General features: G+C 30.6%; 1 protein-coding gene across 1 annotated transcript; it reads right to left on the minus strand.

Annotated features, from left to right (window-relative positions):
• Positions 1 to 15,694: 15,694 nt before the first annotated feature.
• On the minus strand, positions 15,695 to 54,397 carry LOC132722304 (allatostatin-A receptor-like). Its single transcript, XM_060706774.1, has 3 exons — positions 53,675 to 54,397; positions 25,315 to 25,379; positions 15,695 to 19,098 (listed from the first exon to the last, which is right to left on the minus strand). The coding sequence occupies exons 2-3, from the start codon at positions 25,322 to 25,324 to the stop codon at positions 17,876 to 17,878; spliced, it is 1,233 nt and encodes a 410-aa protein (XP_060562757.1). The 5' UTR covers positions 25,325 to 25,379; positions 53,675 to 54,397; the 3' UTR covers positions 15,695 to 17,875.
• Positions 54,398 to 72,089: the final 17,692 nt, after the last annotated feature.

Raw genomic sequence — 72,089 nt, forward strand, 5'->3', positions numbered from 1 at the left:
ATTCAGTCGTGTTGCTCCACATATAATTTTGTTAGAGTCAAAAATCGTCACAGGAATGTTGATCAGCATTTATAGTTGTGCATGTTGGGTTTCGTATTTGGGTTAATTCAAGACTTTTAGTTATTGCTCTTGATTTCGAAAAAGGGAATGTTTAACTAAGGAGAACGATTAAATGTAATACTCAAAAGTTTTGTTAACAACACAATGCACTCTGCCTCGGCGAGATATATCTGCCAGTGAATTCAAGTTGATGCCTTCAACAGTTTTTGAGATATAAGCTTAACAAAATCTAAGTATGAAATAAATTCAAAGCAAAAAAAACAGAAACAACAAACGGGACTTACTAAAATTTATGAAGCAAAAAGTATGTTTCTTTCCTTTTGTACTCTGCCTCGCCAAAATAAATGAACATGCAAAGTTTGATGTCGATACCCTTCATGTAAAAAATTCTGGAAACAAAGTGATCCCTCGGAAGCATTAATCACAACAAAATAACATAAGAATTGCAGACTCGGTTTGATTGAGTCTGTACATGAGGGATAATGAATAAGTGCAACATCCCTCACGCCCCCTAGCACCGGCTTGAGCGGTACTCAATTCTCAACACTTTATAGTGCTGGCATCAATGATCCCGAAGGACCAGAAAATATAACAACACTGAAGTGAAGTACGGGGCAACTTTTTACGGCTGCCACACAGCACTTGACACCTGCTGTTGTGAAGTAAAAAATTCTGGAAACAAAGTGATCCCTCGGAAGCATTAATCACAACAAAATAACATAAGAATTGCAGACTCGGTTTGATTGAGTCTGTACATGAGGGATAATGAATAAGTGCAACATCCCTCACGCCCCCTAGCACCGGCTTGAGCGGTACTCAATTCTCGACACTTTATAGTGCTGAGTACTGTAAGTATGAAAATTTACGATGGGCAAATACTGAAAATTATGAAAGCCAGAATTATGAATTTAAGATTTTTGCACAATTTTCAGTGTCTCACCAAGAACTGTCTACCTACCATATTCAAGATCGAGACGTTACATTGCGTGTTTCCAATAAAGCCTCCACAATAAGTGGTGGGGTTAAAAATGAAAACAATTGAGCGCCTCAAGCTTTAAGCCTGAAAAGTGTGAAAAGGTGAACACTCGTATTCCGAAAATGTCTTAATATTTTCATAGACAATAACGAAGAAAACCAATTAACCGGTGTTTTGATATTTTGTACTATTGTCCACTCGGAACGAACGCTGTTTTGCAAACAAACCTCTTAGTCTTCTAAACTGGCTCTGAAAACTTGACAAATATGCATTGCTGATGGTCTTGCAACTGGTTTGTAGTTGAAATTATTCGACAGCACGTCCTTAATTCCTACAGGTAGCTTTACTAGAATAAAAATTGAAAACATAAAAAGTATGTTTTATCTCAATTGAAATGAAATACATAAATATACAAAATGTATATACAAAATAAAATAAAAAAATCCTCCAATATATCACTGTATACAAAAGTGTACATACAAATAACACGAACTTTGTACTTGGTAGGTGTCCTTTGTTATTGATACTGAACAAGTGAGTAGAGTTTCTATATTGTATCATAACTGGTTTATTGGACGATATCGCATAAACCTTCTGACAAAACATTTTTTAACTCCTAAAATGGGCATAAGTATGTCAAATTGTGTTCCACTCATACGGAACTTGGTCATTGACCTTAGATGTCAACAATTAATATGTGTTTGGAGTAGGGTTGGATATCGTTAAGAACGAAACGATACGATACCGATACTCGTGAAACGATACAGTATTTTATCGATACTCGATACTTGTAAGTAGGCCTACTTGTAAGTGTATGTTTGAGTAGCAATATTTATAATGTATTCATTATTGCTATAGGTATTTTATTTTGATTTGTTTTATTATGAAATTAAAATAATATTCAAGCTTCTTTGTGAAATTGCTTACCATATTTGGAATATTCCATATTCCTTTTACATGTATATTAAAAATAAATTTAGAAAAATGAAATGTTATTGTTTATTTTAAAATAAAAACATGAAATTAAATATGTCCGAGACCTTGACATAACATATGATGAATGAAAATTAATGACTATGACTGCCTTAACATGACTAGAATAAACAAAATGAAATTCCTAGACAGATAAATTATAAAGTCTATATAAACTACATAATATGATTAACATCAACTGAAACTTTTTATCATATCTATAATGTATATCATTATTCATAGAGCCAAAGTTGAATAATTAATTACAGTCGTAAAGACTGTCAAATTAGATTAGGATATCCTAAATCTCTTTTCATCATACAGTTTACTTAAACATTAGCTCTTTTCCTTAAATTTCCAGAGATTAAGCTATTCAACATTTTTATTCAAAAATATCAACATGTCTGCCTTTTCTGGACTGATTCTAACGCGTTCTTGACTGATAGTACTTCCAGTTAGTGAAAAAATTCTTTCAGATGGAACACTGCTACCAGGTACACAAAGGTATTTAGTTGCTAATTGGGTAATATTTGGGAAACGGTCTTGATTTGTCTTGTAGAAATCAAGAGGATTTGCATCTAATTTTTGTCCGTGATAGTTCCTATATAGTTCAACTTCCATATGGGCTCTGCTTTCAATGCTGAGAGGTAGTTCCTCTTTAGTTACTACAGGCTCTTCATTGTCATTATCAAATAGTACTTCTATTGTTGATCTTTTTCGTTTCAAAATCACATTCTCATTCTCATCAATGCTAATCAAGTCTGATTATGTGGCCATTGTATTTGTGCCTGCTTCTGAAGAAGACACTGCAGAATTATCCTCTTTTTTTATTTGCTGACTTTGTATCATCTGTACAATTTTACTTTCAAGATGTAGCCATACTTCATGTCCTTTATCCATTTTCACTTTAAACCGATGATCTTATGCACTTGCTTCTTCTAAAAACAAGAGCCGGTTGAACCGGGTGATGCTCCCCGAATAGGTTTTGGACACAGGAAGGTATACCTCTTGTAGTGTCAGAGTTATGTCACAGACAAAGTTCAAAGTTTAAAAATAACCCAAATGTTGTGCACGACACATTGTCTCAATATGGTGATCATTTTTGTGAAATAGTTGTAAAATCCAACTTCAAACAATGAAGTTATAGGCCGGACATGATTTGCTGCAAGGTCATGCTGTGACCTTGACCTTCAAGGTAGCAACCCAAATGCTGCATGCGACATGTTGATTTAATATGGTGATCATCTCTGTGAAATAGTTGTTAACTCCGACTTCGAGTAACAAAGTTATGGGCCGGACACGATTTTGCTGCAAGGTTATGCCGTGGCCTTGACCTTCAAGGTAGCGAACCAAATGTTGCGCGCGACACTTTGTCTCATTATGGTGATCATATCTGTGAAAGTTGTAAAATCAGACTTCAAATAATGAAGTTATGTGCCGGACACGATTTTGCTGCATGATTATGCTGTGACCTTGACCTTAAAGGTAGCAACCCAAATGTTGCGCGTGACACGTCATCTCAATATGGTGATCATTTCTGTGAAATAGTTTTAAAAGCTGACTTCAAATAACGAAGTTATTGGCAGGACACGATTTTGCTGCAAGGTCATGCTGTGACCTTGACCTTCAAGGAAGCGGCCCAAATGATGCGCGCGAAACGTCTCAATATGGTGATCATTTCTGTGAAATATTTTTTAAAATCCGACTTCAAATTACGAAATAATAGGCCGGACACGATTTTGCTGCAAGGTCATGCCGTGACCTTGACCTTCAAGGAAGCGACCCAAATGTTGCGCGCGACACGTCGTCTCAATATGGTGATCATTTCTGTGAAATATTTTTTAAAATCCGACTTCAAATAACAAAGTTATGGGCCGGACACGATTTTGCTGCAAGGTCATGCCGTGACCTTGACCTTCAAGGTAGCGACCCAAATGTTTCGCGCGACACGTCGTCTTAATATGGTGATCATTTCTGTGAAATATTTTTAAAATCCGACTTCAAATAATGAAGTTATGGACCGGACACGATTTTGCTGCAAGGTCATGCTAAGACCTTGACCTTCAAGGTAGCGAGCCAAATGTTGCGCGCGACACGTCGTCTCAATATGGTGATCCTTTCTGTGAAATTGTTTTAAAATCCGACTTCCAATAACAAAGTTATGGGCCGGACACGATTTTGCTGCAAGGTCATGCCGTGACATTGACCTTCAAGGTAGCGACCCAAATGTTGCGCGCGACACGTCGTCTTAATATGGTGATCATTTCTGTGAAATATTTTTAAAATCCGACTTCAAATAATGAAGTTATGGACCGGACACGATTTTGCTGCAAGGTCATGCTCTGACCTTGACCTTCAAGGTAGCGAGCCAAATTTTGCGCGCGACACGTTGTCTCAATATGGTGATCCTTTCTGTGAAATAGTTTTAAAATCCAACTTCAAATAACAAAGTTATGGGCCGGACACGAATTCGGGACGGACGGACGGACAACCCGACGACTATATGCTCCCCCGAAATTTTTCGGGGAGCATAAAAATACATTTTCTGGATCTTTGTATCTCTTTTGCATATCTTTCCAAACAGCAGATTTAACACTCTTTACAAACTCACTATCATCATCTTGTACAGTAAAACATTTTTCTAACCTTTCCAAGTTGGGAGTAACTGACCTACAGTTGGCAGCTTGTCAGTGGAAATAGCCAGGGTACTTGTGTACAGAATCTTCATACACTGAACAAACTCCTCACCTTTTCTTTTAAATCTGCATCAGATAATCTCTCTACCTTCTCCTTATCAGCCCGTTTCTTAAGCCTCTGATCTCTAGTTGCTGCACACAAGCCAGGATAGATTTCTGTGAACCTTTCAACCATTAAGTACATGGAATTCCATCTAGTTTTAACGTCCAAAACCACATTGTGTGCCGTGTGGAGGCTGTAAAAAGTCGCCCCGTACATTCAATCAGAGATGTTATATTTCCGATCCTTGAAGATCGTTGGGCACGACATTATTGTTGTGCTTGTGGTATTTTTAGTTTTAACTTTTCGGCATTTTCTAGCTGGATGGTTCAAATATTCCTACTTGAATAATGTTGAATCACCCTTAGGATATGTTGCCTGCTTTTTAACTTTGTCTTTTGACGTCTTATCTGTGATATGCAGGCTTCATAACCTCTGATCCCCTTCCAAAATTCCATTTTATTTAGTTCCGCCCATTGTTTTCTCGTTTAGGGCACACGCTTTCTATTACTTGGGGACTATATGCCGCTTTTCATGGAATGGCACGGAAGTGTCACATTGAAGGTTCCATGATAACCGCCGTATGAACACATCTGCGGATGTTACTAAATTCAAAATTTCACCATTTTCGTGTTTAAATGTCCATGAACAGGCTCAATCAAACCGAGCCTGCAACATTTTCAAATTTGCCATGTTTGGCTTTCTTTAGGGATTCTGTTTTTCTCTACTCTTGTATGTCAACAGCTAGCATTAACTTAATCAGCCTATATATATTAAATGAGACTTCTCCAAATTTTGCCTCTATTAGTGCTTGACATAAATATTATGTTATGTTTTTCAGGTACGACGAAAGGATGGGTCTGATTACCCTCCTTTCACCCTTAGTAACATAATGGCAGGAATGCAACGTTATTTACGCGAGAATGGTCGCCAAATAAACGTGTTTGATAAAAAAAGGCACCACTGTTTTGTTGTTCAGATAAAGTTTAGATTCTAGAATGAAGGAAAAAATATGATAAACAAGATCAACAAGGAAAGGCGGCGTTCAATGAACGCAACCCCCATATGACCCAGCAACAAGAACCATGGCAAGGAGCCCAGGCGGACCCCAAACAAAAACAGGACAGGGCAAAGAAAGGAAGTCGCGGCAAACGGGACAGGGATTCACAGAAAAAAGGGCTGATCCAGTGACTACAGACGACGAGAACACGCTGTGGGAAAATGTCTTCAGTGTTATGTCCCTTAAAATAAATATGAGTTTTGACTCCGCCCACTTTTATATTTATATTTCATATTTATTTGTTTACAAATATGAAATATATTTGACTGATATAGCACCATATCTCATTAAATTTAAAATCAAATAACCGAATGTGCACCAGATGAAAATATAATAGCTGGTGTTCAATGTAACAATCCAATATCCTCTATACATTGAACCAACCTTGTCACCTTTTGTTACTAAAGTCCTGTTTGCACAGTTAACGTTATTTATCACTGTTTATGTTTTTGAAAGAGTATTCTAAGAAAAGAGGAACAATTTAGAGGATTTTTTCCACGATATATGTAAAGTTCAAATAATATTTATGTTGCAAGAAAACTTACCTCCATTACAAATCTGCCGAATCAGTAATTAAGGTCTTCAGCCGTAGCAGCAAGAAGATTTAATGGATCTAAGCTTGGTTCTAATATACAATTAAAATGCGACATGCGCTCCTTTGCCCAATCCTGAAATATAAACACAGCAGATTGTGACAAACGGATGAGATTAGACATGTACAAATATCAATTTGTCAATAATGTACAGTTACAATTAATGCCAGTCTTTATGGGTTATTATCAGTACCGGCGTCCCTTATACGTAGGCAACCATAAAAGAAATATTTTAAGTCACATTATGTCTAAATACTAAAACAGAGAAAAACAGAATCCCTAAAGATATACATGTATGCACATAACATTAATAATTCCCAGTTTCCATTAAGAATAAATATACCATCCTATTAACATTGGTACTTGGATGGAATTGATAATCTTGTAGAAAAAAATACTATAATGTATAGTATATTAGTAAAAGAAATCCTCAAATAGTCTGTATCATATAATAAAGATTGAGTTGTGTGAGTGTCTAAACATTAAAATGCATATCTCTTAAAGTAACAAAGTATGAAATACTGTCCCTCTTTAAACCTTCCATTATACTTAGAAGATTCCTGTAGCAGAATACCTGTAGGCATGTACTAACTGAACAAACTAGAAAATCCAGTCTAAGGTATGTAAATCCAGTAAATAAATATCTATCAATATTCACTCCTCAGGGCCTCTATGCTTTTGATGACCTACTTTTGGTAAATTTTATACAACAAAAATAGTAGGTAATATATAAGCTAGACAGAAAAGAACAAATAATTTAGTAAACATGAGTTACATCCCCTTAAAATAGAAAAAACCTGAAACCCAAAAGAACACCCTAAACAGTAAAATTATGAAATGTTGCTGGCTCAGTTTTATTGAGCCATGCAAAGTAAAGGTAAAGTATTCATAAAAATGTAGATGGCAATGTAACAGCAGTTATTGCAGAAAATCGAATAGCTTTCAACATCTGGATACGGGTACACTTTGTAAAAACAACCATTCTGTGCAATATGGATAAAATCAAAAGGATAATCGTTTACAACAAATCCATTACCAATCCTAATACTCATTTGCAGGTGAACGTTCTTCTTGTAGAAAAAATTTGCAAATATATAAATGAATGAAAACGAACGAGGCATAAATGTAGACCACAACGATATTTGTAATCCGGGTTTCAGTATTGCCAATAAAGCTAAGGGACAAACTGTTAAACTAAGCCTGCAATTTCGTGAAAATAATATCACAATGCACAAGCTTTTTACATAAAGTTGTTAAATACAAATATAACAACATATTTGTTTACTTGATGTTCACGAATCATAATAAAACTAATCAACACAACATGACATCAACTGCTAATAATAACAGCTCCTTCCATAGGCCAAAATAAAAAGCATTCCATAAGAGACGACGCCTCTCCCGGCGTCGCCAATGAAGCGTATTTGTTGATAACTTGTGGGTCAAAAGTCACATTATCCCAGTACCTGAATTCCTTTGTAAAAAGTAAATAGAAAGCATTAATTTTGAAATATGTTTTAGACATTAATGACCATCTATGAATAATTTAAGACAGTTAATTATGATTATGATTATAAATAAATAACTGTAGTCTTCTGACATTGTCTTTATAATGTGTTGGTATGGGATGTGTGAGAATCGTTAGGTTGAAGATACTTTACGTATGCACAAATTATACTTAATTTGGAACTATTAAGCTATTGATTTTGCTTTGATTCATGGTTTCTTACTGTGCAATAATTTGTTACTTCCTCTTTAAAGTCTTAGATATAGTAGGAAGTGGGGAAAGTCTGTTAACCTTAATTGAGAACAGCGGTATTATATAGACCATAATGATACTCAAATTCAGAAGAAAATAATTTATTTGATACTTTAAGCAACATGTATTTTATGTTATAAAGATAATTTTCCTATAAAAGGTATTGACTTAAAGTTTTGATATGTAAACCCGTGTATATATGGACACTGATCATTCTTCATTCATGTTAAATATAATGCCTAAATATCCAATATAGAGAAGTTTTATGAAATAACACCAAAAATATTCTGAGTATAAATACAAGTGTTTCGGGCGATTTACGAGCAATATTACGAAAAATAGACTGATCTGTACATACATGTATAACACTTAAAAGACAACATTGTTTGCAGTATCGTGCGGCCGTCTCATTACTACAGTAAAGTACAAGTTTAAAGTTATAAGACATCTCGATATGATGTATACACCCCAATTATTATTTTGATGTATTTACACAAATGAGATGAAATATTATTGAGTTCGTTTCAAACTTCTAAGTACAAGCCTGAAATTGTAAATCATGACGTCAATGACTAAGATTGTAGGCGATATATTCACCAGCTCAAAGGTACGATATCTGTTTTGTGATATAATTTATAAATCGCTTTTATATGAGATATCAAATCTGTCATTGAATACGACGTTTTTCAGCTTGTCTTCTTTTTCATTAAATTCGCCCTTAAGTTAAATGCGCATTGACACGCTTAATGCTTAATGTTTTAAAAATGTAAAGACTGTACCTAAAATAGTGTAATTTGACCTTTATTTGCGAGTTGCCCAAAGTTTGTGTTGTTTTCGTTCAGTGTAGTAACAACAAGCTTGGCGTGACGTAACATTATAGCATGCGTCTTTTATGGGCTTTCCAGAAAATCTGTTTTTAGAGGAAAAAAAACGGCGAATATACTTTGAAAATCCTATTGTTAGAGAAAAACAGTGAAAAAACTCTTATATTGGCCTGTTGTGTTTTACAAGAAGAAATTACTAAGCCAATCAGAGAAATGCATTTCAAAGCTTTTTATAGATTATTACATAGATTTGTATTTTCTAGGCCTTCGGGACCAGCGATTCTAGCACTTAAAAGATTAACTATCACTCAAGCCGTTGCTTAGACACTGTGAATGTGAGTGATGTTGCGTTTTTATCATCCCTCATGTACATATTTAATCAATCCAAGTCTGCAGTTATTATGTAATGTTGTTGTGGGTATCACTCTTTCCAGACTTTTAGTATTAAATGGTAAAGAAATCTTTTGATCCTACAATTGTAAGAGCTTGAATATTTGGCATAAACTCTAATTGATATTTCCATTGTTTCTTCAAATAAAAGCCCTGGGTTTAAATTGGCACTTCAATATTTCCTCACATGAATATAGTAAAAACTTTGAAGATATTCTTCCTGACAAAATTAAGGGAATAAATAAGATATTTGGGCATAATATGGCATCAACCATTGTCCAGTAAACCTCTACTGTGTTTATTGTTGTATTTCTATGGTTAACATTGGCCCCCTCGGGCTATCTATAGATGTACACCACATTTTGCTGTATAAGAAAAAGTGTTTTGCTGTAGTTGAATTTATTTTTAAACATGTTTTGCTGGAGATTGTCTTACAAGTGGAATCCGATAGATAACTAGACTTAATATTAATGTGTTGTAAAAAAAAGAATCAAACCTTGCTTAGGATTGCTTGTGACATCTTGTGTCAAGGTAAAAATCATCGTTTCTAGAAATAGAATATTGTTTCTTGGCAATTAATAGTTAGGGTATTGTAATTAAACTCGATGTATACCATTCAATAAGGATACTTCATTTAGCATTGCTTTTGGGCCTCCAATTTTCACTGTCAACTATAATAATGAGACATATTATTTAAATATAGTATCAAGCAAGGTTAAGCAAAGACCTCTTTGGGGCCTGCCAAAACATTATCAGTAACTGCTTTTAAAATACGAAAAATGGTTTGCAGTGAATAACTAGAGGTAAGACGGAAAATTTATCATCAAAATGTATGTAAAGGAAGCTTATGTGAAGACATCGCTGATATTCCTTTGTCAATGATAGGACGAAGCTCATTGTTACTATAAAACAAACGTTTCTGATCGATAATTAGACAGACTTGTGTTCATTGAACGCCGACTTTCCTTCTTGATCTTGTTTATCATATTTTAAGATATTTTAACCGAGTATGGTATACAGCAAGCTAATATGGAGACTTCGTTTTGGTTGCTTTTGGACTTCCTGGGGTCAGGTCGAAGGGACACAGGTTTTAAACGAGGTTACTGACTATCATATTTAATTTTGTGAACTATTTCATGTAGGTCAGAACCAATTTACAGGCAATTCCCTCATTCTCTTCTCAAAGAATAAAGTTTATTTTTTCCAAAACGTTTAAAATAAAACAAATAGTGTGAAATCGTTTCTTATACATTTGTATTTCTTTTAAATTTAATTCGTAGTTATATCTGACTTTCTTTTGCAAACGTATTATTTGAATTATGAAATAATTATTTATTTATGTTTTAGGTTTTTTTAAAGGCCTTATTTGTGCTCATTTAAGATTAAGTCAGCTCGCTTAGCACAAGTAGAGCAAAGGATTTGTAATCCAGAGGTTGCTTGTTCGATCCTCGAACACGGTGATTTTTTTCCGTGTCAGTTAATCACGGTCATATAACCTTTGGTCATTCTTCAGAAATCCTGTGGGGTAAGTAGTCGGTCAAATTGAGAATTGGAAATTTATGAGACGATCACTTATACTCGTAAACCCCATCTTAAAAATAATCAAAATTTGAAAACATGAACAACACAATCTCTATGTACTGAAAAGTACGCCAGTTTTTTTGTTTTTTTTTTCACTTCTTTAAGTTTTCGTATTTTTTTTTGTATTGATACTAAAACCTAGTACATAGGGAAAACCTTTAATCTGTAGGATTCAAATGCTTTAACAGTAAAGCATTTTTTTACAGCACACAAGTTCGTAATATCCAAAGCATTACACAGTTTACATAAGTTTGTATAGCCATCTTGTTTTTAGGCGGATTAGCATGCATAGTTTTCAAAATGCGAACAGAGTGGCAAGGGGACAAACCAACTTCTGTATACTCCCTTCAAAAAGTAGTTTGCGGGATTATAACATCTTGCTATGACCTTCTTTACGTTCATTGAACGCCACCCTTCCTTGACAATCTTGTGTTTTTTCTATATTTCAAATATACTTTATAGTCAGGGTCAAAAAGCATATATTATATTTTCACTCAGTGAAGTAGAACCCTCTTCTTGCTTCTCCACCTCGACTTAATAAATGTTACTTTTTTAAAAGCGTGTGTTCCTATCTCTTTTATCAATGCAAATGTTATAATTCCGCTATACATACACATGATGTAATTGTGAAAAACAGTTAACTCACTTACACAATACTTCGCTGCTGACCAGACGTCGATTAAAAGCGTTCTTGTACAGGTGTACAAGTTATGACTAGGTCTGTACTGACGCCATTTACTCGAGGTCTACTAGATTGGGGAACACCAGTTTGCTGAAAACGCTAATACACATGCATGGTCGTATACCTATTACGATCAAATATCGTAGTGTTGTAAGTGACGCTGTCGACGCGAGTTCGCATAATGTGTTCTTGGAGTCGCTAAATTTCATTTAATGTTGACATTATGCCAAAACGCTATACCATTTTCTTTTGCAAAAGGCAAAAGGAAGTGGCAATCTTAGATTCACAATCAAACTGCATATCTACATAATTGCTAAATTCAAGAAATAAATTGAAACTTTACTCGTGAATTATGGTAGACACTTAGTGCAATTAGTGATCTATAGGGTTTGTTGACGCAATAAAAAGATATATTTAAAGTAAAACTGTACACTAACGTTTGCAACAGAGTATTAAAACAAAAGGTTCTGTTATGATTGTAATTTGTTTTGTATCGAAATTCATTTATGGCTACTCTGTGTGCAAAATAAAGCGCATCAACAGAACTGCCAATATGTGTTACTTTCCCTACGGTTAACCATTCAACGTTTTCACTTACTGTTTGTTCATAAACTTCAATATGGGAAATGGTTATGTTGGCGTCTTTGAAAATTATACAAAGTTATTATTTGATTAATATTTTTTCAATAGGATTCTTTTTAAAGTTTAGGTGTAGATTTCCCTGCATTTCATAATGTTAATATTTGTTTCTCTCCCGGTAATTAAATCATTATGATCGTATTTTGTAATAGAAATTATCACATTTGTAAGATGTACTTGCTGTTTATTGAAAAGATTATATCAACAAATTGAGTTATTTTGCATCCAAAACATATATCTATAGCAATGTATAGAACAGACCAAAGGCGATTATAACTACTAGAAGTGTTCATTCATAATTTGATTACATGTCAGTGAGTGAACCATTCAATTTTAGTGATCCGCAAGTATGTGCCACTCATACTGAAATATTTCTATTGATAAAATCTCAAATCATTAAGTCTTGAACGTGCATCTTAATCATGTCTACGTTTCATTTTCTCACTCAAGTGATAAATTCGATTTCTTGCAGCATTTAATGAAAAGCAAATATCACAGATAAGCAACTGCAGACAAATTAAACGAGGACATTTAATTTGAACTAAAATTGATTGGCATACATCCAAGATACATAGGCAATTTTTCTAATTAATGTAGTCGGTAGACTCTGTGTTTAGTCAGGTTTTTTGTGTACTAATACCCATCCAAAATATTAATCCGTTATTAATAATAAAGAGTTTTGACAGGTTATATGACTCTTATCAAACGGTTGCTTGTACATAAAACCCGAGCCGGTAGGCGGGGATTATATGGCCAACAACCGTTTATATTCGGCCAATAGATATAACCTGCCAAGAATCTTTCTAACGAATTTATGACATAGCAAACTTCTTGCTTAGAAAACAAATGAAATTTCCTAAATAATTTTTAATGTGCCGTTTAACCTACACAAACAAGCTTTAATCTTAATCAAATATGATAGTGGTTATAGTTGTAATTTGTATGTCACTTCAAAACTGTTAATTTAAATGTTGATCGTGGAATATTAAGAATCGAACAGAAACAAAAATTAATGCATGTTCTATATGCGTATTGAACAGTTTCTACAAAAAGTTTTTGCAATAGATCTAAATGAATTGTAACTGTATTTCAAGGATAATATGAAGCTTAATTGTTACTTGTGAGTTAAAAGTATTCATATTATCTCGTTACCTGAATTCTTTTGTTAAACTGTAAATCTAGTAGTATTAAAGGAAACATTAAATTTTAAATACAAATTAGACATTAATGACCATCTATAAATATCATAAGTCAGTTAATTATGATTATAGTTCTAAATAAATTACTTTCGTCGTCTGATATTGTCTTTATTATGCCACAGTGGGATATGAGTGAGAATCGTTATGTTGAATACAGTTTACGTAATGCACAAATTATACTTTATTTAAGCCTATTAAGCTATTGATTTTGCCTTGCTTTAGAGCGTCTTACTGTGCAGTAATGTGTTACTTCCTCTCTGAAGTCTTAGAAATAATACGGGGGATTTTGTAAACCTTTTTTAATTGAGAACAGTGGTATTATAGAGACCATAATGATACTCCAATTCCGAAGAGAATATGTTAATTGATAATTTAAAGAAGTTTTTTTTTATGATTTAAAGATAATATTCTTATAAAAGGTATTGTTTGATGTGTAAATCAGTGAATATTGACACTGATCAGTCATTCACATTTAATACAAGGACTGACTATCCTATATAGAGGTGTTATCAAATAACAAAACAAAGTCTGACTGTTGTGTTTCGGACAATTTACGCAAAAACGGGTCTGTAGATATAACACCATTCTATGCAGTTTCTTGCATACGTCATATTACTACATATAAACTTATATATTCATTAGAATATATGATGTATACATACAAAAAAGCTATTATATTGCCGTATTTTCAAAATTTTCTTTGCAAAATGAGATGATATATCACTGAGTTTGTTTTATTTTCATTATTTGTGTATATGTAAGACATTGTAAATGATGGCGTCATTGACTCGATTGTTTAAGGAATCTTTAAGCTATCAATTCTTTTCTATCACAAATTGTAAATAAAATTGTTCTATCTTTAGGACTTAAAGCATTCCAGAGGTAAGGTTCAAATGAAAATATAATGTTTGTTAATCTTACTTATATATATCACGTGATGCTGCTTGTATGTAAATAAATGCTCTTACACCTGTTTACAAGCAAATAAATGCTGGAAGTCATTTTACGTTTTTTCATTCGAAAATAAATGCATATAGAGTAGCATGAAATGACAGAATAATATTGTCACATATACTCTATCTACAATGCAAAAGAACTATTATGCAAAACCGTAGAAACACAAAAAAAAAGAAATATGAGTTTGTACATATGTCGGCTAATCGTTTCTCAGCTTTGCCTCAACGCCCATCTCAAATGACAATTTATATGTTCTGTCACGTTTGCAATTTAGATTGCCGATACCGTCAAGGCTATGCCTCCTAACTATAACATTTTTAAAACGACAAATAGAACAACAGTTCTTTGCAGATGGCTCACCCTATACTTATATGTTTTTCCATTTATATTTAATATAAACATCTTAAATAACAAAATGACCTCAGTCGCACTGATTTTATATTCAGTCGTATATAACATTATAAATAATTTTACTTCATTAATCATCAAAACATTTTAAAAGATCTAACATTTTCAAAAAAGCATTTGCAAGTGTATATGTCATTTTTGACCTTATTTATCAGAAATTGTCTCTTTAAATTCCGCAAAGGAAGCATTTATTTTAATATATTATAACGACATGTATTAAAAACTGTATATACCGGTATTTCAGTCTGTTAAAAGGATCAAGGAATGACTAGAACCGTTTTAGTTAAATGAGGTTATTCCAAAGTCAGGATTCTTAAAATTAGCAATAGAAAAGTAATCGGTTTGGTATGATTTCATTTACGTTTTCGTTTTATTTTTTATATTTGACTTGATTAATTATCATTTTAAGAATTATTTTAAGAACATAGCATCCTTTATGCAATGTATGTGTTCTCAATACTTTTTTTTACTGAATTTGGCGTTGTTATAAATTCATCATTTTAAAATGGACCTACCAGAATAAGATATTCTCATCTTACGCTTCAGCTCAGCTTGCAATAAGTATTTCACAGTCAAGCAATTTATTCTTGAATGCCACAATCTTGCACAGGGTTCATGATAAATTGTATCAAGTACATTTAATCAGTTTCGTTACAAAAACGGTCGATTTCTGAATATGTAGCCAAAGATTTAAATAGCTTATTTTTAAGAAAAAAATACCGTATATTCTAGAGTTGGGTTACTCGCTCAAAGCCTAATAATGTTAGTGTCCGACAAATACACGACCAATAATGTGCTGAAGTCTCTTAAACCCAAAGTAACAAACATATTTACATGATAAATGACAAGAAACGAATGTGACAAACATAATACAACTTTATTATAATGCTACTTATCTACAATTATAGCTCTCTAAACGGGCAGCACTTACCAACTCAGTAATACATCAATATAGCATCATATGTAATAACACAACTGAACATAATACACGGTAATATTCTTGGTATTCGTTTCGCGCAATAAAAGCTGAAATATTTTCAACCAATCTCATATAGACCGAAACCAAACATATCTCTGATAGAAATATTGAAAGTTTCTCTGTAAATGAAACGAAAAGTGTTTATTAAAAATAGGATAACTGAAAAGAATGTCTGCTTTTAATATCGGTTAATACATATGTACAATAAAATATCGGAAAGGGAATATACTAAAATATACAAACTAATCCATGTGATCATTTGGGTATTTCGGACGTTTTATTAAAACTAATTTTGAAGACCTCATAATATATTATCGTAATCTTTAATAACTTACAAAGCATTTGAAATCCAGAAATATGTTATTGGAAATTTCAAAATAACGTTTAAAAAGAAACAATAAAAGAAAAAACAAACTGAGTGATTTATAAAATAAAAAACAAATTGAAGGCAGAAAGCAATATTAAAAATTGCGTGCTTGATTTAGTATCTTTAAAAAAATAACAACATTAAATGAAGCTGTGGAATATTCACATTCTTTATCAAAATGTATAGTTATTTTATTAATTAATAATTAAAGATCCTGTGACTCAAAAGTTTTATGGTTTTATAGCAAAAATATGATGCTCAAATGAAGATTTATCAATATTATAAGTTCCAAAAAGCATTATTTGTAAAAATATTACCGAATTTACAATTCATGAAAATAAAGGGAGGTAATTAGAAATTGATTTCGAATAAAGTTAATCCAGATTTTTCAATAAGAAATGAATATGTATATTTTACTGATTACTTATAATGCGCATAAACATTGCAGTACATATTTAATTTAATCTTGGTTTGGTTGAAAATTGTTCAAGAAAAATTATATTATTATTATTATTATTATTATTATTATATATAAAATGTCACTTAAGTGTTGTTATTTCCTTAATTACAACATACGGTATCTTTAAAATCAACATTCAACATTGAAATGTAATCAAAATATCACATTTCTTTATCCATTTGCTGATGATAAAACAATGTATAATATGTTACTTATGTAAGTCCTGGCTGTTTCCAGGGATGAAATTATAATGAATAACAGAAAAATAGCAGAATGACAACACTACTAAACATTCTATTCACATGTGAAAGACACTTGAGATGGCTGAAGAAAGTATAACAGATGTCCTTCCACTTTGTTACCTTCCAACTGTATAAAATAATGTGGTTAATACGTACAAAACATGCCTTTATTGCGTCATATTTATAAACAAAAGGCCAAATTATAAACGATGTCTCTAACTTGTTTTGTATAAAAATTGTTAAATTAAATATACCTTGGTACTAGTGCGAACCATTTTATAAGAAACAATATATGATTTGATTAAAAAATACATGTATTACATACTTTCTTGAACTCGTATTATAATTGGTATGTAGCTTACGATTGAATAACGCTGTCGCACACATCAAATGCAATTTACAAAACATTTAAAATTACTAAATGTCATTTTGATCGATACAATATTGAAAACTCATGAACTCAAAGCTATATTTTATTCAAGCTATCGCAACAACACCTAAAAACAAATAGCATATACATTTTATGTACAATTACTCAAAATAGTGTTGGTAATAGTGTCACTTCCTTCAGATATATTTTAAAAAAATCAATAAACATGTGAATTGCATGCTGATAATTGTGAAGCAAAAATAACTTGCCCCATATTGAAGAGAAACAGTCATCAATGCACATTTGAAGATAAACCACTATTTACATATGTCAAGAAAAACATAAAGAACTGCAGACATCTTAAAGGTTAAAATGATAAAGGCAAAAACAAATGAATAACATGGAAAAAATTAAATGTTGTCAGTATGAATGTAAATTCAATCGAAACGCAATGAAAGTCACCAGAATACTCAGCATTCAACCTTTTTACTATTTTAACTAATAATCAAACATTTAAACATGATTGTTTACGCATGCCTTAAGTGTTCATCAAGTGCAACAACAGATAAAATATAGCTTATTCTTAAATAGGCATTTAATAAGAGTATGGCTGGGTAAGCTTTACACTTCTGTTTGTGTACAGTGGTTAACAGATTTATTTCCGTTTTCGGCATTATTGTAGTATGTTTGCAGATTTGTTGTTGATGTCGCCGAAGTGTGGGATGTATTGTTTCCCGGTTGTTGACAAGGCGTTGTTCTCTCGGGTCTTTCGATTCTGATATTTGTGCGTTCATACTCAAACTTTGTATATGCTCCTGCTCCACAACAAAGGACCTTTCTGAAGCTTCTTCTAAAATTGTCAGATAAAAATGCGTATAAAATAGGATTCACACATGAGTTCATATAAGCAAGACAGTTTGCCACCATTTGGAGCGCTATGTATGAAATATCGTCAGAATAATATCCAAAGTTTTGCACCATAAATACCACTTGGATCGGTAACCAGCATAGTGCAAATATAGCAACTACAATCACTACCATCCTCGTTACTCGTTTCTTCGACCGGATGCTCTCTGCTCTTTGCGATCCTCCGGGAACTACCCCATAGAGCAAACGTTTTAACATGAATCCATAGAGAACACAAATAAGCGATAATGGTAATAGATATCCGAACATAAAGAATGATGCGTAAAATATTTTCAACATTAGCATGTCGTTACCTGCTGAATACTTTGATATACACGTTGATCTATCCTCACCGAAATAGTCGTAGGCGACTACCTGGTAATCAAACAGAAGAGGGATATGGCCCGCAACAATAATAACCCAGAGGATGACAAGTATTCGGAGTGTGTTTGTTTGATTTCTGACTGACATCGATGATATTGGGTGTACGACGGCAAGATATCTATCTAACGACATTACAACGAGTGTGTACACACTGGCATATGCACAAACATACATAAGAAATTGAACAATTTTACACCAAACTTCCCCGAATGGCCATTGTGGTAGCGCGTACGCAGCAGCTGTGAAAGGCACACAAAAAACTATGAAGCAAAGGTCGGCAAATGCAAGATTCAATATCAGTAAATTTGTTGTACTCCGCATCTGTTGGTTCATAATTATTACAACTATCACAAGAAGATTGCCTAGAAATCCAACTGCAACAATAAGGCCGAATATTATAGGGATTATTACAACCATATATCGTTCAAATCTGTAGAAAACGTCTAAGACGCCGGTGTCGTTTAACAGATTATCAACTGATCCGTTTACCAACGAAAGGTTTAAGTCCGATGCATTGATGGAAACCGTGGAAAATGTCTCCTCCATACTGGAACCTGCAATTATAAAAAGGCATAGATCAATATTTCATATACATGTATTAAAGTTACTTTAAGAGATATACCTCTTTACTCATTATCATAATGATTTTAAAATGATTTTGACCTATCTGGAAAACTGCAGATTCACTAGATTTGTAATCCAATGGTTCTGGTTCAATCCTCGGGCGAGGCAAATTTTCTACGTAACAATTAATATGGAATGGTCATTTATCGCTATCATGTGTGACAAAAAGTCTGTTATATGCGATGAACATATTAGTTAGTTGTCACGGAAATCTAATTAGGCGAACCGACTTCCAAGATCTGACCATAAATGTGTTAAAATCGGCATATAAACAGACAAATAAACACTTTTATTTGGGATAAATGATACATGTCAAGCGTTACCTTTGCCAATGTAAAATAAATGTATGTTGTTGGTTTAATTAATTAATTAATTAATTAATTTATGCATGCATACATTCATTCTATCATTCATTCATTCATTCATTCATTCATTAATTTATTAATTAATTAATTTATTTATTTATTTATTGCTCTGTGAATTAAAGATGTACACCTCCGTACGATATGATTGATAAATAACATTTATATTTTACGTTTGAAAAGATTTATGTTACGCAGAACCTCTGGCTTTGATATGACCATTCTTATACACAACAAACCGTTTTATAACTTTTTTCTTCATATAAATGCTCAGAATGTTAGAAAGTCATTTATGCTAGCTTGATTACAAAAAGTCATATCAGAATTTAAAAAAAACATCAATTTTGTTGTTTTTGACTTTCTTTAGGGATTCTTATTTCTCTCTATTTTACCTAATCTATTTTCATTTATTATTTCTTTTGCATTATTTAATTGTGCTATAAAATGAATCCGTATCACTCACGAGTTACGACTCTATATAAAAGGAGATAATAAGATTGTTGATTCGCTACAATTTAAAACAGACTAAAACGTTGCCGCGTACTTCACTTAAGTGTTGTTATATGTTTCGCTCCAGCCGGTGCTAGGGGGCGTGAGGGATGTTGCACTTATACATTTTCCTTCATATACAGACTAAATTAAACCGAGTCTGCAATTTTTATGTGATTTTGTTGTGAATAATGTTTCAGAGGGATCACTTTGTTTCCAGATTTTTATACTGCACAACAGCAGGTGTCAAGTGCTGTGTGGCAGCTGTAAAAAGTTGCCCCGTACTTCACTTCAGTGTTGTTATATTTTTCTGGTCCTTCGGGATCATTGATGCCAGCACTATTAAGTGCTGAGAATTAAGTACCACTCAAGCCGGTGCTCGGAGGCGTGAAGTATGTTGCACTTATACATTATCCCTCATGTACCGACTCAATCAAACCGAGACTGCAATTTTCATGTAATTTTGTTGTGATTAATGCTTCCGAATGATCACTTTGTTTTCAGATTTTTATGAGTAGCGTATTATTAGTAAATGTAATATCTGATACAGTTATTGTTCCGTAAACTCTGGCCATTATTTGATAGTAGTTATGCTTTTACAAAATATATTAATTCTACTACGATATTTCAGTAAAATTATATATCCTGTGTAATAAATTTTTTCGGCTGTAAGAGCAATTTGGATGGAAATTGTAAATTATTTTCATTTTTATATTTTCTAAATTTTGTTTGATTTATTTTTCTCTTCTTTTATCTTATGCATTACAATGTATATTTAATGTTTTAACTTCAAAAGACTAGCTTAATACTCAATTTTAATTAGAGTATGTTTAAATTTTTGTTTAAATCTCTCTTACTATTCTTATTTTACTGTTCGTTGTTATATCGTAATCAGCTTATAACACTGTAAAGCCTTGAACGTGTATATGAAAAGGCGCTGTATAAATTTGGTACATAATAAAAACAATTGTTGCTCTCGGTCGTTTGTATTGTTTTATTGTGTCATTATTGTAAGTAATATTTTTGCCACAAAAAAGGTTTTTATCTATATCATATCTATTCTAAGTTAAACTGAATGCTTTCATTGAAATTTAGAATTTAATGTCCTTATTTTATAAAAAAATATTAAATATATTCAAATAAATATGTGGTTTTAATTGCAGTTAAAACGTTTATAATTGTGAATAGCATTTCTTGAAACGCACTTATGGCACACTTGTCATGAATTATTTTCCTTGGTTTAGACTTATAACCCACACGCAGACATTTAATTTATATATCTTCTGTACGTTTTCGAAATAAAATATAACTGACCATTCTTTTAAATAATATTGAATAGGAATAAATTAAATCTAAATATTAAAATATCGGATACATAAAAAAACTGTTTCTTTTTATTAAATGTCAGGTCAGACAATTTATTGATTTATGATTAAAGCTATTTTTTTCGTATTCATTCATATCATGATTAAAAATATTTGAAAGTAAATATAGCAATAATTTTCCGTTATCTTGTTGCATTACCGAATGATTGCTTGGTAGGGAAAAAGATATTGTTCATGATATTTCATGATTCATACAAAATCGGCATTTGTAATTGCTTTATATTTTAAGTTGTTTTTTAAAATTTGTTCTTATTTTATATTTATTTATTTTGTTTCTATGTGAGATGATAACGTTTTCCAAGACTATACAGGTAGTTCCATGATTGCGTTCTTGTATTAGGTGAGATGATTTATATTTCAGTAGTCTATAACAAGTCAATTGTCTTGCTTTTATTTTCCGCGACTTATCTAACATCATAAACGAAGTGCGACAGTCTTCTTCAAACAGAATTGCCTTGACAGGCGAAACATCAGAAACCACTTTCAAGAAATTGACATCTTCCTAGAGCGTTTAATCAATTTATAGAACACTTCAATTGTTTGTCGATGTATGAGAAAACCAAAATGTGGAAGATAACAGACAATGCTTCTATTCATCAATATCACTTTCACGTCATATTTCGAATATGTTTTAGTTCTGAATATATCTCCATTTGAAATCTAAAGCAATTTTCACTGTACTTAATTTTACCGAGGTTAACAATACCCCATTTGCTTTTTACAAGATCGAGCCAAATGTCACAACTTTTCCTTCAGTTTAAGGTACATAACATCAAGTATTATTTCTATTTCTAGTTTATTGCGACAGAAAATCATACATGCATCTATGTCATTAAAACTGACATTTCTTCAAAATGGCTCAGTCATTATAATAGCACATTTCAGGAGGTATTATGAAAGTGAAATGAATAAAGTTATATATATGTTGGTCCTTTATATCGTTATTTTATTTGTATTAACTGCAGTGTTATTTTTTCACACCATTCTTTAAGCATTTACAATTATGATTGGTTATTATAAATAATAGATGCATGCATTTCTAAAGATAAATTCTCATTTTTGGCATAAATGCCGTAAATTTTAATGGTTCTGTACGGTTTTTATTGAAACATATTTGAGTTTGTACTCAGACGTCTTAATTTATATTTAATTCATTTAACTCTATTGTAAAGTGATATTTAGATTTAGAAAGAATACCACATATAAAACTTTAAGTATGTATCATTTTTCGTAGCAATTATGCAATTTTGTTGCAACGACTGTTATTTCAAGTGTATTTTAGTTTCCATATTTACACAACTGAAAGATAATATACCATGTTATGATAATTCGAGACATTTCTCTTTCGCAAAAGCCATTATTTGAAACCTTATGGTGAACAAAACAAACAGCCTGAAAGTTCCATATCTTTAACAGATTTTATAAACTTTGTTGTTGAAGGATTTGATTTTCATACAATATGTCATAATCTATATTGTGCAATGTAGAAGTACATAGACATGTGACGGTATAAGATGGGTAAACCATATAGACAAGAAGCCATATCATTCTGTATCTTGTCAATATTAATGAAGCCAACGCAGTATTGTCGTTATCTCATCAGATCTATATCTATTCACAGAAATTAAGGCAAAGTTTTGTTAATTTATAGTTATGTATATTTTACAGTTTCTAAAAGCTTATACTGAAAAACGATGGCTTTAGCCAAAACAAAACAATACAATACACGTATTCTGTTATTTCGTCAAGATTACTTTTGTAACAACAGGCATAACACTAATCATTTAAATATATACATGTGTGGGGTAACAAACATAAAATAGTTACATTCTTTACTTTACGTATAGAATAGATAATCAAGCGTAAAATAGTACACGTAGCACAACTAGAATTTTTGTTCTTGTGTTTTTGACCTTCATATAAAATTAAGTATTTAACTGTTTAATTTCTATTTAAGATAAGATGGAGAAATTCACGTCATTTATAAATGTACTGTTACTTTGGAATGTCATTGACTGCCAAGAGTGAGTGAAATACTATTTCAAAAGTAAAACTAATGTGTAAATTATTTCATGATGTACGCCATGGATAAGAAATACTTTCATAGGAATTCGCTGTTTCTATTTTTAAGAAGTTCTTAGTTCTTAATTGGATAATTTTTTTTGTTGTTGAAATTGTTACAAACCATCAAATAATGGAACTCATCACCATTTAACAAAGTGGACACCTACTTTTAACATATGGAATACTGACTAAAGGCCAGTTTCAAAACGGAATTTATGATTTGCTGTCCTAAATTTGAGAATAGGTAAATATAATTGTTTCGGCAATAATGTCAATTAGTCTTCACGCTCAAATTGATTCTTAAACAAGCTATACAGTTTACCTTTATTTGATAGTTCCGTCCTACTAAACAAGTCGGTAATAAATTTGATCAATCAATTTTGGTTTAAGAATATTGCACTGTTCATAACCGCTTACACCAAAGGTTAATTTAACATAATCGAACCATTTAATTATTTAATCACTTTTTAACAAAAAAATGTAGACTCGAGTATTTATATTGATTACCTTCGACTAGAATTTTCCAAAGATATGAGAGGTTATGCATTATATCGCTTTGATTTCCTTGTTAATAAGACATGTATACAATATTGATTAAAACAACCTATTAATCAGTTAGTGTTTGTATGCAAGGCAAGCTTGTATACAGTATTTAAAATTATTTAAGCGTGACGGAAAAAGGCGGTACAGGAAGGTGTTTTGATGCAATGAAATCAGAACGACCACTAAGATGGGAAAATACAAAACTTTTAATTGTTAAAAGGCAAAGAAATAAATAATGGCATCCTGTGGATATTTTTAATAATGGAAGTAGGATTCAATGTTAAACTGCAGGGAGACATATTGTTAAACAGCATTCAACGGACACATGCTGTTATATATTCGTTATAATCAATACATAATAGAGTGCAGAATTTATACTAGTTAATTTAATTTTCCTCTGTACATCATTTCTATTCATAATAACGATAATTGGTGCATTTAATTGAAAAGTGAAAAGGGGGAACGGTTTTATGTTTCAAATCATTTGAAAAACAAACCCTATTTTTCTGAACTTTTTAATATTTTGCAGTATCATCAATTTATAAAAATATCATGTGTTGAAGAAATCAGTATCTACATTAAGGTACATTAAGGAACATGTCTGTAAACTGCAGTGAAAAAAACATATATTACCATTTATATCTATTAAGCCAAACTTTAATCTGTTTAAAGACACATTATACCTCAGATTTATTTCTTCCTTTGAACGAGGGAAAGGGTGTTTAAAACGTTTAAATATAATCAACGCCATTGGCCAATGATTATTTATATTTATACTATAACAAGACACAAACAATGAAAGGTTATGTTCTGGGGCATAGTTTACCTTTAAAGAAAGAAATACAATAGGCGCTGGTAAATCCTGTCATTGATTAAATGAAAAAAGAAAACACTGTCAATCTTCATTTAATATGTAATATTTCTAATAGACAAGTATTGCCTAGATAGTATATGCCTGATCCTTTTTGTGTCAATATGAAAAAGGTTAGATTGAAAAGTTTCTACATAGCCGAATAAGTAAATAGTTTTTCCTTGTACTTACAGTCCCGTCAGGGATGCCCGCTAGCATCAATCAAATATTTACTTTCCGAGCTTTTAACAAAATTGTGGGAAATAAGACGGCAACTGTTTGCCTAAATGTCTCTGCCCTATCCTATAATTATGATAAGGTAAGATCTTCTACGGTCATAGTGGTCTACTCTATCCGGCCTTATATGTTATGTTTCGAAAGAAAAACAATTATCTTTTGTATACAAAAATGATTCAATATCTGAATTAAAGCATATAAAACAAAAGTAAATACCTTTTAACATTAATTGAACTGCAAGAAGAATAGGCACGGTACTTTTCGCTCGACGTGATCAGTTACTGAAAATAAAGCACAATATGATTTGTTAATTTTCTATAATCGCAATTAAATAAATAGATAAAGGGTTCATAATTTTGTTTTTAGTTTAGAAAGAAGCAGGAAAAAGATCTTTGAACCAGATTGTTTCTAACATATTTAGAATAGAACAGGTATTGATATGCATAGTTGCTATAGACTATGGTATTAAGATCATGTATTGCAATAGTAGTCTTTTGTTTTCCCTATATATGTATCAACAAAAAGTAGTCCCTTAAATGTAAATGTCTGTATTCACATGACAACTGTAAAATCTGTTCAGTAAATAAACAACTTTCTAAGCTTCCGACTTATAATCTTCTTCAGAAAAAATATAGGTTCTTTTGGTCTTCCTCTACTTCTTATTTCATATAATTTATAAAACATGTAGCATATTTCAGTTGAATGTACGATAAAAGAGCCGAATTTAAGTTAAAATTTCCCCTTTATTGATCTTCCTATTCTCTATAAAACAGGTTAAAACATTAGTACGTGTATTCTCATTTGCGTAGATTGGAAATCTTAATACTTAAGTATTTATTTGCTTTAGGAAAATCAGATGTCGTTAAGAGATTTGCATTGAAAGGCCAAGAAAATAACTTATAACGGACATGAATTTTATTTTTCATTTAAAGCCCTTGATCTATTTATGATGTTACTGGCATAATGCAATGTTTACACTGATACTTTACATACCAATCTACTAAAAGTATACTCAGATCCTTTACTATTGCATTAATGACATGGGAAAGGTCAGAATAAATAAGATTTAAGTCTAGGCTGCAGAAAGTAGCTAAATATACTAGTATAATATGGGGACTGTTATCCATTGAAAAGTATAAATGCAAAACCATTATGACCATGGAATACACTTTGATACTGCTGCTAAGGTTATACTGTGGAACTAAAATGTACAGTTGTATAAAGTCGCCTTCGTAGGGACAAACACTTTTATAAAAATCATTAAATAATGTTGGTAAATAACAAAATACATGAACAATCAGCACGTGTTCTTATTAAAATCTAGCTGTCTTTGTTGTCCGTGTTAAAAGTATTAAGTTGTGTGTTTTTTTTAATTATACAGCCTCCATGCTGTGTTTTGTTTTATTTCCAGAAAGTAAAAACTCATTAAGACTTAAATGACTGAAGCATCGTAAAATAAACCGTTTGTAAAACCTTATGTGGGAAATTTAAGGCGCGTTTATTTATTTCAATTATTGTTGCAGCCACCTATAGTCAACAAAACATCGATTGTCTAATCACCAATTACAAATAAAATATTTGTTATCAAACAATTATTTTGTTAGAACAAATTAATTTTTAATCTCATTTTATTACATGACTGTGTTTTAAACTTACATTACACGCAAGGCATAAAACTGAAAGTCAATATTTATACCTGTATACAAGTAAGAATATGATGTCGATATGAGATTTTTTTATTAATGATATTTCCTTATAAATGACGACTCTCCAAATGTCTTAGTAAAGTGCAGTACTCACATAAGGGATGGTAAATAATCTATTCCTGTAACGTAGGTTGTGCTTGATGTGATAATAAATATTTGCGTTACAAATATAATTTCTATCTCCCTGTAATAGCAGTTTGTCGTGCTGAAAACGCCTTCAAAATTTCTAAATATATAATTATAGTTAAAAATGTACGCCTTTCCCTAAATGGCGCATTTGAGTATTTTCTGAAAGTCATTAACTAATTACATACTATTTTATAATTTAAACAAATAATTCCGTTTTTTTAAACTATAAACAAAAGGAAATGATAAACTCTGGGCGACCATAATTTGTTATACACTATAAATTATAACAATTACTGTTCTCTTAAAAGTGGAAACTGTTAAAAGTGATGATCCATAATGATCTTCAAAATAAATTGAAATTGAAAATTCCTTGACATATAAGCTTAAATGATATTTAAGTGCTACATTTGTATAAATTAACTTTTATAACTAACTTTGAATCAGGTGTTCGTGCGAAATGAGGTTTATTAAATGCTTAAAGCTATACTGTCTTTGCTCGTGAACATTGTACTTTTATATTAATGATGTAATAATAATGTAACTTTTTTTCAAAAAGCAATTAATGATTGGAATTCCTTGCCAACATACATCAAAAAAATTAATAAGATAGGAAATTTCAAAAGCTCTGTGAAGGCCCATTTACTAGAACAGTTAGGTTAGTAAATCATATTTAAATCCACTAGTATGACTAGATATTGATCTCATTTTTATTGTTTTCTTTTTAGCAAAGTTAATGGAAATACTAAAGTTTGATATTTTACGTAAATGACATCTTCCAGTTTCCAAAGTTTTGTATTTTTCAATGTTTTTGTGTTTTATATTGTATATTATAGTAAGTATATATCCAAGGACCCCATTGGAAATAAGCCTTCGGGCTTTCATGGGCAATCCGAGGTTATTGCACACTACTCTATACATGTTTCCACTTACGTCCTTACATTTTATTAAACTAGTAAATTGATATCTAGTCATAGGAAAGAAAGGGTTTTAGATTTTGTTTTTAGTTATAATATTTTATTATTTAATGAGCCGTCTGTGATATTTATGTCTGACAAACTTCCGAAATATTTTATTACAATTGTGTCATCAGTTTTATATAAAATGCTAAAGTGTTTGTTTTATGTATACATGTATGTGTGTTTTAACCTGAATAAATATCTATCTATCTATTACAAATTTATCTAATAAAGAAAGGACTAGCTAATATTCCAATTTAATGAATGACCATTAGTCTTATCTGTGAGCATTATTATATTAAAATTAAATGCATTGCCATTTTATGATATTGTTCATGTGTTAGGGTGATATGAATCTTTCAATAGAATGAAAATGGTATAATTATGATAATGAATAATATTATTAATTAAGTAAACAATGTTTCTTAAAAAGAAGTTCCCGATTTCAGGGCTAGTATTTTGAATACGAGTAAAATATAAAATACGTTTGAGTAGAATTATTTTGTCAATAAATTTAGACCAGACAAGTTTGTATTGTATTTCAAGGAAAATATGAAATTCATTTTCTAAGATATTGTTATATTGTTTGTCAAAAGTACTCACATTATCTCATTTGCTGAATTCATTAGTTAAACTAATATCTTAGTATAAAAAAAGAAAAAAAGAAAACCATAAAGTTTTAAATATAATTGAGAAAAATTAATTTCTGTCTATAAATAACATATATATAAATTATTGTCGTCGTCTGATATTGCTTTAATTATGTCTTGGTGAGATATGTGCGAGAAGCGTTAAGTTGAAGATAGTTTACGTAATGCAAAAATTATAGTAAATTTAAGCCTATTAAGCTATCGATTTTGCCTTGCTTTATAGTGTCTTACTGTGCAATAATTTGTTACTTCCTCCCAAAAGTCTAAGAAATGATAGGAGAAAAGTTCAGATGCAAACTACTTAATTGAGAACAGCAGTATTATGTAGATTATAATGATGCTGAAGTATCATCAAAAGACAATATTTTATTTGATATTTTTGAAAAATGCTATGCTCAGATTTAATTTAGAAACTATCGATAATTTCTACTTATTTTTTTGCAAGTGTAAAATAAACATGTTTTGCCTTCCCGTTATGTTTAAAATCCTACACACTATAAGCGGATACAATAGGAATATAAAGTGTCGTTACAAAACTGGCAGGTTTTTTTTACAAAGAAAGTCCCAACTTTACTTATTTCGTAAAGTAGAACGCAGTTTCCAATATTCTTTTATTCATATTAGATATATTCAGTAAGAATTTTATTTATTTCAATAAATTTCTGTGATTCACATATTTTACTCAAGGATGAGAATAGTACTAGTATATCTTTAAGGAAACATTTATCATATCATTTACATATAATTGTAACATGCTTTTCAGTGAATAGTGAAATCATAAAACATAATTTTCACAGAAGCCTGACTATGAATGCGGATGAAAAGAATAGACCTTAAATTAAGTGGATATATCGTCCGAAATACACGCCGTCATGTGTAAAATATGATAACAATAAGCACATGAATATCTGCATATATAATTTTAAAAAATGTAACGGTTTACAGAATTATTTTTCAACAACTACAATGTAACACCATGATTTGATGACGTCATGGATGAAAACGCATGTCGTCTCGCGGGAAAATCAGTAATTTATGAGAGAATGTAACAAATAGAACATTTTTCGTTGGTATATATTTCGTGAACACCAGCTGTTATATTTTCACTCGTAGCGTAGCCACTCATGCGCATGAACATCTGGTTTTCACTCTATGAAATGTATTTTTATCTTGTGTGATTTCCCTGTATACATAACATAGTGTAGGATAAAGAGGGGTTTTAACCCCTCGAAACGTTGGAGGTTAAAACCTTTGTGGAGTAGATAATTATTAATTGATTGTTTCTAGAATGATTTTATCTTGTCTGAAAAACAAACAAATATCCCTTGTTATTTTCAATAGATTAGATAGGATAGATAGTTCTGAATATTGGAACAGCATGTTTATTTCCAATTTGTATAGAATTAAAATATTCAACCCAGTTGTCATAGTAACAGCTTAAAGTAGTCAGAAAGTGTGTGATAGTCAACAATGTAAACACACAACATCACTATCAATTGAGCAAAAGTATTCAACACAATCTAGCGAAACCAGTTAAAAACAATTTACTGATAATAATTAAGTTTGAGCAATAGAAAAAATGTTGTTGGTGTATGGTTCTCGTAAAACATTAAACAATGCAAATTGTAAATGAATATCTGGTAAAGCTGACGCATATCTGTGATTTTCTTTAGTTCTCATTATTATTCTAACTACACCGTAAAATGACGGCACACATTGTTTTGGCTTCATTTGAAGATAAACATTTTCTTCACGCTTTGATCATTAGTGAAAATGAAACTAATTTGTTTTACATCCTTTCAAAACACGCAAACAATGTGCAAAGCAATTAACAAAACACATGTTCTTCTAATATGCATAAAAACAATGAATCAACGTTGTAAAAGAAACATATGAGTTTTTTCGTTCTTCTACTTACAGACAGGAAAATGTAAATTGTATTTACATCGACGATCGAAAGATCCTGTTTGAATGTTGTGCCAATAGTCAAAACGGTTAGCGTTCAAGAAATAGCTTTTTTACAAAACCTTTTGGATTATTTACACCGTCTTAGCTATATCACGCCCGAAGATTAAGCTTGTTACCAGGTATCAATTGCTCGATCAATTTGTAGTGATTCCCCGGTAAACATTTAACAAAAGCTTTAACGGACATGTTTCATAGAATTTCCTATACGGCTGTACAACATCCTTCTATGGTAATGAATCGATTAAGTAACCTCTTGGCGATAAAGCAATAACTGTAGTGGTATTAACGTTCCTGTAATCAAGGCATTTTCATCTTCAACATTGACAGAAATATGTTACATTCAAGCGTATCAAATGTACTCCTGGCTGATTTATTCCTTATTGTGACCGTAATGTTGTTTATTTTCCAAATTATTGACATAAAATATCTCATGTATCTGTGGCAAGGGTAGTAAATTTCCGAACAATGACTTATCTCCTTTACTTCTAATTAGTTTTTACGAGCTTTCAATGATCTAATACACTATTAAAGAATCGATATTCATTGCTTTTGGGATACGTGCCAGATACATGGTATACACAATAACATTACCAAGTATATTTTATGAACAGATTTTTTAAATAGCTTCTCAATTGTAAAGTTTCTAATTTTCCACCTTGTTGGGTATATAAAGGCACATTAGGTAGTTACTTTATAAAAGGATAAAATTTACTTTTTTCTAAATATATATATATTTGTTCAGCATGTTAGATAGAAATACGATTATATATTTCACTGGACGTAATATTTTTACGAGTATTTTTATTCATTTTATTTTTAGTTTAATTGTATCAGTGTTGTTTGTATAAAAAAAAAAAACAAACAATGTATAAACACTTACAATGTTAGTTTGCTTGACTTATGTAGGTCTGACATGAGATTTCCATTTTAAAGAAACATGATATTAAAGAACAATAGTTAAAATGCATAGTTTAAATAATCAAATTGTTTAAATAGTCAAAATTCAACCATGTTTCATCCTGCCGGAAAATGATTTAAATGATAATGTAAAATTTATATTTTAAGTATTAAAGTGAATCGACTGTCGTCAACAATATGAAAAGAAAAATAATATACAAAATGATTTACACAAAATAGCATACATTAACAAAACTAATCCTTTTAGATATCTGATTGAAATAAATTGTCTATATCTGTATCTATTTACATATGAAATATAAAAAAATTAGTTTGCTTTTTTTATGATATTAAAACATATTTCCCAAACATTAATTTAGTCACATGTATTTGTAATGCAAGAAAACAAATGTAAAAAAAGTAATTAAATGTTAATCTAAACTAACTTTCTCAGGAGAATTTGCGCTCTTTATTTACGAACAGGGATAATTATGAGAACAAAAGCCAGGGTGTTATCCTCTTTCAATCATGTGAAACAATGGAGACAAGTAGAGAATAAAATTTTTACATTTAAAAATTAAAGTAAAGAATTTGTTTAAAAAGATTTGAGTTTTTTCCATTTTATTGGTTTTTTTTTTTTCTTGAAACCTTCCCAAAATTCCCCTTTTTAAAAATAATTTGTTCTGTTAATTACCCTTTATTCCCAAGGACGCATGATTCAGTTTAAACACATAAAAGGATATGTTGTCGTTCGCTTTTTTCAATAAGATACACAAGCTCTTGTTATTATTTTGAACATATAAAATTATGCTCTTTTTATCCCTTTTAAAAAACAAACTTTTAAATTTACTCTTATAAAAAAAATAAAATGGGGCCTGAAAGAATAAAAAGGTTTATCTTATATTTTCCTTTATCCCCATTTAAACTCCATAAACCTAGCCGCAAACACAGACGTTTGAAACAATAAATTTATTTTGATACATTTAAAAAGACTACATGTTTTTTTTACATGAAAATATTCTTCCAGGACTCGTGAACCATCTTATAAATGTCTGAACAAATAACATCTGTGCAAACTCTTATCCCGTGTTTTCAAAAATTTCTATTGTACAAAATGACTTTAAAAAAAACCGTTTTTTCCCTTTCAAAAAAAAAACCCATGATGGAAAGATTTTAAAGTTTAGGTTTTTAGGAAACCCCCTTTTAAAATTTTTATTTTAAAATTTTAAAAAAAAATTTCCCTTTAAATTCAATCTAAAACCATTTACTCTTTATTTTTTGGTATATCCTTTTTTTCAATTTTTATTTAATTAACTTAATTTTGTTTCGAATTCTTCGAAAATTTAAACAAAAAGTAACTTATCATTTTTAAAAAGATGTTACAGACAGTTATTAGATAATTTTCAAATGGGGGTACTGAAAGAAGTAAAGAATGTTTTATAGAGATCAATGCTTAAAAGGGGGGGAAATATCACAGCTAGCAGTAAAATGTGTTCAATTGAAAAAAATACAACTAATATTTTGTTTGAAAAAATAAAACTAAGAAATTAAAATATCTAAACTTAGGGAAATTAAAAATGCATTTCACAGGCACTTTTATTTTTTTATAGATTTAACCCATTGACATTTATAAAAAATGGTAAAAATGTGGATAAAGTATTTTTTATCAGGGATCGGTTTTCAAAAAAAGGAAAAAAAGATTGCAAAATAAATCATTCATTTGAATATAAAATATTTTATGATGATTCATGATTTTTCTTTTATAAAATCGTTCAAAAATGTATTTATAAACCTTTATAATACTTAAAGTAAATAAATGGTAAATTGATATAATACAATATTAAAATGTTTCAGATTATTACCATGGAAAATAATAAATATGTGTAAAATTAGTGGACATTAACGATTTTGATATAAGGTTAAGCAGCTTGATCTATGGATATTAACATTTGACTTCAAGGAATATAACGGTAGATTTAATAAGATCGTCTAGACCCAAACATTTTAGTTCCATTCTTGCTTTAAGCAATCGTGATTTTACAATACCTTCTTTTACCGAAATCATTACAGGCTTTTGATAATATGTATGTCTGAAAATTGCATTTCTGATGGATAATTATATACCCAAAGTAAGATGCAAAATTCAACAAACACTATTCCTTATACAGATACATACATATATTTTTAATAACAGTAGTTACACGTACAACTATACTAGAAGAATAATTAAATTTTGTCATTTTAGTACCTTTGTTATTTCGGATAATCAATGCGTTGTATCGGAATAAAACATACAGTATTTTAAATGAATGTTATAATTCATTTTGAAATCAAGCAACATATTATTGCAAAACTAACTTTAAACATAGTTGCATACGTTATACACTACACAAAATGCAAAACAAATCTTTAGGGTAGTTGGTAAACATCTGTAATATCAATTCAAATGTTCTACAAATATAATTGACAGTAATTAATATAACGAACACTATACTTGTGCGGCAAGATAACAAGAGTTTGATCTATCTCTCCCGAGTAAGATTAAATAACTGACATGCATAAACACGCAATCGAAAAACATGATATTGTAAAAACTATTTTCAAGTCAAGTGAAACATGCAACGGTTAAAAATGATCTTCATTTTTTTGTAACACAATTCGTTTTGGACTCATTGCATGTCACGCAAGTAAATCAATTAAAGTATCAATGGCTATTTTACTGCAATAAATTTCATAAAAAAAACATTTTCACACTAACATTTAAATTAAAGTAGCAACGATAAATGAAGAATCATGAAATATGTATGGTGTTTTGCAATGCAACAAGATCAAACCCTAAAATGTTGAATTCATAAATATGGATAATGGAATTATTATTATTCTCAACATAGGTCGCAAAACACGACTATTAATCGACTTGGTCGAGTATTTTCAATGAAGGGGAATGTTTTATATCGCTCCCACTGGTTTATGCAATGCAGCATGACAGGAATATCTTTATTAGTTTCATATATTAATATTTTAGAATTTTTGAATTTGTATTTCAATCTTCTTGAAAGTAAATTCAATACTTAATCGCTCTCAGTGCGTCTTAACTTGGGTTGATAATCTATATAGACATTAATTGCTATATATATATAAATAATTTAAAATATTGTTTTTACTCATACTGAAAATCGACTATCAATGAAGTAAATAAAATACATCTAAATAAATTAATCAATTCTTTAATTGGAAAACACCGAAACATTACAGAACATTTTGCTTTGAACACGGAAAGATATCTTTGTCATGCATACAAATAATGTTCTAAACGTACAATCAATATAAACTATGTCCATTTCTTAACAGAGATAATGTGAAAGTATTCTAACCCAATGAACATCGATCCCATAAATATTTTGACCTCTATTACGTCCAAATGTTGTTTTATGTCTCTATCTTACGATAAAACTGATTTGTTTGTTTTTGTCCTGATTTTGACCTTATGATTTATTTTATGAATTACCTAAGATCTCGTTTGTTACTTATAACGTTCAACGGTCTTAATTTATCGACAAGAGAAAGGATTTAAAAAATCATAAAGCTAATTAAAGAAATGATAATTTTTTCAGTATTTTACAAGACCATTATCCATTATCAATGCGCCAGTTAAAGTAAGTTTCCATTAACGTTTTTTAATGTTTAATGTAAATTTTGAATAGGTAATCATTCCCAGAGCATACAAATCTTAATTTTCCCATTTTCGGTATTTACTGTGTATATAATTTTTCGGCAAAACTTTATCCAATAACAATTTAGTGATTAAAATGAATTGAATGTATATCACTCTATTATTGAATGTGTTGTTTTGATATTTTGAACTAATTTACGATTTCTATTCTTATATTTTCAATCTTGTAGATAATGATCTTTCTCTGTTCATACCAACATTAATTAGATGTCGATGACTTTGCTGAGAGGAATTTCAAAATTATGTCGGTAATCAACTTAAATGACGTCAATTAGTGCAAAAAAATGCGAGATATTTCCATACATCATTATAGCAATGATAATAACGAGTGAAGGAATTTCAATTTGATGTAGCTCTAGTTTATATGTAAAAAGTAAAACGATTCAATTAAATATTTGTTGCAAAAAAAAAAAAAAATGGAACATTAAGCTGAAGTATTGCTGCTGATATAAATTCCCTTCAATAGTTTCCATAAGAAATAATTAAAGTTACGGAAAATATTTTCTCTTTCTCTTTTATATCTCGGCCGAAGGAGGGTCTGTTTTCAGTTTGAATTCTAGTAAAATTTGAATTTTACGGGGAAGACTTAAATATAAGAAGAGTTACTATTGGTAATTTTAAAATTACAAAATGAAATCTGGGAATCTCAAGGCCATTCTAAATTAAAATGTAAAGCATAGTTCTTGTCATTCTAAGATAGTTCTACACTAACGTGTAAAGGATAGTTAATGCAATTATGAAATAAGATGTAAGGGATAGTTCTAAAATTAAATGTAGAGGACAGTTCTTAAACTTTTAGATGTATAAGTTGTGTTGAATAATACTCTTTGCATTCAGATCTCTTTACATTTTGTAGTGAACAGCTTATTTTACGTAAACTTACGGAGTTTATACTACACAAAATCTTAATTTTAAATTTTGTCCAAAATAACGAGAACAATATCAAATCTTATCAGGTACCATTAGTTTATGATGTGTCTAATATATCATATGATTATTGATTGTTCAGTTTATATAATGTAACTTTTGCATATAAGTCAAGTATTTATCAAAAAATAATTGCCTAACCGACTGCGTAGATGTTGGTGTTCACTTACCGAAACAAGACAGGTTTGTTTAGAAACACATACACCTTAAAGTGTTTCGTAATTCAAGATAAATAACCCTCTAAGACATTATTATGTCATTGGTATCTAAGCTATGCATGACTTTGCATGGGAAACTAAGAACTAACATACACAAGTTAACTAGTTTTGCTTCGGCTGAGTATCGTTCTTTAAAGAAACTTCTTGTTGTTTTTTTTTATTTTTCACTCTTAAATACTCGTTAATTGTCGGTATAGCGTACTAACGTAGATTTGAATTTAAAATCAATAGTATGCGGGTAATGATATTTTGACATACGCTGACGATACATTGCCACAATGTTTCCGTTGTAATCAGACATTATAGAGAATATGTGTGTATAACAAAGGCTGTATCATATCATGACTTGGAGACAGATGTAACTGACGTTTACTACAGCAAAGGAAAGACGAAACCAATAAAATCAAGATACGTGCTCTTCAACAATGGATCAACGTTATAGTACAGCACTCCTAGGTTAATATATTACATTCTTTAACTAATTAAATAATACAAAAGAACATTAATTGAAAATTAGAAATAGGAAATACCAAGCTCATGTTGAATACTTTAAAGGCAATTTCACAACAAATGATGTCACTCCGTATTCAAATATTTTTATTTTATTTAAAAAATAAATATTTTTGGTTAAACACATAATAGAAATGAGTTAACAAGATGTTTTCCACATTAAAAGAATAAATAATAAATGCAAGAAATATGAACATCAATCATTTACTTTTTGACCTTACTTTTGACACGATATCATTTTTTACCCAAAGAGTAATTTTTTCCTCAGAGATACTAGTAATGAAAATGTCTTTCCAAAAAATAAAGTTAATGGCTTTTCATCAATTTTTTATTGAAACCTTGATTATTATTTAAGGTAGTCACGCTACCAAAGCATAGCCTGGCCTATCTGCATTTAATATTAAACAAGTAGACGGCCAAGTGTCATACTTGATAACTGAAAATAGCCGCATATTCATAACCAGGTAGACATATATATATAATAAAAACTCAGACATATTGAAATTTCTTATTGACGTAGGTAAATAACAATAATTCATATTTGAAAAGGTAACAGTCCACAGCTGATGAATTCCATATTAATAGAATGGAACATATGAATTATTCAAGATGTATACATTGACAGATGTTTAATTAAGAAAAACTCGAAGTTTACGCTCATATATATTCACCTATTAATTTTTACATGGCTTTTGCGTGACAAAGGGTATACTTAAAGATTCGTTCTACATCATCACTAGATAAGTCATTGATTTTTTAAGGCAAGTTCTGCCTTAAATTAGCTTTTCTCTCTGAAAACATTTTCTGGAAATTATCTAAACAGTGCTCATTACTTTGTGAGATGAGTGAATATATAGAGGATATTTGTTTGTTTGGCATGTAAGATTGAAATATATTTCACTGAGTGAACACAAGACGCAATATTTTCATAACTGGCGTAGCCACGAGTGAAAATATAATAGCTGGTGTTCACGAATGAAATATATTTCAATCTTATATATTAAACAAATAATTTCTAAGTATTTTGTTTTTACTGAATTTGCCGCGCAGCGTCGCGCATTCTCCTTTATGACGTCATCGTATCATGACGTCACATCATCAGTTTTAAAATATAGTTCTGTTAAATTTCTCTAATTTTGTTACATTTTTTACATGATGTATGATAACAACGATTTTCTTTCCTAAAGAAGCAACATTTACATATGACGGCATTTCTTTTTGCATGTTATTCCATTCAGTTATCATATTTTTTCATCCGCATTCAGACATAGTCCGGCTACAGTGAAAATTATATTTTATAAATTTCACTAGTTGTTTTTCAGAATATAATCATCTGTTATATTACAGTAAAACACTGGAAAGCATGAAATAAGTATTTTTAATACCGGTTCTGTCCTACTTCCTTCGAGTAAGCATTACATATATGAAGGTAATATACGGAAATAACAGGGTTACATCTTAACATGCTAAAATTATACGCAGTGTGATTAATTTTACTGCTATTGCATTCCCCGGAGGAAAATGAAAGAATGTAGTCGCGCCACAAGCCAAATATTGTCCGAGTTTTAATAAAAATTGTATGGTGCTAAACTAAGCTTTTCTGGATTTGTTTCTTCTGAACAGTCATAAGCTGGGATGTCATCATAACACTAAACGCTTTTCACAATTTACATATCCCTATCGCGGGACAAATGTTTCCTAGAAATATGACAAATTTGCGCAAATTATGAATCCATAACTTCAAAACCTCACTTGTTTTAAAGTTATCAGTTGCAGAAATTAAATAAATCATTCGATAAATAAAATAATTGTGAAGTATTTTAAAAGTGCTTTTTCTTCCTTGGTAATGATAGAGAATACCATCATACTCATGTATAAATTAGATGGTATATACATATGAAATATTGCACAAGAATAAGATGTTTGTTTCCGACAGAAAACATGTGTACGCAACAATACAGTAATTTATTGCTTGCTGTGGTATTTTGTCTGTTAATGACACTCCGGAAATGTAGGTTTGTATTACTAAACAATCTGGATAAAGAATAAACTTCATTAAGAGAGGTAACATACTGCTTTAAAACTTTCTATATGTACGCTTGAAAAATTCAAACAAAGTTATATTACTTATATTGAAATATAGATAATTACAATACAAAACTTCCAAAATAGTCGTTGTCATACTCGATACTTGGATTTTAAGTCACAGCAGATAAAATCAAACTTGACAGTATTTTGTTAGTTCCTTTGTTAGTTAAATCCGGATTATAGATATACTGTTGTAGTTGTACTCTAATGAAATAATTGTTGATAAAAAAGGCTAAATATACTGTGCTTTAAACTATTTGTCCCATGCTTACAAATAAGTGTAATTGTTTTTTTCTATTGTTATGGTAATTATCAAATTTTCCTATTAAGAAAAATTATTGCAGACAATTTCAATAAATATTTGAAAGATTCACATTAGGAATTATAGCTTTATAAATAATCATGAATACAAAACACTTTTCATTCAAGTGTTTATATAATTCCTCGGGGAAATTGAAGCACGTGTTTAGAAAATAAATATAGAAGTCTGCCAGTATAAGCGTTTATTCTCAAGACTACAATTCCCGCTATACTAACGATCATTTAGCCCAATTAATATTAATGGCGAAACGCAATTGGCACTTATTAATTATATCATCTAATATTTGCATTGCGCTCTTCTACACTAATTTGAAACAATGAATGCTACATGCACCGAGAAGCTGTTGAAATTAAACTGAAATAAACACCGAATGAATTCATTAATAAATTTAACATTTTCTGCATTAAAATTTCACATCAAAGAGCTGATAGCAGCTGTTATGATTGATTTGAAATGAACTGTAAATATCAAATCATAAAACACCGTGCCTAAACAAAAAGCTTCTTTGAATAACAAAGGTTTCAATAATACATAACTGGGGCTTTTTAAAATTATGAATTCCCAATCTAAAAATATTTGAACTATGTTACTCTACTGTATAGATAGATGGGCTATATATCTTCTTTACTATTCATGAAAAATCAAAAACATTATTTTTATTGTCTGATTGTTAAAGATTACACAGACACAACGCTGTTTCTCTGTGCAGATAATGTGGTCAAATAAATTATATATAAACAATGTTAGTATTTTAAAGTATATTTATATCTGTGTCTAATTTTACGGTATTCTCCTACAAAACAGCGTTATTTTGTTAAAGGTTGTGGTGTTATCTGTGAACATTGCGTGCATGGAAACATCATCTCTGGTGACCTAGGAGGAATAACACTTAGAAATACATCAAATTCGAGTGAAAAAGGTCACTCATTAGCTTAACTGTTCCGTAGCATGAAAGTCTGGAATAAATTGAGCAAGTATGTGATAATTGCTATACAAATATTTCCTATAAAGGGAAGAATCAACAGTAATTGTAGAGGTGGCGTTACAATTATATAGAGACAGGAAACTTCAAACGGATACATTTTTTTCTCTTTGAGGATTTGTGTTAATGCTTTGAATTGTATATTTTTATAATCGTAATTTTAGAATTAAAAAAAAACAACAAAACAAAAACGCTTTATTAAAACACATAACCATACCGTTTATCATTCATTCTTTATTCATATCTGATTATCAAAGATTTATCATACATTTTACATGTTAAAGATGTGGCATTTTAAGTCCTATTCATTTGGTTACAATATTTTATGTTGAAGATCATGTATGTTATATTTCAAATTGTACCACACTTTAGTGAAATTTTATATATGTATATAATTATGCTTATAAAACAATTTTCAAACATCGAAGAATATGTAAAATATGTACTGCAAATATTTCATCACATTTAATATAATCGTTTAAATATATGCATTTATTTCTTATTTAAAAATTTGACTTAGACTTTATAAAAATAAATTTCTAATTACCTCCCTTTATTTTCATGAAATGTTACATTCGGTAATATCTTTATAAATAATGCTTTTTGGAACTTACAATATTGATAAATCTTAAAAATTGATAAATCATAAAAATGTGTTACAGGATCTTTAAGTATCTATTACAGATTGGCACAGTGTAATGTCAAAATCTTATAAAATATTTATCATAACCCTAATTAGTCCCTGCTGTACCGAATTCTTCTGACTGAATTAATTCTAGTCACTATGAGCAACATATATTGATTAGCTTTCATGCTGTTAATAAGAAACTGATATTCCTAGTTATATGAAGATAAAACAAATAAAGCAATAGCATTTCAATAACGAATTTAAGAAGAGCTCTGACAATTCTTCTTAATTCTTTGTATTCCACAAGGGAATCTTTTCTCCAAGAGTTGTCAAAAATGGGCGCCATCGAGGGGCTGTTTATATTCATGCCCAGTTAGATAAAGAAAAGTTTACCGCAAACAATAAAACTAAATTGATATTGAAGGAAACATTCTGGCACCATTGTTCTTTCCAGCGTCGTATCTGTCAATCTTATTAACAAATTATTCAAAAGATACACTTAAATCCTATAGATAAACAGAAATATATTTGACGTTGCATAATCAAATATTCACAAAATCTATTAAGTCTGTTGACATTTAAAATCCTTGTATTGTGTCTAATTTTTTGAATAACATAAAACTCTCTTTGAATTTTAAATTAAATGAGCCGCGTCATGACAAAACCAACATAGTGCGTTTGCAACCAGCATGGATCAAGACCAGCTTGCGCTTGCGCAGTCTGATCAGGATCTATACTGTTCGCTATCAGTTTCTATACTTGTTATAGAGTTGGTAAGCGAACAGCATGGATCCTGATCAGACTGCGCGGAGGCGCAGGTTGGTCTGGATCCATGCTAGTCGCAAACGCATTATGTTGGTTTTGTCGTGACGCGGTTCATTTAAAGCATCAAAACAATAATCGGAAAAGTCTTAGATTTTCAACATGCGTCTTGTCGAATGTTTTCAATGAATGCCTATCTATGTGGCAAACATACGACTGAATACCCGAAACCATCACGACTCTTCAAAAGATATGCATATATATTGATGCAAATGTACACAGTATATAGTAAATAGAACAAGATGGTGTATTTTATTATTAAATTTACATGCATCTGATACCTTTTTTATCCTTACAGCCGATGCGTCATATCTGATTTCCGTCTGGTACCTGATCATGTTGGAAAATGCGTAGCCATTATTTTATATATTCGATGACTTTATTTGACATTTATTAAATGTTATCAATCGTTTTCGTTTTTGGATTAAAAATGTTTGGTAATGTCATAAGATTGATATAAAATATTCAATAACAATAGGTGACAAGTGATTACTGACAATAGAGAAAATGAATAATGAGTCATTTTGCCGAGAATATTACGTCTGGTCTGGAATTATTGTATTTCATTTTTTTTTGCAGTTTCATATATTTGAGACTATAACAGGGTTTGTGTTATGTGTATCTCCGTATGTTCAATCAATTTTTTATAGTTTCAAATTATTCCCTAGAAATGTTTTAAGCTTTCTAAATATCTCATCACTGGCTAATTTACCTGAACCTTTTATCCTTTTGTTACTTTTTAAAAATTATTAAAAGTAAAAGTGATTTAGTATATACCAATTTGTTAATATTCCTTTACTTTTATGCCAAATAATTTTCACTGATACTTTCCTTCAGGTGTCATGCACTTAAACCTTTATCACGTTTGCCCTATCACAAGAAGGAATAATTTATTTGTTTTTCAGGGATAATATGCCTTTAAATCAGTCGGCTGTCTTCCTGTTTCTATCTTAACATTTCAGTGTTGGATTTTCTTTGCGTTTAGTTAGTGCTATAAAGGTTTAGTTCATGACACGTGATTTAAGCTTTCATTGTGACAGAAGGATTCTCTTCGTACGGCCTGATTGGTAAAGAAGTGTAGAATGAGATTCAAAATTCAAAAATAACAAATGTATTTATCTTCCATGACATTTATCTAAACGTTTCGTTCCTTTCTTTAAATATAAAGCTAAAGAACAACACTCTAATGCTTAATTACAAGCGGAACTTGGCTTGCCGTCTTTCTTGATCTCTTAGAGAATATGTGATTTACGAGTGAATATAGGCGGAAAGATAAAACGGGAAATGTCTTTAAGTTTAAATAATATACAAGACACCGCATTATAACAGTCGTGGGACATTTACAACAAGACTTTCACACAACTACCCTTTTGTCTTTGCACGTTCAGATAGGAAAAATAGGTTTCCTAAAGTTCGGTTGTTTTGGGAATATCATTCCCAACACTTCAGCCCATCAAACGCTTTGTATCAATTATGTACAAAGTAATTAAATAAACAGATTGCTGGGAAATAACAATTACTTCTCAGCTAGAATATACTTCTGCTAGGCAATTGTTTTAATTTGAGGTTTATAGCAGTTCTCTAAGAATATTTTACAACCTATGAAGTGGGTTATTATTTGTATGCTTTCAACAGGCATTTATTTGAAATACCGGAAACAAAGAGAATGTTAAATCTCATAAATTCATTTTTTATAATTGTCTCCTGTGTAGAGTAAAGTTGAAGTTAAACTAACTATAAAGATATTTTAGGATTTCAAGTAGATATTACACAATGCTTGTGGCGAAAATAAAAAAGCTTCCAAGTTTCAAAAAATTTCAAATATCAAGGATAAAATTGCACTGTAAGAAATATGTAAAATTAAGACCACAATTGATTTCAATTAATTTGATTGTGTAGGTAAATATATCATTTTCTTCCTATTATACAGGAGTAAAATATCAAAATAGGTAAACGTTTTTATCTGAAATGCAATAAACTATAATTAATTGCAAAAACATGTGTTACAAACTGATATTCCATTTACATACTTAGAGAAATACTATAATCATACATAACAGGCGTAACTATTGATTTTGAAGGTAATTTCTGAAGTATTATATCGGATGCATCTGTGCATTTTCGGTACATTTCCATTTTATTTAAAAGATTTTCAAGTGGTCACTTGATGAATATACGTAAGCAGAAATTCTATGTCAATAAAACATTTTCAAAGATATTTAAGCTTTGATAAGTAATCTATCCTAGGTAGTTAACACATTTTATTCTGAACAAATGGTCACTTGTTACCAAGCCAAGCCACACGGGAGCAATATGCCACACAAGATACTTTTTGTTCATTATCACATGAGTGCTGTTTTATTTTTAAAATAAATGTAATATGTTAACATGCAGCCTCATTTTTCTTCAACACGATGGTATAAAAAACCACAAACTTTGTCAAAAAAATGTTGTTGAATTAACAAAATTTTAATATATAGTTATAACATTGATGTAGTGTGTGTTATAAGCGGTGAAAAATAACATATAGTATATAATTAATGGTAAAACTATAGATAGCGGTATTGGAATTGAGGTGTACGGAATCCTTAAAGAACGTAAAAAAATGACAAAATTAGCAAATCCTTTCAAAGTGTGTACAGTTTTATCATTTAATGTCGCTATTTCTTATGATGTATATGCATGAAATAAATCAATCTATCGTGCTATTATTTATCCTATATCGAAATAAAGTATAACAGAACATAACAGTAAATATATTGTTACAACACGTCAAACATAGATCATTGTAAAGCAGCATTAACATGATTTCTACGTGAGTATACGACAGGAATATCATTGCCGGCAAATTGCAGACACTGAGAAGGTTGTTTGTCAAATAAACTATTTAATAAACAAATAAATTCAATTTGTGTAGCAGAAAGTCTGGTGTTGAAGACATAAAGGTTGGTAAGAATAAGAATAAAAACATCACAATTTTGATTTGCAAAGAAGTAAATAAGTGAGAATCATGTCGTTCTTACAATGGACGAACATGTACAAAGGTATTATAATATTTTACCAGTATTTAAGAAATACGTCCACAATGTGTATTTATAAGCAAGTTAACCTGGCTGTGTTATGAGTAACAGATACCGTACTTTCGTTAATTTATTCACAAGGGTAGTCCAAAATATCAGATTTTAAATTTACTGAAACAAAGACAAAACATATTTGAACTATGGAATAAATTAAATTGTTAAACAACAGGCTCAGTTTAATTAAGTCTGGTCATTGGGTCATATCAATAACTCTTCAATTTTGTTTTCTGATATCTAAGTGTTTATTCGCCATGTATTTATCTTGAAGTAAAATAGATGGAAAACGGAAATGATACTATCAAGTGTGACGCGTTCGTGATAACAAATGTAAATGAGAAGGAAATTTGCAAGTTTGCCACTAGCATCTGATGTATAGACTAAACACTGTTGGCAGTATTTTTGTAAAATATAAATCTAACTCCGCAAAGAGACTTTTAGTCTTTGCTCCGATATAAAGCATCAATCATTGTTTATCATACATTATTATACGTTGTTGACACGGCTGATTACACTAACTATATGTTGGTCTACTATTAAGTGTTATATTTACGATTCTACGGCTCAACAAATATTCAGGAAACATACTTTTATTTACTAAGTACACAAAGTTTCGGATAATATTACATCTGCAATAATTATTTCCAATAAATTAAGTCGAGTTAAGGAAAGTAGAAGAGAAGCTATATTAGGTTTCTCGTCTGGCCAGACACCTTGGCTGCGAGAGCGACCAATCTGTTATGCTAGACTGAAGGTAATTGGAAAAAAGAAAGTGATATGGCCAGTAATCAAACACAGGAAAGATATAAAATTTTCACAGGAAACGTCCGTCATTTTTAATCAAGTGTGATTGTTATTAAAATAGCTTCAAATCAATTTCAACATCGCAACGTTTGCTGTTTGATCAAGTATTTATGGAAAGATGGCATTCAAATACATTTGTCTTTTTGTTATGCTTCTTCCTATGTTTTCTTTCGCATAACTTTAAGTGTTAATTAATACTGCAAAAGTGATTTGTCCAGAAATAGAGGAGAAATGTATACATCAAAGATTTTCTCTTCTTTGATGCCGAAAACTATGAGAGAATGAGAAACAACTGTTTTATGATATTATTGATTGTTGCATCCGTTATCTTGGAATGTTTTATAATTATAAAGACTTCCGAAACTCATTCTCATATTAAACACAAAAATACAGTTGCAATATCTCATGGATTAAAATGCCAAAGAAATGAATATCAAATAAATTTTTGATTTTATGTCAAACGAAGTAGGGAATTAACTTAAAATTTTCATGTTTGATTTAGCTGGAATTTATTGCGAAACCGACGCGGTTCATATAATTAACAGTTTTGCGTTAGTGTGTTTTTCTTGCTTATCAAAACAAAGTATCAGTGCATTTTTATTCTCTAAAATAAATAGATCTATTTGCCAGGTAAAATATTTATCTTCGATAAATGGCACAGAACAAAATTTGAAAAGCTTTGTAAGATAACAAACAAATCGAAAAAGCAAAACTTTGTACTGATAACTTGAACAGTTTATTAGGAATATCTACCTAAAATATAGGAATCATAAACACACATGTCCCACATATAGATACAATTATAATATGATGGATGTTTTTGAACTCTATGATACACGATAACGTATTCTAAGGTTAACCAGCGATTAATAATTTATTTCCCCTTCCAAACTTACTTTGTTTGTTCTTGAAGCTACTTTGAAAATTATTAGAAACATTTCAGCAGCTTAGCTTATTGATTGAAAAGAATAACAGTTCTAATCAAAGCGTTTGATTTAAATTCCTTTGCTCATATATTATAAAATAGTAAAATAGACATAAATCACGAACAAATATGTATTTTCGCTTTGATCTCGGTAATTGAAGATGGAATTTATTAGACAAGGTCTTAATTGATCAAACATCATAGAACTGTGGATGAGTTTATAACGGTATTCATTAGACGATAATGTTTAACAGAATTTAAGATATAAACGCAGCACTATTTGTGCAATGAGTGTAAAATGCAGAAAAATATTTATAAACTGTTGAATTTATTTTACACATGCGTTTTGTCGTATTCGTTAAGTGTACTTCAAAAATTTGTGATTGTCAATATCTCATGACAAGTGCTTTATTTGCATTGAAGGCGCTAAAATGTTGTTTTAACTATGTCTCTGCTCTGATGATTCACAAATGCAACGTTTTTTATAATAGAAAATATCCATCTAGCGTATTTCTAAGAAACATGCTACAATAAATCGAGACAATAAAATCGTTACTGGGATACATTTTATACGTTCGACAGATACTGCTCTGTTTTTGATTTCCAATTGTCTGTGTTCGATCCAAGTAAATCTCAAGTTTTCTTTATAATTTGACTTAATTTGACAGAATTTAATACCATTTATGAGACGTACTCCTTTCTTTTGTTTACAAACTACAAACGGTTGCGTTTCTTCTCTAAGGAAATGTTCCCATGTGATAAACCCAGCAGTTAGCCTAAAATACTCGTAGTTACATTAACGTTTTACCAATTTGTAAATGATGTTAGTACTCATATTTATTACGTTAGATTAGTAAACTGTATCAGAAAATACATAAATACTATTTATTACAACTTTAAAATGATATATAGTATTTTTTAACCAAACAATTTTAACAATCTTTGTTGAACTTCAATACATTCTTATGAATATCATTAACATTATATGACGACAGTTTTATACAAATTTCAATGTTAGCGTTATACTTTACGCGTTTCTTTTTTCACTTCAAACCGTCTTTATTTTTGGTTTTTGATAAATAGAATATTGAATTCGTGTAAGTCATTACTGAATTTATTGAACTCGTTGAATAACATAATATTATGCTCGCCATAGGCTTGCACAATATTATTTCATTCAACTCGTTCAATAAATACAGTATTAAACTTAAACTCATTCAATATCATCTGTAAATATATCATAACTTGTATTTACAACAAGTGTGACTTATAGTTTCAAATATAGTGTTAAAAATGTTCTTTCTACGGCTCGTTAATGAGCGCAATAATTCAAATAAATTCGCTTAAATAGGAGTGGAAATGATGTCTGGTACATAGAACAGGGGACCTTATCCAATAAGTCATCGGTAATTGGTGAGATGAGGGCGACAGCAAATAATTCCTGAGATAATCTATCATTCTGCCAGACTTTACTTAAAGTCAGATTTACCGAATAAAACACTATACATGTTCATACGATGAAGGGTTATATGTCAAAATAATGTTAGAGATTTTTGTCAAATATATAGATAACGTCGACTTTAGCGCAGCACGTTTTGACTCAATGTCAAATACAGGCAAAAAAATAATCATTGCCAGCTTTGGTCGTTTTTTATTAACAGAAGCGTGCTTAGAATGTCTGCAAAATGGGAACTCTTCCGCGTTAACATTTTTAATATACGCATGAGTCAACATTAAGCTTAACTTTTCTATTATAATATTCTCCGAAACCATTTAACTTGTCAACAGTATAGTTAAGCTTTACTTTTACCTACTTCACATTTCCCAAATTAAAAATAATGAAGTTTAAACTGCTTAAACATTGAACACCAGGAAAAAAATCGACAGCACATATCCACCAGGCAAATGCTTGACATAAACACATTTCCTTTGAAATTAATTATAAATTCCTAACATATGTTATTAAGTAAATGTCAAGCAAGAAAATTACATCTATGATGTATATACTAAAATCATGGAATATATTATTAAATTGATTTATCTTTGGTTTGCAAACAAACAAAGTCAGCTATATAAAAACAATGTCAGTATTTAACAGCAGTCAGTAACACTTCGTCTACCATACATAAAAATAGAATAAATGGTAGTAATATATATTAAAAGATAAAAAGGAGTAGGCAACAGGGATATATACACTCACGCCATCTATATCAGGTTGTATAGCTTCTTCATTAAATTACATGCAGCAAAAAAAGCACGTTTGTGCTTAGTAAGATTATATTTCGACTATTTATCTCGCCATCTTATCCCTAAATAAAACATATTTATCAAAGAAATGCCTTCCAAACAATATCAATATTTAATACTCTAAACAAAACGGATCATCACCCTTCTGCAATTCCAAACTATGCTGTTTTACACTTTAAAGACAACATTTTTGAGAAATAACTGAACTGGTATTATGTGTATCGTCGTTATTGCATTCACTATGATTTATACACGGAATTTCAGATTTTGTACTCATAATTTACAAAGAAAGAAATTATTTTACAACATTAAGTTTCATGTTTCTTTATAAATACCGTAGTCTAATTGAAAGAAAAAGTTTTACGTAAAAGAATCTCTAATTGAAAAATATTCAATAGACGCCAAAGAACTGCACTCTATTTGTCTAAGAAGAAACACACAAATTTGTAGAAAAGACAGTTGTAAGGTTGCTTTATGTAGAAAGAAATACATTTGGCCTTAAGTGAGGAGATATTCACGGCGATGTAATAATAAGTTTTTGAGGAAGGATAATTGACAGGGTTTTGCTGCTCTAACACTACCGGTAAGATTAACGATCAATATTCATTAGCAACTATCTGATATATGTACAGATAATTGGAATCGCTTTATCATATGTGCTACGTTAAAATGCAGACTGTGTCCACGTATTTTTATATGCTTTTACAAAAAGAATGGTTATGAACTATCAGTATTTCATATTTAAATATTCAAGCTGCTTACAGCCATTTAAACACATCTTCTAAAAGGATTAAACACTGTTGAGGCCGTTTTACTTGTCCATTCTACTGAACAAAAATATTCAGAACTTGAAAAGAATAAAATGCATTTAACTTGAGGGAAATAATTTCTCTTCAGTCTGCAAATTATTTTTTTATCAATTTAGTTAAAAGCATGCTTTCAATTACTAAAAATCAAACAATTCAGTTGAATTGTATCTTGAAGTGCATTTTGGTTTCTGTTCTGAAAAATATTACGGTTGAAGTACAGTCCATTACACAGAAGAAGTGTTTTCCGAAATATCACAGTGATATAAAACGTGTGATGATAAGAATATGTTTTGAAATAGACGGTTCTCTTTTGTTCTGAGATTTTAACTTGATATTTGGTACAAATAAATATATCTCGAGAAAAGAAGTTGTAAAATGTTAATCAACAATTATGTGCTGTTGTCTGTTAAGTGCCTCTTATTATAACTTAATAAATACTAAATACCACGAATGTTTACAAAGCTTTATTTAAACTGGATACTTGCTGTTATACTATAGATGTGATACCAAAGTGTATAATGTAGTAAATCATGTTTCAAAAGTCCAAAATAGCGTTAAATATACATTCCCAATCCCGATAAGGTAGATTTGGTTAATTTGTATACTTTATTTCAATATGAAGAAAAACTGCCATTAAATTTCAATTCCTTTTACATGACATTTAAGGCTTTGAAACTAATTTTGTAAATAACCGAGTAGAAATGATTTGCACCATTAGCGAGAGACAATGGGAAACTATTATAAATGAGACAATTCTGTCTTTATGTTCAGATTAATTATAATGCAATTTAAAACGCTGCAAATTTCTCGTATGAAGTTAATTTCTCTTTTATATCAATTTAAGTATTTACCGACACGTACTTATTCTAACGATTTTTATAGTCATTTTATGTCATAAATATTTCCCTTTTTATAAAATTGGACGTGCTTTTTCGTTATTTCATATATATGTATTTAACTTATAATCTTGCATTTATTTTATAAAACAGCGATTGTGTTCAATCAAGCCAGGTAACAGACAAGGTGTTCATGTTCAGTAGAAAAGTGCACAACAAACAATATTTGCGGATTGTTCTAAATCGTCGCCTTATTCTAAAAATGTCCTAACTCCATTTTTACCAAAAATGAGATAACTGCATATTTATTTTAGTATTAGTTTGTTCTATCTCCAAAACAAAACATGTAAAGATTTACGTCATACTTTTGTAGATATAGCGTCTGTATTTTGTTCTATGTCCAATGGAAAGCTTTGCTTTTAGCCTTTTTTCGTCGTATCTCCAACTAATGTAACACTTTTAGGCTAATCTTTCGTGCCAGCCAATCAAGTTGAAAAATATATGTCATGTGACCTGAAGGGGCCTGACAATATAATTGTTCTAACTCCAGTGATAACAACAACGATCGTATCTAAATCAGCCAGCTAACTAGGAAATTAACAGTTAAAAAATGATTTCTGAAGAATGTAAGTAATATATTTTAGCTTTTATACGTTTTATAAGTGAATTTATATTTTGCATTAGTATTTGTTTCATCGTATAACGATTATTTTATATATATTTCTCAAAGTTTGACAATCACATAATTTCGGATAACCATATTCGGATATTCGTAAACTATTTGGAACTATTTGGAGTATCAAACATTGTTGTTGTTTAATTGTTAATGCTATTATTTTGTCCATTTCAGGTCAAACTTACTTATATTATCAGACGTTGTCCTAACAGAAATGTTGTCTCTTAGAACTTGTGACTGCAGTTAGCAGAACTTCCACAAAACTATGGAATTTTATATCAACAACATCAAGTCTGTGGGGAAATTTTGACTTGCCATCAGTTTCAGATAAATCATTGTTTCAAGTCTTAAAATATTCACAAAAGATTTAGATATTTAACATTCCAATAGGATCGGAATACCACTGTCTTGTCCAAACATAGATTTTAAGTTTGCATGCGAGTTTCAGTGTTCTTCGGGTCATCAATGATTATATTTATTAGATAATAGCAGAATTCTTAAAGCACAATACGGCATGATCTAAAATGTTGCCGGCTCGGTTTGATTTAGCCTGTTCATGGACGATATTATTAGAATGTCTAGTATCTACGTTGTGCGACAAACACCAAAATGGGAGATCGCAAAATTCACGGGATGTAAAATCTTGAAAACGACCATTTTGCAGTCTTGAAAGATTGTTAAGAACTTGAGCAGATATTTTTTCATACGCTGATATTAAACCACAAACAATACTTGAGACTTTGAGAGGCGGTATAAATGCATGTGGTTTTGACTTTAATTGTGTGAATTAAAAAAAAGTGTTCTTGTTAATATGATTTTGATATGTTTTCATTTAATCACAATATTAGAGATGGTTACAATGATTTCATTTTCATAACGGTACAAAATATGTCAGTTTGTTTTAGCAAGTTCATTGATTAAACATTTTGTGAAATGTTTGTTTTTCTTTTTTATGGCACACTTTTATATTGTCATTGTCGAGAAGGGCCCAAGTTGGAGTTCACGTGAATGAATTTACACTTTGACATAGTAATTTACAAAGATAAAGTGATTCAGTGTCAGCGGTTCAACCACTCTGGCTGAAAATGTTCTTTAGAATATAAAAATCTACTAATATTCTATAGTAAAATTATTACTCTTAAAAAGTTCTAACTCAAAAAATATTTACAATTTTAGCCTTACTTTGTCATATCTCCGCAAACTCATTTTTAGAGAAATTTTTTTATCTAAAAATAAACATTTTTGGTCTATCTCCAAATATTTTTTTTAATTTTTTCAATTACTGCAAATTATAAAGGTATATAACAAAGTGCTTTCATCACATGTGGGCATAAATAATACCAATCCAGAAGTCCACACTGTTAGGAGTTATTAAATAAAAGTTACAAAGTCTTGAACCTTTAACCCCTTTTTCCCAAAAAAGAGGAAATTGTAGATACACCATTTTTAGAATAGGGCGACGAAATGCATGTGCACAACAAATTTTAATTGTTACTGGGATTTGTTTTCAATTGAATCACATAACAGACAATATTCTAATAGTGGTATGTCATAAATGAAATGAAGTTTTTCATACAATGCGTATCTGTCCCAACCCTCTTATTACATTTACATATGATTCATTCTCTGTGATCAATCGTTTTATTTTATTTTTTGTGCATTATTGTAAATTTTATAATATACTAGAATCCGAGCCATTTGCATACCTGTAATGAAATTTATACTTGTACAGTGATATGCTGCTATTATTTTTTTCTTTTTACCTTCGTGCATCGTTCTTAAACGTTGTAAGTACGGAATAAAAAAGATGACTATAAATGAACATAACATTGTTAGAAAATGTGCTTTTATGAATGTTTAAACATCGGTGAAGCAGTAAATTATCACTATTTTTGAAATTTAACTTTATTTTAGTTGCATAAATATCTCATACTTGTACGCATTCTTTTTTGTTTATTATGTTAGTTGATTTAGTTAAAAATGAATACTATTTATATACTTAAATATTTTACATATTTAAATTAAGTCACCCTGAACAATAAAACATGCATTATGTCTTCTTACATCCGTTTATAGAAATGCTAGCATTATTCTTCTTTTCATCATGACAGTTTGTTGCTGCGAACTGCTAAAAACACAACTTCCCTTGAGGAAATTTCGCATCCAAACAGCTATTTATCACATATTTAGAGTAGTAGACGTCTGTATTCAATCAAGGGCTCGTAACAGGACATTTATTGTGGTGACATTCATCATTCACTGGAAAAATGCTGAATAAGGGAATATCCTTATTGTTAATTAGAGAATCCAAAGAACTTTCCTGCCAACTGTTCGTCTTCATTAATTGTAAGAAATTTCAAAATAATTCTATTATCTTAAGTTAAAATAATTCTATCATCTAAAGTTGAAATAATATTCTAAGCTAACTACATTGTTAACTTAAATATAAATACTTAGAAATAATATTTTACTTTTTTTATATAAACATAGTTGAATTGAAATATATCCCATATTTATGTTTATTTATACTCAGGAAAATAAATCTGTTATATAAATCTTAAAGCATAAGGTTTGATTTTATAACAAGTCAACAGCTCTTTTAGCAATATTATACATGCAATTTAGACCTTTTTCAATTCTAATATGAAAAATGATGATATACTTACAATCAAACAGAGCACATTGAATACGTTGCTTATTCTCTAGGTTTCCAGAATGGATAAGAGGCGAATTGTGATGACTATCCTTTTCTACAAAGCCTTTTACTCCTTGATGAGTGTATTTCCTTTAGAGTCATTTGACGGGTTTTAATTGAAACACTTTCAAAATATCTAATTTTCTTTTAACTAATTTAGACTTGATAATCCCTATTAATGTTACAAACAAAAGAACAGTTACAGAAATCTAAAGAAATACTCGTTACAAGCAACTTTTCTATAAATCCATTTCTGTTCGTACAACTACTGTTATTAAGCTAGGTCGTTGAAACATCTGTAGAACTGAAAACCTGCACAGTAATAGTCTCTCTTAGAACGTAATGATACAACTTTACAATCTACATAGTTTCTTGAAGCTCGCTTGTATGCTCATCTTGCTGTTATCTTCAACTTATTACTGAGAAAAAATTAACACAAAAATAAACGCCACATAAGCGTTACTAAGCAAGCATTTCAAATTTTCCAAACACGAATGCGAAAACTTAAAGATCGTATTCAAATTATTCAAAGCCGCTTACTGCAACTGACATTTCATTTTACATCAGCCAAACTGCCAATGCTATTACATTCAATAAATCGCACATACGGCTCCTTGTAAGCTGGCATGTATGGAAATAATCGCATCAGCTTTGCCTGTATAGCCTTTGACCATTGCGACGTGTATCGGATTTTGATTGGCCGAGAAGAATAGAGCGTTGACGTACGAAAGAATTCCTCGGCACATTGATAGACAACGGCTTTTCCGATAAACTTAATAAAGAAGCAATGCAGAGGAATATTTTATATAATTCCGATATCATTTGCTAATCTATTTGTTCATTTAAGATGTTCTATTACTAATTACCAAAAATGGCATAAACTATTGCAGGAAATACCGTTTGAAAGGTAGTCTTATAGGTGGTATTTTGTAGAGTCTATGATATTAATTAAAACTTTTACATAACACCACTGAATTCACGTTTAACAGTAGTTGCTTTAAGTTTATAATTATTTTCTTTTCAAAAATGAAATAATGAAACAACTACACAACGTATAAAAATCTCTTTTTTAGCAATAGCTTCGATTGTGTTAAGAATTTCGTCTCAAAATTAAACAATTTAAGAAATGGACTATGCTAGTTTGCAACTGATTGTTGTGTTGCAAGTTATTCGCTGTATGAATGGATAGTGACAACGTTTCGACTTTACCAACTTTTTGGGAAAAAAACTTTTATTTTGTTATGTGCTAAGATTTACTTATTATTTATCATACCAATGCACCTTTGAAAACTATTAACGAAATGGACCCAAACTAAATACACTTTTAATTCTTATTTAAAATTTGAATTGACCAATAATGCAATAATAGAAGGTATGAATACCATAGATAATTACGCTAATAGTATCAAGTATAATAGGTGCCTCGACAGTTTTGTTCGCATGAAAGAATACAACGTTTTTCATACCTAAAGCAGAGAGAGACAGGCGACATAAGTAGAGTACCTTACAAAAAGTTAAAAATATGTTTAGGGAATAACATATGAACAACGATAGGACTTCTTGGAATATTCAAAGTAAATAGATAGTTTTAGCGTGTTGTAATTCGGGTGTTTGTGCATTCAAGCCAATATATTGTTTTTTATTTTGTCTATTTTATTTTGTCTGCGTATGCGATAGTATGAATTAACATTCATTGTGAGTATATAATTTTATACGAATCTTTTCCGTAAAGATGCCATGAAATTCACCAAACGCCTTCATCTTACATAACCTAAACCTGACAGTCATAATTTGATTAAATTCGACGGATAATGAATACAAAGAAATATGTAAAACAAAGTCCTTTGTTTCCCTTCTATAAATATCAATCAATATATTTGATTCGGGGAGGCTACCGAACTAGTATATTATCGTAATTGTTATCATTTATAACATTTATGTAAATAAGCGGTTTATACTGGCAGTTCTAATATTTTAGATATGAATGTTCGATTATGAAACATTTCACGTATTTTATTTCTGTTTAGCTTATTTACATGAACAAATTGCTTTATTAATCGTGGCTAAAATATTTTAAAAAATGGTCAAATGTTTTTTAAATGTGCGTCTTAGAGATTCAGTATCAGACTTTATTCAATAAATTAAATTACTTAAAGAGCTATTTTGCTATATTTATATATATTCTACAAAACGCATTTCAAATTTGTTTTTACTTAAAGCGGACATTCACGCTTTTAATTATAAATAAACTCCATTTTATGACATGTTAAGCATAACCGATATAATAAACGCTAAGATGTTGACATTTTCATATCAAATTGACTAATGACAGTTTTAATTTTTGATATCTTTATTGTGTCCAGTTCTGCCGTACTAAACAAACTAAAATTCCCATTTCACAATATTTTTCTATTAACAGGTCGTCACATTTTGCAACATAATGTTATAAAAGTGTAGTACAAAAATACAAAACAATTTTCTATTTTGTTTCATGTGTAAAAAGCAACAGGGAATATTGATAAACGTTATTTTGCGTTGTCGTTTCATTAATAATAGAACGTATTTATTTGAAATATCTATTTAACCTTCCTGGAATTATTCTTTCGGGAATACTAATGTAATAGTTAAAACATGCCTACATGCACATTTCTTTGCAACATGACACACGTATACATTTGTATATTCCTTTATGTAACCTTGGTGTGTAGGGCATTAATTAATCAAACTTTAATGTCCAAAATGATTGCAATCAAACGTATCTATGTATTTAAACAAAATTAGTTATCTACTTTGTTACAACAAAACATGACGTTTGTTGAGTGCAAAAAGATTTCATTAATTGATTGAATTTCGTAACACTTACTCTTAGACTACTACAAAAACTATATTTTGTTGCGATTTTAAAATCAATTTTTGTTATCCAGTTATTATTTGCAAATCAAATTACTTTAATTTTTGTTAAATCTAGTCGAATCTATCAAGATTTTATTTCGCTAAATAAAGTAAAGATAATATTTGATGGAGACTAGTTTAAAATCAGGAAGGCATAGCGATTATATGGTATAAACACTGCATAGTGTTTTGATTGAAACATACAATAAAATATAAAGAAGTACGTATAAAGAAATATAAAGAAATTACAACATAATGGGTTTGTGAAATCCGGTTAGGTGACCATCAATACTCGTAATCGGCGTACCAACAATACATACAAACATATAAAACTCTTTAAAGTATGTCCATTTATCCTCGCTGTTTTTGTTTTTAATGTAAAGTAGGGGTTCGGGAATGTTCGGTGTGCTTTCAAGATACATATTTAAGTCAGGATTGTAAATGTAAACTGGTCCTGTTGCGATACTACTCCTGAATACAATATTTTATCTAGAAACTCAAGAAAAAATATTAGATACTATCAGACTTATATCTGTGGCTTGAATCATCAAAATGTAAGTGGTATATTAGAATATCTGAAAAAAGTAAAACTGTATCACAGTGAAGTTTGTCGCTTAATCCGATCACCTGACTATTTAAATCGCAATTGCGACAAGATTAATCAATTTCCTATGTTGGAACGCGTGTCAGTAATTTAAAAGTACCCTGCAGAACTGGCAATACATTAAGAAAAAAGCTTAGTTCACATATAATTGTTGCTTTTGTCAGGGATCGATCGGTTTTGTCTGATACGTATCATTTTGTTACAGGTTTTGTCTTATTTTATACACAATGTAACATTATATTAGGAAAAGATAAACCAAAGATATTCTTTAAAACCATATACAAAATGACTTGCAATAACTCTCTCTGATCAAGCAATCAAGTGTCGTACGATTTAAAACATCACTCAAAATAATTCATCAACCGTATTTTCTTAAGATTTTTAATTTTATTCTTTACACCGGAATAAATTTAAGCTTCACTTTAGACATGCATTGTAATTTTTTCAAATGTGCTTGGACAATTTTTTTTATTAAGGTAGCAAAATTCTGTTACTTGCGAAACCTGGTTTTCATTCAATTTTTATTTCGAAATTTTGACTTCCTAAGCTTGTTCTATTTATAGAAATGCTGAAACAAATAATTAGTTATAACAGATTCATGAAACATATATTTAACAAGAAATATCTATTATAGAATTACAGAAGATATTCGGTATGGGTTAACATAGTTTAAAATCTAACTAATATCTGACTGTTTTGTTAATGCAGAAATATTAACAATGCTATCAATTGACATATCCGACATAGCACACGGTTTGTTGGTGTTGCTTTCCTCAAAACTGAGATATTTACTACAAAATGGCCGGGCTCGGGTCCAATTGCTGTCATATTCAGTATTCGAAAACAAACAAGAGTGAAACAATGAAAGAAAAAGGAACAGCCCCGCTATCTACGTATATCACGAACAATCCATTCACATTAAATTGCATAAGATCTTCCCAAAATAATTGTTAATTATTAACATAAATTGGTATACCTTCGCGTTTATTGGCACTACTGCCCTCTCATGTGTTGATGTCTTGCTGATTTATGTTCAATGTCTAACTTGTACATCTACTGGAAGTATGAAACAGATTGCGACCAAAACATGCTTATTAAGACCAAACACCTATTTTTTAGTTTAGCGTAAGCATTAGAACTATCAAGCTTAAGAAAAAAAGAGAAGTGTGTAAGTTAGAAAGTTTAAGACAGGTCAGGGGAACCATTGTTTTCAATCAATTTACTTATGCCAAACATAAAGCCATACTTTTACATGTCGTCTTTGACCCCACGAATTAAGAGCTTATACACACCGACTTCCTTTAAAACATACAAAAATACCTGAAATAGTATGTTATTGTTAAAGTCAGAGGATATTTAAGTGCCTGAAATTTTGATCCATGTTCGTTCGCATAAAGATCATTTCTTAAAATACCATTAAAACTGATGGAAAGGTCTTGAATAGTAGTTTTAAATTCTCAAGATTTTTTGTTAGCAAAATTCTGCATGTTATGAATGTTTACTTCTTTGAAGGAAGATCATCCAAAAACTTTTGTGTGAAGTCAGAGAGTTATTTACAAAATGATTTAATTACGGCTGTTAAAAATACAGTGTCATAACACGGATAGAAGACGGACGATGATGACAGCTAATCTTGTTCTAGTTGGCTTATAAAAGCGTCATCGTATGCATTTTGTTTGATGTTCGTAAGAAAAATAGCAGTTTATTAACTAGGTAGAAAAGCAGTACCAGCAAATAAGAAAGTGGATGTTATTTTCTAACATATTTTTAAAAGTAATATATATTTTGATTATTGATGATTTAACATCATATTAATATTAATTGATTTTGATGTTTAACGATATTTTGTTTTAAGTCTGGGAAATAAGTTATTGTATTACATATATAAAATAAAAACACATATGCAAAATCAATAGAATATATTTTACCATGTTGAATATTTAATTAGTCAATTCAAATGTACCGTATTGATGTTAATTATGTAATAAAACATTATTTGTAGAGACAAAATACCAATAAAATGTCATGCTCTTCTCAATGAGACCTGTAATTATAAAATATTTTGGATTATATTCGTTCGTTTTTCATTTTATACGATTCTGTTTGGTAGAATAAGTCTAGACATAGGAATGACTTCGAAAACAAAGAAATTGATTTAAACCTAATGTAATCTTAATCTAATTTCAACCAACATTATAGATATTAGAGATGAAATGTGTCTATAGTCGACAGTCTAGTATTGACAAAATAAGTATTTACAAATACAATTCAACTTTACTAGTATATACATTGACAAACATTTTTTCACATCAAAAGAACAATGAAGACCAGTAGCAGTATATAAATTACACATTGGTTTGTGGGTAACATTTAAAATATCATCCCGAGGAAAATACTGCAACCCGAGACGTTAGCCAAGGGATGATATTTTACTGTTATGCTATGTCCTCACCGCCGATCAGATCAACTCGATCGTCCCGATCACATTAATTCCACGATGAAGCCCGACCAAGCTGTATTAAAGCTTGATAAAATGCACATTCAAGACTCCTACACGACCTCAAGTCGACCCTACGCGATGTTTTACGACTTCTTCTCGACGACAACCCGACCAACATCCCGACTTCTTCTCGGTCACCCAGACCTATACGCGAGTCATACACTATCTCAACTAGACTTACTGGACCTCTGCTTGATCGCTGCCAGATTTCCACCCGAATAGATCGAGTAGAAGTCGAGATGATCGTGTACAGATCGGGTAAGTGATGTATACCCGACCAAACTAGATCGTTACACGATTTATTCTCGATCAACTAGATCTTCTACTCGATCTCTATACGATCGCTTCTCGACTGCTTATCTACTCGATCGCTACTCGAATTTTTTTAACATGTCTAAAAAATTCGGGTAGGAAGCCCGAGACATGCCGACCAAGGTAGACCGCTCCGACTATCCCCGATAATGCATGTAGACCGAGCTAGGCCGGTACCCGATCGCTTGATCGTGCTTGATCGAGTTGATCTGATCGGCGGTGAATACAGCATTACTCACAAACCGATGTGTTATTTATTTTAATACCCCGAACAAATACTGTGATGATCTGAAATTGGCAATTAAATCTAACTGTAACAAAATTAAACCAAGAGTAACAATAACTTAACTGTCCTTATCTTTTAGGTTTTAAGTGTTCTGTAGGCCTACTTGAGAAGTTTTTTTTCTTTTATTCTCTAACCAAGTGATGATGTCTACCATACACAAACATACAATAAGCTGTGTTTTATTTAGAAAACAAAACACAAACCCATTTATACGGTTATGATCTGTGAAATATGATCCTTCTGTAACCAGAATATTCTTCGCATGGTTTTTTACAAAGTGCATTTACAAAAAAACAAAAAACGATGATATCTTATGTCTGTCCACAATATCCGTAATGTTTCTTTCATTAAAATTGTTAAATAATCCTTTATCGATACTTTAATCGTCTGCATGTTCCAGTTTGACACATAATGCGTAATTACGAATTAATATTTCTTGAAAACGAAATACGAATTAGTATGTCGTAAAACCGATTTAATAGTTCGTGAAAACGAATTAATATTTCGTAATTACGAATAAATATTACGTAAAAACGAATTAATATATCGTAAAAATGAATAATTATTTCGAAAAAAGGAATTAATACTTCGTAACTACGAATTAATATTTCGTAAAAACAAATTAATAGTTCGTAAGAACGCATTGATATTTCGTAAAAACGAATAAATATTTCGTAAAAACGACTTAATATTTCGTAATTACGAATTATTATTTCGAAAAAACGAATTAGTATTTCGTAATTACGAATTAATATTTCGTAAAAAAGAATTAAATGCCGGGAAAAAAGTGTCGAAAATGTCACCTTAGGGGCTCCGTACGAAAAGCACTCCAGGATGCAAAACTAAATTTTATTGGTGTCATAGTTACTCTGGTGATGCCGTATCTGGTGAACTAGGAAAATAGGAATGAATCAAGAAAAAAATGGCGGCCGTTTCATTTTATTTCATTTAGAAAATTGACCACGTGACCAGATTTTATATTGTTAAAAAGTGTTGTTACCTTTGTAACAGTACTTTTTTTTTCTTAGTCACGTAATACACTAGCATTAACAGTAAGAATAACTCCCAGAAGCCTACGGGATATAAGCATTACGGAAAAAGTGAGGGGTAATTATATGAAATGATGGTGGTGTATGTAAAAAGCATCATTTAGGAAAAAATGAGCAAAACTAGAACTAATATTCATAGTAAGAAACGCAAATGCACAACAAAATGTCTAACATATATTTCAGTTAAAATTGTTAAGTTTTATAGGACAATTACACTCAGCTTTCCGTCTGCAACATCATAAAGCACATAGAGCAAATGATATAATGTTATGTTTGTAGCTGGCCATGGTGTTCACTGTTTACTCGTAGATGTTACTTTAACGTGAATCAATACAGTCAATAGTTTATAGTCGTGATTTGTCTTGTTAAGCTTGTAATTTTATATATTAACTGATTATGGTATAATATACGAACAGAAACTATTCCGATGCCAGTTTCTCAGTATAATTGCTACAGACGCTATAAACAACGTGAACAAAAATCTCCTAAATTGGCACTCTGATAAGCACGATGAAAACGTCATTTTGTGATGCATTGTGTTTCGAGGAAAGGAAAGAAGAGCAGTCAATCATGTTTATCAAACACATAGGTCCTTTAATTCATATCTGAGTAAAATAAATATTATAATTTGCAGATGCAGATGGTAAAATGTTACGGCATAATTTTTATTTATCGTGGTAAATAAACTTATATATTTTACAATTTTAGGATTTTGTTTAAAGGATAAATCTAAACAATCCCATTGGTTATAATATACTTATTATACTTATCAAACTTTAATCGTTATTACATTTATTGATTTAAATTATTAGAATTAGATCAACCTTATTCTATAAATGAATGATATCATGTTGATTCATCATATGTTTTTAGCATGATACATAAAATAAAGTTTCATCTATTGATAAAAGGAACACTCTTTCATTTTCAATGAGATAGACGTGTAGTTCAAATGTTATTAATTTTAACCAGAAATATGTGTACAGGAAAAATATCCTTCAAATATATGTCTGCTGTTATAACATCAAATGTATGTTTATTTTTTAGGCGTTTGGTTTTGATTTGATGTAAGGCAGCACACCACACTAAACTAAGCCACAGCTTCGAATGGCCAGGGAGGATTTCATGGATATAGTGACTATTGTGGATTTAAATGACTGGTTGTCTTTAAAATGCATTTTCAGCATGAAATTTGTATTTGTGACATGTAATATGATCATTGTCAAATTCGAAAACATGGTTAGAAATCGCATGCTGTTAATTATAGATGTCAAGGCCGCCATTGTTTGTAAACACTGCTTTTGAACAGCATGCTCGGTGAAAACAAGTAATTTTACAGGGGGGTACAAACTTTCAGCAATAGCAAAAAATCTACAAGGCCAAGCACCTATTTCTTTGTGATATTTTGCATGTATAGGGAGTTGCTAAAGCAGTGACAGAGTTTCTGTAGCCCGTGTATTTGCAGGTATTTTTTGCCGGCGGGACGAAATATGTTGTTTTGGGTCTCGGACCACTATAGATTTTTGGCTTTTACGGAATGAATTGGAATTTTTTTAACTGCCTGACTGTTGCACATGGGATGATTTCATTATTCATTGTTTTCTCTTTCCAGGTTGTGTAGTTTGGGATCAGATTTATCAGACATATTGCTTGTAGGACACTGACGGCAGAAACTTGAAATCTAGTGTGGAGTGCTACCTAAGATATTTGATATTCAGTAGAATATAGATGGCGCGAGACAAAAGCATTGACAGAAACATTCATAATTGATCATTTGAACTAAAATTACCGTTTATTTAAGTGAACTGTTCTTGGCAGCCTTTTTATCTTGCACTCCGCCAGACATGAGTAAGGATACGATCTCATACTTACAACATTCATTTCTTTAGAATTAAAAAAAGAAACAACAACGACAAAAAACAACAACAACAAACAAACAAACAAAAAAACATGTATGTATAACTGATTATCTTATACTAGGCACAAATCCAAAACTATTATTTTAAGTTAAACATCTGCGCGTGTTTCAAGATTAAACAATGCTTAACAGGAGCGGGGCATAGCATAAAATTAATGAATTACTTAATACTTACGTCACTGTTCAAATGATATAACTTTTATAAAGAACTAACAATTGGTAAGAAAATCTATCCTTTTTTGGTTTTAAGTCGAACCAAAGTTCGACAAAAGTTGTATGGCTATTCATAAGCCTTTCCTGTAGAGCCGTCATAAATACCCCTCTTTGCATGAGGTGTTACCTGTTTAGAACCTCCGGTTTTTCATAATTTACCTCACTTTGCTAGATCACCGCGGCAAGATTACATCGGTTGTATCTAAATTTTCAAAATTTACAATTACTTCTTAGAACCTTTTATACAATTCCGAAGTAATTCATAATATGATAAATAGAAATAACGATATCAAAACATAGTTGACAAATGTTTATTCCTGGATGACAAACAAGCTACAACAATGCACTTAGGAAGACTCACTAAGCGAACCTTCAAAATATAGATTTTTCAATGTATTGGTTTAAACCTTACTACTTGATTATTAATTCCTTCTTTCGTTCTTTTTATTACTACACAGATCAACAAATGATCATTTTTACTTTACAGAAATCTTAACTCTAGATAAAACAAACAAAGGGAAATACAACAGCAATTCGCGGAGACAAAATATATGAATATCTTAAATGTAGTGGGTAGCTTTTAAAGACGCATGGAAATTATCAAAATATGATACGTGTATTTGTTTGTATTGATAATAAAAAAATATACCATGTAAAACTTTGTTTTAAAACTTTGAACTATGTTGTTATCATTTCACCAGTTCTTATTTATTTTAACACTGAATGTGTAAAAATATTATTTAAATAATAGGTAGTCTTTTTAAGATGTTTTGTAACCGTTTAACAGAAAATCAAAATTTCCTTTTATGTTTCATTTAGTTCCGTACTCCTAATGAATATTTAAAAGGCCCCCAAAGAACATGAATTCCCGAACAAGTGATAAAGGGGTTAATTACTTCTTCATAACAATTATTATGATGCTTAGGTCAGGCCTTACAAATCACGTTTTATTTGAATGCATATAAATGTAAATAATCAATTTGTGACTTGGTTATATGTTCTGTATGTAGGAAAATAATATTTCGAAATGTTGATGTGTACTATACCAATACTAAAGGCAATAAGTATGCAAATCCACAATGATTCAGTAAAAAAAGTCGTCATACATCACAAAACACTTAGTCGTGGTGAACAGATATTATTGGTAGCTGAAAGTTATATTTAAAAAAAGGGAACTTATAATTGTTATGAACTTTTTTTTACTTAACTGCTATGTACGTACAAAAATCTATTTTGGTGATTATGCATCTTAATTATATAAATTTTCGTCCGTTTTATCCAAAAGTGTATGTGTGTGCTGTTTACTGTATGCATTCGAAACATAAAGACATTTTAGTGTGCTTTCCTGATAAATTAAATAAATTTTCAATAAATGGATAATGCGGAATCTTTGGGACATCTTATCTATTATATGTTAATTGAAAGTTTATCTACTTATAGATACTTCAGTTAACAAAGACAAAAGTTTTATAGATAAACAGATCTGTTATTTTACCGGTAAGTAATGCCAGTTCTTGGTACTTTTTAGTGTTTTTGGAAGTCAGATCTTACTCGTTATGTATCTAACAGAAAAATATCTAGTAAGTTGGATAAATATCTGAGTGTTATGTATCGTGCGAACACGAACAAATAACTAGTTAGTCAGCTAGTTAAAGCGATAAATATATGGTTTACTGTTGGCAGAAATATGCCACCATAAAATTTTGCAAATTATATTTCTAATATGCACTACGATTAACTTACAACATGCAGGGCAGCCATGTAAAATTCGACTTTGTATTTGAAATAAGGTGACACATGAAATAAATACTAATGACATGGTGCAAAAATATTACTAACCTCCCACATGAACTCACAAGGTCAAAGTTTTGGAATGAAGAGAATCTTCATTGTGACATTTCATTCTCTGATTTATGGTAGAGGTCTCCAGGTCTTATTCCTACAGCTTTTAATCAACAAAAGTAATTGTATAAAGCAATTACACGGGACAGTATTCAACGAATCATGATTATTAAGACAGGGCGGAATCTTCATGTATTATTTGCATGAAAATGTACAGAGCAGAGTTACCTCGTTAAACATTTTAAAATTGATAAGTAAACTGTTTTATAATTATGTTTTATTCGTAGCATTTTTAACATTGTTAAAAGAAGAGGCTACAAGAGAAATACCTTTTCTATGACCCCAACATAAATGGGATGTTAGTTCTTTTATTGTTTGCATTTAGTTTTGATAAGATGTTTCTTAGTTGATGAAAAAGATCGGGGCATGACGATTCATTATAACTTTGTTTTGTTTTATTTATGATGGTTGCGTTTACCACGACCAGCTATGGAGAGTCTCAATCAAATCAATCCTGCAACATATTCAATTTTACCGGTTTGGCCGTTTCTTACAGTCCATTTTAACACAATAACTTGATAAAAGGTATGTTTGGTATATTGATCATACTATAATCATACACGCTTTCTGATATATGTGTTATAAGAATAAAGCTAGAAATATCTATTTTATTCATAAGATAGTTTAGGGATTTGCTGGCATAAGCAAGTTTAAACATAAAGATATCCAAAGGAGAAAATAGGCTGAGATAAATTATCTAAGTATTGTGCTTGCTTTAGTGTTCTCAAAGTTATAGCATCATACACAGGTTTCATTGTTCATTGTCAATTGAAAATGAGCTGTCACTTTTGACATGCTATGTATGATTGTATTTTGACAGGAAGTCAATTGATTCAATTGTGGGAGCTGTAATTCAATTATATCAAATGACAATGTCACTGTGTTAGATACTTTCATTGCAGTATCTATGCGTAAAGTCAATATTAATTAAGGAATCCCGAAGCATCACAAAAATAGGATATTTTAGATTAAACGTCCTTGGGTTTGAGTTTATTATTATTTGAATAAGGAACTATGTTCCTCATGAAAATGAAACTCCGCAAGAAAAACCCTAGCTTACACTTTCAGACCTTTTCTTCTAAAAATTTAACTAAGCCATACGTTTTGTTTAGAAAACCTTTATCCTTAGTTTCATATCTTTCAAATAGTGCTCCTTCAAAATAGTTAAGAAGCTCGAATGACATAATTTTACATGAATTCGGAAACGTTTTCAAGAATCAACATTTTTTCTGAATTTGATTTTGTCCGCTAGCAGTGGGTAAAGAAAAAACAGTCTTGACACTTTTACTCTTTTAGAAAGTTACCGTGTGGTTACTTAGCGTATAAGGTACAGTTCGTGCAAATACAAATAAACCAAAACTACACAATGGTAGCCGTGCCAGAAAAGCTATCAGCCCATAAGTAAATAAATGTCTTAAATAATGTCTTAGTTAGACATAGACAACTTTGTCATACATATGCCATAACTTATAGGATTGCTCAATATGCAGCATTATAAATGTTTAGTGACAATTTTAAGGATAATCAGACGTTACATGTTCAGAAATTCATGTGCGAAAATCTGTTTAAATCTGTAGCTATATATAAAAATTAAGAAATAAAATTGTTTATGTTAGTTATATTAGATTTTAAGTTTTGAATCAATGTATGTTCTAAAGCCTTTTTTAAACTATTTGTTTCAGACACATCTAATCTGGACGACCATGCTTACATTTTATTTGTGGAACTTCAAAACAGTTGCATTCTATATTATAAAGAAATGGCAATATTAATATTCATCTTAATATTATTTGCTATACATTTGAAACTTTGTTTTAAATATATTGTAATGGTAAGATTTTTCAAGTTTTATTTGTACTAAAGGGCTAAACTCGCAAATGTTTTTGTCCATAGGTTTTTAATTCAAATGTGCAAATTATGATTTCATCTTTTCAACATTATTTGTGTATAAAATGCATGTAACATTAGTACCAATATCTCTTTGCGTGATAGTTTGTTTGTGAATCGTTATCAACATATCGGAAACTGACACCATTATATAAATAAAACTACCCGACAACAGACCGAAGTAGATCGCATTAAAACCATCACGGATAAAATAACATATATGCATGGATAAAAAATGCAACCTACTTTTCATTATATGATATGACTTTGGCATCAGTTCACGGTGTTTTGCCTTTATCTAACAATTTATTTCTTTCTTTGGTTGGTTTTATGTTGTAACTGTAAAGGTCGTTTACGACTGTAACAAGCACGTAACAATCAATTAATAATACCAGGTGCCAGTAGTGTTAAGTCAAAGATCTTAACTACTCAGCCACGGACTGTATACGGTTTCTAAGACTGCTAATTAAATGAAGACTACTTGATATGACCTTGCATTTTAATAGGTTTTGCTCTTTTGTTAGAAATATTCACAATATATATTGCATATAATGGTAACATTTAGTAGCTGGAGCAAAATATGTGACACTATGAGGACATTGTTGCTAAAGATGAGCCATATTTTAACATTAACATATTATAAAACCTGTTTTACTGAATGGACGTTGAACAAAATGTAATCAATATCGCACAAATACCAACCTTATATAATTAAAGACTTTAGAAAGAACTCAGTATCACATTTGCTCCTGTGATTAATAATACGTGTCTTCTATTCTTATTAGTTCAACTTTCAATCAATCCAAAATAATTGTACAGATTGAATACAGATTACTCTCAACTCTATTCACAGCTCATGACAGAACGTAGTCTATAAAAGCCGGTATTTTTGCCTTTAAATGTCTATATCATCATTCAAGCAGCTTGTATACAATTTAATAATCAGGGTAATAAATATACAAATTAATTTAAGGCCAGTAGTAAAAGTAGTTGGCAACATTGCTTTTAAAATTACTACATACCCGAATATTGATATCAAGGAAATATCTTGAAAGAAATTGTATATGTATTTTCACAGAGTACATAACTTTTCGTTAAGCCGGTATTCCCTTATTTTTACTTGCTCCGCATATAAGATTATTACGTTACGTACACGTCCGTATACATGTATATAAAATATATGTCGTAGTGTCTTGTCCAAAGTGAAATATCGCACCTATTTAATTCGATAAAATTACAAAAGACAAAATAAATCTAAAATGATACCAATGTACCACTTTCATAACTAGTTGAGAGATATTCAGCATGATTCTAAAATACAGTAATTGATTTTCAAATGATGGTTAAATATTTGGCAAAGACAATAACTTTATGATCAGTTTAACGGAGCGATTTGTAAACAAACATCTTTGATAAAAATGTTCCGTTTACTCTGAAGCTTTTTAAAAAAAAGCATATGGATACAATATGGATTTGAATTAAATTCAGCTCTGAAGAATAACTTAAATATTCATTCAACGTTGAATACATTATGCGTTCTTTGAAAACCGCATTTTCTTGTTGATCTTGTTAAATTAAATCATATTTTAAAAAAGGATAAGTTCGATTTAAACAAATTGTTATTGTGTTATCTCTAGAAAGATGGTAACGTAGTAACTGCACGACATGTTTCTGTTCAAGTTCTTTTTACAGTGAAATTATTAGGAACACACATTGATTTGTATTTGTTATAGTTGTCGGTCTCTGGTCAAACTAATATGTCTATGAAAACATTATATTGAAAAGATCTCATGTAATATATCAAAATGGTTATGAGTGTATTTGGATGAATGATCAATTTCTGGTGTAATCTATCAGGCAACTTGAACAAAGATTGTCAGAATTATGTGACTTTGCCGATCACAGTTTTATTGAATTATAACAGTTCATAGAGGAACAGAGTTGTTTAAACTTCTGAATAAGTTTGTCATTTTAAAAAACGTTTTTGACCTGAAATTTTGTAAAACATAAATTACATAATATTGTTCATTTGACTTCAATCGGAAATCAATGTGTCTTTAAAAAAAAGTTTAAATGAAATTTAGTTATTTATCTTTTCTTTTCCAACAGAAATTCTTTATTAATTCTTAACGTTGAATTCTTTTTAATGTTTAAAGTTTTACATTTAATAATGCGATGCATTTTTTATTTGAAGAAGTATCATCTAAATAACATTTATTATCTACCGAATCTGTCTCTCTAAGAAGCTATGCGCCCATTGTTTTCTCGTTTAGGGCACACGCTTTTTATTACTCGGGGACCATACGCCGCTTTTCATGGAATGGCACGGAAGTGTCACATTGAAGGTTCCATGATAACCGCCGTATGAACACATCTGCGGATGTTTCTAAATTCAAAATTTTACTATTTCACGTTTAAATGTTGAATTCTGCTTAAGCCGGTGCTAGGGGGCGTGGGCGGTAACTTGCACTTTCCAGTACCGTCCATGAACAGGCTCAATCAAACCGAGCCTGCAACATTTTCAATTTTGCCGTGTTGGGCTTTCTTTAGGGATTCTGTATTTATCTATTTTCTGATTCCAAAACACTGTTGAAGATAATGTGTACAAGTGGCGGCCTAGTAGTCTACCCACATACACGCGCACAAATCAAGTCTCACACACATCAGTTTTCACCCGTTATTAAATTGATAGCTGAGCAGAATGTTGATACCCACAAACGTCTGCAATTTGCCATTATGAATAAAGTGATGACTTCAAAACAAAAATTTGTTCCCTTACTTGAGTCAAAGCCTTAGCAAGATTATTCAAAAGGCGAGGAAAACGGCACAAATTAGAACTGGAAGATACGTGATTAACAAAATAGAGAAAAGTTTTCATAACATCAAGCTATGTAGTACTTGAGTGCACCCGGTGCATTATTCGCTGATGTGGAATTTCGCTTGCTGGTAACAAAGGTGGATGCGTCATTGTGTGATGCATTGTCTTTGATTTTCGTATAAAATAATTGAAGTCTATTGATCAAGAAAAGACACAACACACAACAGGGTTATTGAGTTAACATGAGAGGAAAGAAAATATAATATCATTCTCTTATTTTAACATTCATTTTTCTTAAACACTTATCGCTAGTGCCGAAAATTAAATGTTTAGCCATGTAATTGTTATCTGATGTTGCTGTTACCCTAAATGTTGCTTTCAATCAATTAAACTTTTATCAATCGAATTGTATGATTTTAATTAATAAAAGCTTTAACATTATATGCCTTTATATAATTCTTCATTGATAGAAAACGTAGACTATGTTTTAAAAACAGAAATTTCTGAATATGATAAATAATTTTCAATAATTATTTCTTCAACAGTAAAACGGGAGTGTGTTTGATTCATTGATGCTAAAATATGATAAACAAGATCAACAAGGAAAGGCGGCGTACAATGAAACGCAACCCCCACATGACCCAGCAACAAGAACCAGTGGCAAGGAGCCCAGGCAGATCCCAAACAAAAAAACAGGACAGGGTACTAGGCAGAGCACGGACAGGCTAATCATTAAAATGCCAATGATTGATCAACAGCTTTCTTTTATGCTGTAAATTTTCACGACAACTTCTTTGCAACCATCCTTTGAGCCGTCCGTGTCAACTTCGATAGAATCGGCATTTACTTCTTTGAATTTTAATGATAATGTCCTCTGAACATATTGATTAAAATACCCGATTTAAAGTGTAAAGATTGGCTTACCTATGGCAACTATGAACACGCGTGTATCCGGGCGGTCTTTTCGACAGATATCTATAGAAATGAGTCATATGAGTTGTTTATTTGTTTTGTGAAACAGAATAAAGAATACTTCTGGCAAAATAAAAAGTTGTACTGGCCCATACCTGTACAAAGTACCATTTACACTTGAATGGCCAATCATTAAAATGATAATTAATTTAGATAACTCAACATAAAGACAACTTTGAATACTGAATTATATACACTTTGCACGAGGCTGAACGAAATAACAAATTTCAGGCTCAGCTGGGTCCAAGACTTAGAATGACCATAGCATAACATGTTAAGATGTACCAGTACACAATAAAAACCAACTTAATATCCCGGGATAAGAAGCCATTTGCTACTCTTCTTAAAACGTAATTTTATCGTAACAATATAGATCACTAGAAAAAAGCAACAACATAAAACGTCTCTGGAGATAGAAAACAACCGTACGGCGACCTATTTATCTAGTTGATGTGTACTGTAATAACATTAAACGTTTGGTAATAGGCGTTTGTCTTTCATTTTATGTGATTGTCTTTGGCTAAATTAGGCTAGATGTAGACAATGGCTTTTATAAAAACTCAAATAATCTATTTTTAAAATCATATATGTAAATAAGTTGACGTTAGGCGAAAACCTCTATTTTCATTTGAATTCTAAAACGGGAAACGATTACATTAGGCCATACTTTACTTAAAAAACTGTTCTGAAACTCACTTTGTATTGATTTAATCAAAATTGAAAGCCAATTTTTTAAGCATTTTAGGTGATTGCTTATAAAGGTTAACCAACTATTTACATAACAACTGTGAATGCAACTAAAACACAGTCAATAGCAATAAAAGTATTTTATACATAAATTTAAACGACAACATTACGTAAAATGTCGTTTTACTAATTCAGTAATAAAGAATTTGTGAATATTTAATTTATTGAACTGAACGACCATTTGTATACAGCGCTTTGTTAAATTGATAGTGTCCCTCTTGTCATACTGCTATAAAAGACAGGATCATACTTGAAATGTTTTACAAATAGAGAAAATAAGAAACCC

This window comes from Ruditapes philippinarum, unplaced genomic scaffold (assembly GCF_026571515.1).
Source record: "Ruditapes philippinarum isolate M1 unplaced genomic scaffold, ASM2657151v2 ctg855_1_1_1_1, whole genome shotgun sequence".
Lineage (NCBI taxonomy): Eukaryota > Metazoa > Mollusca > Bivalvia > Venerida > Veneridae > Ruditapes > Ruditapes philippinarum.